The following is a 69,521-nucleotide window of genomic DNA, read 5'->3' as shown; positions in this document are numbered from 1 at the left end:
CCATTTTAGTTTAATAAGGAACCACTTGGGGCATCTGGGTGGCTCAGTGGGTGGAGCATCTGCCTTCAGCTCAGGTCATGATCTCAGGATCCTGGGATCAAGCCCCCGGGGGACTCCCTGCTCAGTGGGGAGTCTGCTTCTCCCTCTCCCTCTGCTGCTCCCCCTGCTTGTTTTCTCTCTCTTTCTCTCTCTCTCTCTCAAATAAATAAGATCTTTAAATATATATCTGCTGGTGAAAACAGAAGAGAATTACAGAAAGTTAAGTAGCAAAGTCAAAGGGACTCATGGGTTAGAAAAAGACACAGGCATAGAAGACCATCACTGTCCTTTTACACAAAATTATCACTAAAGAAAGCAGACTAAAACAAAGCACCTGGAAATTACTGAAACATAAGATGTTCCTGAAATAAAAGAGAATTGAATCTTGACAAAGTTACTTAGCTTCAAAGATAAAAAAAATAGAATCTAAAGTTACCCAGTCAGGAAAGAGTCAGAACAGCTTCAATCTCAGCATAAAGTGGTGCAATCTCTACCAAGCTTTACAGCCTTGACATGCCACCAAACCATACTGTCACTGTACAACCTAGAGGGAAATTTCAGACAAAAACAACCATGAAGAAATCTTAAAATGCATTTACTGTCCTTGAATTTTTGTGTCATTATTTTGAAATTATTTATATAGAGTGATAGATAATGGGATAAAGTAAATATATAAGGATGTGAATGTGCTTAGGAACCAAGATTTTTTATATAAAATAAAGATATAAAGTCAAGGAAGTTAAGTAAGAACCCTTTAATCTTAGTTTGGAACAAGAAATATCACTATCAAGTACTGACTTCTTTATTTTTTTTTAAGATTTTATTATTTATTCATGAGAGACACAGGGAAAGGCAGAGACACAGGCAGAGGGAGAAGCAGGCTCCCTGAAGGAAGCCCAATGTGGGACTCCATCCCAGAACCCCAGGTTCACACCTTGAGCTGAAGGCAAACCACTGAGCCACCCAGGGGTCCCCTGACTTCTTTATTTATAAAAATAACCCAGTAGGAACCCAGGAACCACAGTCCTAATCATAAACTATAAATAGCATTTCACTCTAAAAGAACCAAAAATTGTGAATCTTAGGTCGATTCCTACTAAATCATGGAGCATTACAGAGATTCCACTACCAAGTAGCAAAAACTATACAATGTAACAAAGTAAGAAGGAAAAATAAGATATAGGAGAATGAGAAAGGAAGATGCAACATTATTATTTAAAGGTGTTAGCTGCACAGGAAAAAATGCACAGATCCACTAGGTGAATCCACTAGAGAAACCACTAGAATATTAAGACATCTCAGTATAACTGACTATAGACAAATAGTAAATATTTATTTTTTTATTTCTTTAAGGATATTTATTTATTTATTTATTTATTTATTCATGAGAGACCCAGAGAGAGAGAGAGGCAGAGACACAGGCAGAGGGAGAAGCAGCCTCCCTGTGGGAGCCCGATGCAGGACTCAATCCCAAGACCCCGGGATTATGCTCTGAGCCAAAGGCAGATGCTCAACCACTGAGCCACCTGAACATCCCTAAATAGTAAATATTTAAATAGTAGCTGACTATTTAGTTTATATTTACAAATACATATTTGTAAATATATTTGATATATATATATATATATCACTTTCACAACTCAACAGTAACATTACTCAGTCACCCATCTCAGCAGAAGCCAGGAACACAGATGAGGTGACATGGGAAAGATCTAGGAAGGACCCTCCTCTTTTGATGGTTTGGGCCCTTATGAACTGCACAAGAGACCAACAAAATTTTTGTGAATGTTCTATCAGCAGAAACACAGACAATTGGGAAATGTAAAAAGATAGGAAGGAAGTGAGGACTGTCAGTATAAGATTCCATAGGCAGGAAAAGGGCCAACTGAGCTATATACTGGAAATACACATTATGCTTAGGAAAAGGAAAGAATAATCCTGGAGATGGTCAAGGTTTGACAAGGCTGTCTTTGGCATGAGGACCCAGCAGGCATAGATCCAGGAGTGGACTGTCTCTTCCTCAGTTCCAGGGGGTGGACAAGGGGGCAGAGCACAGCTGTTGCTTGGGACCAATGACTCCCATCTTCCTTGATTTCTCTCCCTTAGAATGGGAGTGTCTGTCCTAGACCTGACCCACCATTGTATTTGGGAAGGACATGGCACAACTGGAGAGGATGAAACATCCCTCATCTCACCTAGACCTAATTTAAAGGATATGCAGAGGAAATTGGATGTTGAAATGCGTTAAGACTTTGGGGATGTTGGGAGACAGTGGACATATTTCACATGTGAGAAGAACATGAATTTGGGGAGAGAGCACATTTATAAGTTTAATTGTGTTTTCCAGAATTCATATATTGAAATCCAAATCCCTATGACCTCAGAAAGATGAGAGTTTTGGAATATAGGTGAAGCCCAGAGCCGACAACCAAGAAAGAATTCTTAAAACATCTTTGGTGGAGTCTTCCTCTCTACACGGTGGACCTGACCGGTCGGCCAGAATTGCTTGAGGTGAACACTGCCGGGGAAACTCCTTAGTGACGCAGGTTTGGACTCCGAGACCGCCATGGAAAAAGTGGAGACACCACGGAAGCAGAATGAGAAGAAAGGTAGAAAGGAGAAACCAAAATCTATTAAGACTGAAGAGGCAACAGAAGTAAAAGAAGAAATTCCTTCCCTTAAAGCTAAAAAAGATAAAAAGAAAGCCGAGTCTAATGAGGTTGACATGAATTCTCCTAAATCTAAAAAGGCAAAAAAGAAAGAGGGGCCATCTCAGGATGACATAATTTCTCCAAAAACCAAAGTGTGAAAAAAACAAAGGAGTCCTTTGAAAAGAAAGTTGTTTCTCCTAAAACAAAAAAAAAAGTAATAAAAAGTGAAGAACCTTCTGAAGAAGAGATAAGTGTTCCTAAGCCCAAGAAGATGAAGAAAGAAAAGGAAATGAATGAAGAAATTGTAGAGAAAAGCCCCAAACTGAAGAATGGATTCCCATTCTGGACTTGTCTCTAACACCAGTGAAACCCTAGGGGAAGAAAGTAACAGTGAGTTAGAGCAGGAAATGCCTGTGGAACAGAAAGAAGGAGCTTTCTCTAATTTTCCCATATCTGAAGAGACTATTAAACTTCTCAAAGCCCGTGGGGTGACCTTCCTGTTTCCTATACAAGCAAAGACATTTTACCATGTCTATAGTGGAAAGGACTTAACTGCACAGGCGCGGACAGGAACTGGGAAGACATTCTCCTTTGCCATCCCTTTGATTGCGAAGCTCCAGGGAGAACTGCAAGGCAGGAAAAGAGGTCGTGCCCCTCAGGTACTGGTTCTTACACACATGAAGGAGTTGGCAAATCAAGTAAGCAGAGACTTCAGTGACATCACAAGAAAGCTGGCGGTGGCTTGTTTTTATGGTGGAACTCCCTATGGAGGTCAAATTGAAAGCATGTGGATTGGGATTGATATCCTGGTTGGGACCCCAGGTCGTATCAAAGACCACCCTCAGAATGGCAAGCTAGATCTCACCAAACTTAAGCATGTTGTCCTGGATGAAGTTGACCAGATGTTAGATATGGGGTTTGCTGATCAAGTGGAAGAGATTTTAAGTGTGGCATACAAAAAAGATTCAGAAGACAATCCCCAAACATTGCTTTTTTCTGCAACTTGCCCTCATTGGGTATATGATGTTGCTAAGAAATACATGAAATCTACATATGAACAGGTGGACCTGATTGGTAAAAAGACCCAGAAAATGGCAATAACCGTGGAGCACCTGGCTATCAAGTGCCACTGGACTCAAAGGGCAGCAGTTATTGGGGATGCGATCCGAGTATACTCGTGGTTTTCACGGGCATACCATCATCTTCTGCGAAACCAAGAAAGAAGCCCAGGAGTTGTCACAGAATATGTCCATAAGGCAGGATGCCCAGTCATTGCATGGAGATATTCCTCAGAAGCAGAGAGAAATCACTCTGAAAGGTTTTAGAAATGGTGATTTGGGAGTTTTGGTTGCAACTAATGTTGCTGCTCGTGGGTTAGACATCCCTGAGGTTGACCAGGTGATACAGAGTTCTCCACCAAAGGATGTGGAGTCCTATATTCATCGCTCTGGGAGGAGGGGCAGAGCTGGAAGGACAGGGATTTGCATCTGCTTTTATCAGCACAAGGAGGAGTATCAGTTAGCACAAATGGAGCAAAATGCGGGAATTAAATTTAAACGAATAGGTGTTCCTTCTGCAACAAAGATCATAAAAGCTTCCAGCAAAGATGCCATCAGGCTTTTGGATTCTGTGCCTCCCGCTGCCATTAGTCATTTCAAGCAGTCAGCGGAGAAACTAATAGAGGAGAAAGGAGCCGTGGAAGCCCTGGCAGCAGCCTTGGCCCATATTTCAGGTGCCACATCAGTAGACCAGCGCTCTCTGATCAACTCAGATGCGGGCTTTGTGACCATGATCTTACGATGCTCAATGGAAATGCCAAACATTAGTTATGCTTGGAAAGAACTTAAAGAGCAGCTGGGAGAGGATATTGATTCCAAAGTGAAAGGAATGGTGTTTCTCAAAGGAAAGCAGGGAGTTTGCTTCGATGTCCCTACTGCAGCAGTAACAGAAATACAGGAAAAATGGCATGATATGCGTCGCTGGCAGCTCTCTGTGGCCACGGAGCAACCAGAGCTGGAAGGACCTCGGGAAAGATATCGAAACTTCCGTGGACAGCAGGAAGGCAGTCAAGGCTTCCGGGGACAACGCGAAGGCAGTCGAGGCTTTAGAGGACAGCGGGAGGGAAATCGAAGCTTCAGAGGACAGCGATCAGGAGGTGGCAACAAAAATCACAGATTCCAAAACAAAGGCCAGAAGCAGAGTTTCAGTAAAGCATTTGGGCAGTAATTTGAAGTGGAGAGTTTATGCAGTAACATGGAACTGAGCACTGATTTTCCTGCAAGGTTAAAAGCACACTGTTTCCTTCCTGACCACTTGCCTTGTCCCCATCTCTTCCAGAGAGACAAGCTTCATGGAAATTATTTCATCTGATGATTATGATTTGTAACTATTGCTACTTCTGTATCAGGTTTATCTTTTGAAAAGATGTATGAATTCATTAAATTTTGTTCTGATACACTGTGGGTTGTAAGATAAAATCAAGCATGATTTTGCCCATACTTTTTAAGTTGATCTGTCTTTATACTTAAATAGTGTCCTTCCCTGAATACCTATGGGGAAGATAGCGTTCTCTGGAGAGGCACTCTGCACAGTCCAGGCTTGGGTCTGTAATTAGCATTCCTCAGCCATCTGCCTAACAGTGACTCACATGGTCCTATAACATGTCTTCTGAGAATTAATACTGAGCAATGTTTTGAAGCAAGGTTTCAAACTTAGCTGGGAGGTAATACATTTTATGGCAGCATATGCTCTAGGTTTGGAGGATGGTGACACAAATGGAGACATTATATAGATTTGCCATTGTTATGTACATTTTGATACATTTTTAACTTTTTAAGGTGATGGATGCTTCCGTGAATTCTTCACAGATTTTATCTATTTATGTATAAAGAAGTATTTTAATAGAAAGCAAGTGTCTTTAAGGAATTGCAAATGTGTAAGATGTCCCCATAACTTTCTTTGTAAGTAAGGAGGCTGAATAATAGGTGCTTGATGATAATGTACTCCACTTCCTATTGGAAGATTAACATTATTTACCAAGAAGGAATTAGGGGATGGGGGCAGAGATTTGCATTGCTGACAAGAGTCAGGAAACCCACTGAAAATGTTTTTCATGTGTGAGAAGGAAACCTGCATCTCTGTTGAGAACAAAGAGAGGAGCAAGTAAAGATGCATGATAAAACATTCTTTTCACAGTAAAAACAGCAGGTTATTAATGTTTCTAGAGATGAACTTCTAATGCGTAAACTGGAGTTTTAGGTAGAATGGTTCAGTATGTTTTCTCAGAGTCCTAGTTCCTGTAGCCACGGTGTAGGATCTGTTTCTGTAAGAGTGCTATTCCATCAAAAGGTTTTATAGCTGCTTAGAGACTTCCTTTTAGGACAGTCTCCATATGGTTATTTTCAATTGTTGCTTTGAGGGAACTGACGAACTTCATATAGCCCCTGGCCAGGTAACTCTCTGAGTTCTCAATTATTACTTCTCTGACAAACTTCTGCATGGTGCAAGAGCATAAGAATGACATTGTGTTCCTAGAAATTCTGTACTGAGAATCTCAGGGAATACACTGATGGGAAAAGTCAATATACATGTCCTGTCTTGTTTTCATTTGATTATTTTTGAACAGTTAAAATCTTTCTGGGCCCTGGTTTTTCTCACTGGATTGAGTCTTTTATCTAACTGCCTTTTACCCTGTGACCTTGCAGTAAGGTGTTCAAATAGCTCGATTCTTTGATGCTTGTGGCAATGTGTCCTTCCTCTGTTTGGACTTCAGTTCTGTCTTTCATTCCTGACTGGATGTTTCTCTGTTTTCAGAAATTCTTTTGGCTTTTCTTTCTTGATCCACTTGTCCATTTTACCACTTTTCCTCCCACTCCTCACGGCTTCCCGTCAAGCCACAGGGACTCAGGAGAGGGTGTTTGATGACTGACAACTCATGTGCTGTGTAGATGATAATGTCTTAGATTCTGGTTTTGCTCAAGTACTGAGCATATTTTAACAACAACCAAAATATTTCCTACTTTGAATAGGAATGGTTCCTTATCAAGCAGATTAAAAGGACACGTTACCTGTCCTTTAGGAAGGAGCAATTAAAACTTTGATGTGGATTAGCTTACAGAAAAATAATCCGGCAGAAAACAAGGGTAAGGGGGAGGCATTTAATGGGAGTTTCACTTCATACAACTTAATTTCAAGGAAAACATGGCTGTTTCAATAAATGAAGCTGAAGTTTCTCTTGGATCCCAGAATTCACACCATACTTAAAAATACATCATCCAGCTATTACTTGATTTTAACGGGGTTGTTAGACTAGTGTGGGAAATGTGCTTTTTACTATTTTCTATGGAGAAAATATTTTCCAATGTAACAAACTCAATGAACTTTTAAAATACAATCCATTTACGTTGGAGTTATCGGTGCAGCAGTTTCTTTACAATCGTACATAAAATGCTTTTTCTGTAAAATTGAGTTAATATATAAAATACTGCTTTATGCCAGAATAAAGGTATTAATATTTCCTTTAAAAAAAAAAAAAAGACATATTTGGTGGAAAATGGTGGATTTTTTTAAAGCCCGGGAACAGGACCTGGGGGCAGGAGAGCTTCTGCCCTGGGCCTGTGAGGGGTGACTGATTATATACCTGCAGAGTTGGGAGAGGTAAGGAAAGGGAGGTTTCAAAAGTACTGTCATCTGCTACAGAGGACTCCCAATAAGGCTTCTACATGAAGACAGTTGGGAGCTTCTGGAGGAACCTCACACGTATCCCCACACTGACAGGAGTGGGCGGGGGGCAGGGGATTTGCAGGGTGTCAGCTTCTGCTCTGCCCTCAGCTGCCCTTCTGTTCCCTCCTGAAGAATATGACCTTATTTGGAAAAACATCCTGCAGTTCTCATAATTAAGATGAGGACATAGCAGCATAGGATGGGCCTCCTTCATTCCTACAAACATTTCTTCAAAGTTTGGCCACTGGGAAAGCTTCTATTGAATGCCCCATGATGGGGGAACCGGGCACTAGCTGAGGACAAAGTACGAGTCTGGGGCGGCACATCTATGCATCCTTGAACCACATGGAGGGACCTTCTTCCAGGGACCCAGCTGCCTCCATGTGGACACTCTGCTGAGGGCAACAGGCAATCTGAGCCCGACCCCAGGACCCTGTGAGTCTGCTCTAACATATAAACATTCCCTTGGAAACTTCCTTTATGTCTCAACCCCAACATCGTCCCCCAAGCACATGGCCCACGGATACACAGCTGAAGGGGCTTATGACTTGGGTTTTATTAGTGACCCTTCCCAACAGCAGCTGGCCCCTCAGGGTCCTGGAGACTGTGCTTCCAAATTCCTTAGAGACCCATGCTCTCGCTGACCCCTCCTGACCTGAGAGTCTATAACCAGCCACTCCTCATGACCCCAGCGCAGCTCTCTCTGCCCACGGGTCCTGTCCCCGGGCTTTAATAAAACCACCTTTTTTGCACCAAAGACACCTCAAGAATTCTTTCTTGGCCATCAGCTCTGAACCTCATCTATATTCCAAAACTTCCTCACCAGTGATAGCCTCGATGACGAGAGCAAGTGATACCATCTTAACCTGACAGTACATTTAGCTGTTATGCATTATACTATTTGCTAGGACTCCCCAAACCGCACAGTCTACACCATTGAAATGCATCATCCCACCTCTGTGGAGGTGGGATATCTGACAGAACTATGCCAACACAGTTGGATCCTTTTAGGGCTACGAGAAAGGATCTGTGCTATGCCTCTCCCCTAGCTTCTGGTGGTTTGCAGGAAATCCCCACATCAAATGGCTCACACATCTCTGCCTCCACCTTCCCCTGGGGTTTTCCCCATGTGCATGTCTGGGTCCAAATTCTACTCTTTTACATTAGGTCATGTGAAGTCTGAATTGGGGCATTCCACTGTGTTCCATCCTAACTAATGACAACTGCAGTGGTCTGATTTCCAAACACAGTCATACCCTTAGTTGGGATTTTAACATGTGAATTGGAATGGTCTGGGAGCTGGGGTGGGGAGAGGACACACTATCCCCTATAACAAAAGGAAACCAAATTGGACAGAAACTTGATGAACTGGCCCCTAGGCTAGATACAGGGGCTCAGACCCAGCAGAACCTTCTGAAAGACTTGTAGAATATACCTCAGAAAGGGGGTAGAAGGGGAGCTTGGGTGACTCACTCTGTTAAGCATCTACCTCTTGATGTCAGCTCAGGTCATGATCTCAGGGTCCTGGTGAGGGGGGAGGAGAAGTAGGAGGCTAGCTAAGGACAGAGCAGAAGGTCCACCCTGCAAACCAGCCCCTCTCGTGGGGACGTGTGTGACATTCCCAGGCCTCCTGGCTGCCCTAAAGCTAAGGGAAAGGAAAAGCAAATAGTTAATTTATAGAGATGATTGTCCTATAGACATGCATCTCCTTCAGTTTACAAAATGTCTTAGTGATTTACAAGAAAAAAGCATTCTTATCAAGAACCTGACTTCCAGGGGCACCTAGGTGGCTCAGTGGCTGAGCATCTGCCTTTGTCTCAGGTCCTGATCCCCAGGTTGCAGGATCCAGTCCCACATTGGACTCCTTGCATGGAGCCTACTTCTCCCTCTGCCTGTGTCTCTGCCCCTCTCTCTGTGTCTCACATGAATAAATAAATAAAATCTTAAAAAAAAAAAAAAGAACCTAATTTCCAGAAGGAAGCTCAGCTATCTTAATGCTAATGCTTTACTAGAGGAGAAAACAACCTTAACCTGACAATGGCAAGGCCTTCAGGATCCTGGGAGTCTTCTTTAGCATTAAAAAAAAAAAATCTTTTGAAACCTTCCTTTCCTTACCTCCCCCATCTCTGCAGGTATATAATCAGCCTCCCCTCACAGGACCAGGGCAGCCCCTTTTCCTGCCCACGGGTCCTGTCTTCAATAAACCAGGCTTCAAAATACCACCATTTTGCACCAAAGACATCTCAAGAATTCTTTCTTGGCTGTTGGCTCCTATTTCCAAAACTACATCACTGGGATCGAACCCCAAGTTGTGCTCCCTATTCAGCGGGAGCCTACTTTCTCTCCCTTTGCCTCTGTCTGCTGGTACCCCTTCTTGTGCCTTCTCTCTCTCTCAAATAAATGAAAGAAAGAAAGAAAGAAAGAAAGAAAGAAAGAAAGAAAGAAAGAAAGAAAAATTTTCATCAGGGCCCACACCCTTGTTGGTCAAAGGCAGCGCCACCGGGCAGTTGCTCTGCTGTATTGGCTGACCAAGCAGCAGGGGTAGTTTTCCGCATGCCCAAAGCAGGGTCACAGACACCCCAAGGCTGAAAGGCAAAGAAGGAGGTGGTCCTCGGATGTGACCTGCTGTCCTCTTACAAATGTGGGCAGTTACTGAGAACAATGGCTGGAGTGAACTGTGGACTGGAGCCCGGCACTAGAGGGTTTAAGTTGGAGCTAAAATTTTAACTTTACAACAGTACTCAAGAATTTCACTTTTTCGTTGGGCTCCCAGTGCATGGAGCCTGCTTCTCCCTCTGCCTGTGTCTCTGCCTCTCTCTCTCTCTCTCTCTGTGTGACTATCATAAATAAATTTAAAAAAAAAAAAAAGAATTTCACTTTTTGCTGTAGTTTAATTTAGTGACCTTTCGTTTATACTGTGGGCATTTTAAGTCTATTTCAGGAAACCCATTAAAAACTTATAACTTAGATATTTTGCTCTATTTTCTTCTAAATGGTTTATGCCTTTATTTTCCCCCATAGGAAACGTTATGCTTTTGTTGTAATTCTATTCTGTTAATTTAGTGATCTTTGTCGATATGCTTACATGACATGCGATGAAATTTGTCTTTCTTATCTAGATTTATATATGGTATATAATGTGATCCTACAGAACACAGGTAACAACCTCTGTGATGGCAGCCCCAGCAACTTCTTGCAAGACACGTCTCCAAAGGCAAGGGAAACAAAAGCAAAAATGAATTATTGGGACTTCATCAAGATAAAGAGCCTCTTCAGGGTGCCTGGGGAGTCAGTTAAGTGTCTGCCTTCACCTCAAATCATGATTCTGGAGCCCCGGGATCAGGACTGAGCCCCACAAGCAGCTCCGTGGAGAGTTTGCTTCTCCATCTCCCTCTAAACCCCCACCCTGCTCATGTTCTCTTTCTCTTGCCTCAAATAAATAAATAATTTTAAATAAATAAATAAATAAATAAATAACTTATGCCCAGTGAAGGAAACTAAAAGACAACCTACAGAATAGGAGAAGATATTTGCAAATGACATATCAGATAAAGGGCTAGTATCCAAGATCTATAAAGAACTTATTAAACTTAACACTCTCTCCAAAGTAATCAAGTTAAGAAATGGGTAGCAGGCATGAACAGAAATTTCTCCAAAGAAGACATGTGAATGGCCAACATCATCATCAGGGAAATACAGATAAAAACCACAATGAGATACCACCTCACACCAGTGAGAATGGGGAAAATTAACAAGACAGGAAACAACAAATGTTGGAGAGGATGTAGAGAAAGGGGAACCCTCATGCACTGTTGGTGGGAATGTGAACTGGTACAGTCACTCTGGAAAACTGTGTGAAGGTCAAAGAGTTAAAAATAGAACTACTCTACGACCCAGCAATTGCACTGCTGGGGATTTACCCCAAAGATACAGGGAAATGGGGTACAAATGCAGGGAAATGGCAAGACGCCTGCACCCCGATGTTTATAGCAGCAATGTCCACAATAGCCAAACTGTGGAAGGAGCCTCGAAAGACAAATGGATAAAGAAGCTGCGGTCTATATATACAGTGGAAAATTACTCAGCCATTAGAAAAGGAAATCTTGGGCAGCCCAGGTGGCTCAGTAGTTTAGCGTCACCTTCAGCTCAGGGCATGATCCTGGAGACCCAAGATCGAGTCCCATGTCCGGCTCCCTGCATGGAGCCTGCTTCTCCCTCTGCCTGTGTCTCTGCCTCTCTCTCTCTCTCTCTGTCTCTCATAAATAAATAAATAAATAAATAAATAAATAAATAAATAAATCTTTAAAAAAGAAGAAGAAAAGGAAATATTGGCATATACAATGACATGAATGAAGCTAGAGTCCAATAAGTCCATCAGAGGAAGACAACATCTGATTTTACTCATGGAATTTAAGAAATGAAACAGATGAACATATGGAGGGAAAAGAACAAAGCATAAAACAGACTGTTAACTTTGGAGAACAAACTGAGGGTTGATGGATGTCAGTGAGCAAGAGGGTGAGCTTAATGGGTGATGGGCTTTAAGGAGGGCACTTGTCATAAGCACTGGGTTTTGTATGTTTAGCAGCACTAAATTCTACTCCTGAAACTAATATTACAAGGCATGTTCACTAACAGAAATTTAAATAAAAACTTGAAATGAAAAATTTAAAAAAAAGAAAAATAAAACAATAAAATCAAAATTATTGAAAAAAAAAAAAAAAAAAAACCAGTGTCTTTATCACTCCTGGAAGTTATTTGTATGAGAAATAGTGTTCCTGCAAGTATGGCAATTCGTCAAAGCCAGGTTCCTGGACTAGACCATCCTTTCTTCATCATTTTCAGTGCCACAGATTGCGTTTCCATGCATTTCTACACCTGCACATGAACTCTATCCTGCCTCTAATATGTAGACCAATTATAGCACCAGAATATGTGGTGAAGCAGATCCTACTAGGTTGTCAAAATTTCCCTCAATACTCTGCCCCACTATTTCCCAGATACATTTTCAAAATCATCTTGCTCAATTCTATTAAAATCCCCGTTAGTATGTTAATTGCAATTGCACTGCATTTTTGTCGATGCAAAGGCAGTGGAGCTCGGAACCTTCCCATCCATGAATAGTTCTCCATTCATTTAGGTCTCTTTTGTATAACTTTTGTACAGTTTTTGATATATTTATTCCAGGTATCTGATAGTTTTTATTGCTATAATTAATAGGATTTTATTACATTTTAAATTGCAGGAGCTTAGGAGTGCTATTAAGCATTTTTAATTTTATTGTTTTATTATGTTTAATTAGGAAATAATGCCATATGTACAGAAAAGATACAAGAATAAGAATGATAAGGGTGCCTGGGGGGTTCACTTGGGTGACAGGATGACTCTTGATTTGACTCGGGTCATGATCTCAGGGTTGTGTGCTGGGCTTTGTGCTCTGCACACAGCCTAAGTGAGATTCTCTCTCCCTCCCCCCACTCTCCTGAGTTCTGTCTCTCAAATAAATAAATCTAAAAAAAAAAGAATATGAATAGCATATAGTGCAATCCCATAACCACCCCCCTTCCCCTCCCAAGAATTACCTGTTATCAATACTGACATGGATGTTCTTTTTTTATATATATAAATTTATTTTTTATTGTTGTTCAATTTGCCAACATATAGAATAACACCCAGTGCTCATCCCGTCAAGTGCCTGTCACCCATTCACCCCCACCCCCCACCCTCCTCCCCTTCCACCACCCCTAGTTCATTTCCCAGAGTTAGGAGTCTTCATATTCTGTCTCCCTTTCTGATATTTCCTACCCATTTCTTCTCCCTTCCCTTCTATTCCTTTTCACTATTATTTATATTCCCCAAATGAATGAGAACATATAATGTTTGTCCTTCTCCGATTGACTTACTTCACTCAGCATAATACCCTCCAGTTCCATCCACGTCGAAGCAAATGGTGGGTATTTGTCGTTTCTAATGGCTGAGGAATATTCCATTGTATACATAAACCACATCTTCTTTATCCATTCATCTTTCAATGGACACCGAGGCTCCTTCCACATTGCTGCTATAAACATCGGGGTGCAGGTGTCCCGGCGTTTCATTGCATCTGTATCTTTGGGGTAAATCCCCAACAGTGCAATTGTTGAGTCTTAGGGCAGGTCTATTTTTAACTCTTTGAGGAACCTCCACGCAGTTTTCCAGAGTGGCTGCACCAGTTCACATTCCCACCAACAGTGTAAGAGGGTTCCCTTTTCTCCACATCCTCTCCAACATTTGTGGTTTCCTGCCTTGTTAATTTGCCCCATTCTCACTGGTGTGAGGTGGTATCTCATTGTGGTTTTGATTTGTATTTCCCTGATGGCAAGTGATGTGGATCTCATGACATGGATGTTCTTGAAGATGACAGTCCCCTCTTCAGATAGAATTCCTCTTTTCAATTGTACTGCCTCATCTGGAATTGGTGCAGTGTTTCCCAATGACAAGGTTCTGCATATACATCCTGTGCTGCAATTATTCACCTTCTCAAGTCATCTCACCAGAAAGGAAACATCCATTTGCCTCCATTGATACCTTTTATGAGATGGTTAGGATGCTATCTAATTTCTGTTCTTTACATAGTTAATATTTTTCTTTCACAACTGATTAGCCAACTGTGGAGACTCCCCAAATATGTAAGTACCTGCTCTTCTTTCACATCCTTTTAGCGTTTAGGACTCATCCATTTGCTTCATACTTGATACAATCTTTACTATGATAGTTGGAAAGAATTATTTTTTTTCCAGTTTCATGCTGTTGATGTTTGTATATTAATCTTCTATCCAACAACTTTACTTATTTTTTTAGTTCTACTGGTGTAGGAAGCCTCATGGATTTCTTCCAAATTAATAGTCATATTGTAGCATTTTTATTTATCCAGATATTCCTCTGGGTGAGTGATTGGTAAACTCTCAATTCAGTTTTAAGTTCCTGGTGTCCAGAAGTTTTTCTCTTTCCAGAATAACTGTGTTTTAATTACATTTTACCCTGTCAGTCAATGCGTGTGTGGCAGGGAGACAGTGTGTAATAGTTCACTTCACCAAGATGCAGAAAACAAAAATCTAGATCAGAGTTACTCCCAAACGCTGGTCCTAGACAAGAAAAAAAGCTTGCAACAAAATATAAATCACACACTGTTTCCTTTATTGAGGCATTCTTACCAAGAAAAAAAATCAGCTTATCTAAAAAGCATGCTTAGTAATGTGATTGATCTACATCCTTGCGCCAAGTTTCTTATATCAACAGTTGGCAGGCAGTGCTTTGAGCAGCAGAACTCTGGATGCCTCATTTAACGAGGAAACAGTGTTTCCATCCTGAACAATCCCATGTGGTTCAAGAGTTGTCCCATGCATAGAAAAGCAATTAATCAATATGAAGTATGGCAGATGAACTGCTCCTGAAGTCAGATAAACCCAAGATAAACTCTTACAATTGAAGGTAAAATGCATTTTCTACATAATACCTCTATTTATTAGTATAGGCTCCATGTACTCTAAAACCTTCTTTTGCATGATTTTCAATTTTCTATCCCAGCAGAGCTGCAATTTCAACCACTAGAGTCAGGGTAAGATGATTTTTTTTTCTTCGTCTATTACTATTACTATTAAATCATTTGGCAAAGAGATTTTTTTATTTATTTTTTTAGGATTATCTTTTTTTATTTTTATAAATTTATTTTTTATTGGTGTTCAATTTGCCAACATATAGAATAACACCCAGTGCTCATCCCGTCAAGTGCGCCCCTCAGTGCCTGTCACCCATTCACCCCCACCCCCTGCCCTCCTCCCCTCCCACCACCCCTAGTTCGTTTCCCAGAGTTAGGAGACTTTCCTGTTCTGTCTCCCTTTCTGATATTTCCCACTCATTTTTTTAAATGCATAAAGCAATTTAATTTATCTACAGTAGTTTATAGTAAAAAATATTTCTAGCCAACTTCTTTTAAAATTAAGGGGAAAAAACTATTTAAATCAATAAATACCAAAAGGGCTTATATTTTCTGAATTTTCAACTATCTACAATAAACATGAATTCTTTTATTAGAAAATAAAACTGTTACAAAAACCAAAAATAAATAAGTCATTGTCACAAAATTGCAACATAATATATAGTTTACTTGTTCTGTTATAGTCAGTTAAGGGAAAGATAGTAGGAGTGGTGATGGGTGAAAGTGAACAGAACAAAGATAGGTAAAAAAGATATGAGGGAAAGGAGATTTAGAGAGAGTAAGAAGCGAAAAAGAAACAGAAAAAGTGCTTTATTAAATGAGTTAGTTACATGAGGTCACCAAAAGGAACATATCTGACTAAGGTTCTATACTGAGAACCACCTCATTTGGATGATGTGATTGTCCTGTGTCTTCAAACCGGGACAAAGGGGGTGCTCACATTCTCTGTACAAAGGCACCATCAGCAGGATTTGGCATCCCACCCTGGACCAGGGGAGTCGTCGAGAGATGGTGTTCACCCTGGATGGAGGAGTGCTCGCTCCCACTTGTGGACACCTAGATGGCAGGGAGCCCAAACGCTGGCATCTGGCAGCCTGCTTCTGTCACTACCAAAAGGCTCAAAGACAATGGTCAGCTCAGGCTTTTCTTCTTGAAGTGTTTCTAATGCACATTTTGTATCATAATTGAAATACATTTCACACAACCTGCAAGAGGAAATAAAGAGCCTTGCATTATGTTCTTGGAAGAACACTCTCAGAGTGTTTGCCTTAAAAATCTCATCTCCTTACTTCCCTTAACCTAACACATTCCTAAACTCTCCAATGCTATAATTCATGCCTCATGTTTTCCGGTTATATTTTTAACCTTCAAGTTTGGAAATGTTTAAATATATGTACATTCACAGAGAATAGTAATGAACCCCTAGGCCTGTTACCCAGACTTGACAATTAATAACTCATGGCCAATCTTGTTTCATCTCTCACCCACCTACTCCTCACATCAGTGGATTATTACAAACACAACATTGCATGCATCTGTAAATATTTCACTATATGACACTAAATGAACGCTTTTTAAAAACACAACCACAATTCCATTATCACACTTTAAAAAGTTAACAGTGATTCTTTAATATCAACATATATGTCTAATCAGTGTTTAAATTTCCTCAACTGGCTGATACACTTTTTATATTATGTTCATTTAATCAGCAGCCATGTAAGTTCACACACTGCAAATTATTTGGTATGTCCCTCAAATCTTCTTTGATACACAATTTCTTCCCTATTGTCTCTCTCTCTCTCTTTTTTTTTAAGTTTCCCTTACAACTTAGCTAAGAAATCATTCCATTTGTCCTGCATCATTTCTAACAATCTTGATTTGCTTGTGTGACGGACTGATTGTGTTTCTCCAAAATTCATACATCAAAGCCCTAATCCTCCATGTGATGGTATTTGGAAAGAAGCCTTTGAAATAAATTAAGGTTAGATGAGCGGGGGTGGGTCATCATGATGGGATCAGTCCCCTATGATAAGAGAAGCCACAGCACACACTCTGTCTCCCTGTCCTTGTCTCTGTCTCTCTCTGCCATGTAGGGACACAGGGAGAAGGCAGCCATCTGCAAGCCTGGAAGAAAGCTCTCCCCAGAATCTGAATCTCTTGGCACTGTGATCTTAGACATTCCGTATTGAAAACTGTGAGAAATGAATGTGTGTTGAGCTGATAAGACATGTTGACTGCATAGAGGTTCCTCAGTCTAGTTGAAGCCTGTCCCTCATCTCCAGAGAGTCCTTCAGGACTGGGTGAGCAATTCCACATACAGAAATGTCCCAGCTTCATCCTGGCCTATCCTTCCCTTTGTCCCTCTATTTTCTTAGCTCTGAGAATTTTGGCTTTTCCTGCAGCACGTGTGCTCCACTGTGTCTGCTTAATGATGCAATGCCGATGCATACTTCTGCTTAAGCGAACCTGCATTTCAGTTGGTTCTCAGCCTTGAGGTCATGAACTAGAAGTCCCAGGACTAATAGAATTTATATTATTTGAGTAAGATATAGATAATAAATAAACAAGAAAATGATATTGCATGTCTGTACAATGGTGATCAACACTATGGAAGAAAATAAGCAAAGAAAAGGGGATGAGGATATGCTGGACTGCTGTTTTCAGTAGGATGATCAGAGACAGATATCTAGAAGACCTTTCAGCAGAGAATTTAAAGACACATGGGAACAAGACACCAATGTCAAAGGGGAGAGAGGTCCAGCAGAGGGAACAGGAAGTGCAAAGTTCTGGGGGTGACAGTAATTTTGCAAAACTACAAGGAGATCAGTATAAGTGGAGCAGAAGGAACATGAATTAGGAGAAAATGAATTTGCAAAAGAAGCAGGGGCCAGATCACAGGGGGCCGTGCGCACTGCCATGAGTTTGTGCAATTTGCTTTAAATGTGACAGGAAGTCACTAGACCATTTTGGTAGGAATGATATGATTACTTGTTCATGTTTTAGCTGCACCCTCCATCTGCCATGGTAATAATAATAAGAGATGCAGAATGCCACCAGAATATTCCAGACAAGAGGGCAAATGGCTCGAACCAGGGTAGGAGTCACAAAACTGGCAAGAAGAGGTCAATAACAGGTATGTTATGAAACCTATCAGGGCACGTCAATGAGTTGGACGTGTGCATAACAAAAAAGAGGTGTCAAAGATGACACAGGTTTTCTTTTTTCTTTTTTTTTTTTTTTTCCTTTTTTTTTTTTTAGCTTGAGAAATTCACAGTGAGTAACCATTGACTGAGATGGGGACAAAGCAGTTTTTTGGCAGAAGGGGTAATGCGGTTTGGATTTGGACATGTAAAGTTTAGAAGGTTTATTAGACATACAAACAGAAAGGTCAGATTAGCACTTGGACATGGAATTCGTGCAGGTATAAGTTGGGTAGCACAACATATATATGGTAAAGCCAGAAGACTAGATGATGTCCACATGGGATGAAGTATAGAGAAGAAAAATTAGCCCAATGATGGAATCCTGAGGATTCAGCATGTGCAGGTCAGGAGGATAAAGAGAATCCACAAAGGAGACTGAGCAGAAACAGCAAATGAAGTGGAAGAAATCCACTGTGAAAAGGTGTGACCCCCTAACACTAAGTGAGGGGAGTGTCTTCTGTGGAGAATGTGATCATCAGGGCTGACAAACGTACAGGACTCATTAGGAAGCTCTTACTGGAGAGGTAATGAATATCTGGTGGTATCACTAATAATAAAACCCAACACAATGCACATAAGCTGGTTCATGGAACTTCTAAACTTCATGTTTCTGGAACTCTCTTTTCCCACTTAGAAATCCTCAGAACACCCCACTGTGCAAAGACCTTTGTGATTAAGATGAACCACGGATGCTCTTGTTCTCAAAGTACATATGGTCACTTAAAGAGCCATATAGCCCTAGTCCTCCACTTTCATTGGGACTTGTGTTTTTTGGGGAACATGAATGGAAACTTTTCACACCCAACTGAATGTTAATTATTCTGACTGTCCAGATAAAGTTAAATATTGGTTCATAACTCATATACCCTATAAAAAAAAGTCTGGGACAACAGGCTCAGGCTCAATCTCAGTCTGAGTACAGATGAAACCATCTGGGGTTTTGATAACTGATCAACTTGTCCTTGGGACTCTGAATGCTGCCACGTGAGTCTGTGCAGAGCACACTTACTTCAGGCTTTGTAGGATGCAGCCCTGTTGTTTTAGCACTTCGCAGAGCAGCATGACCCCTAGATCTCCCAGGTCATTGCTGCCCAGGCTTAGCTCCCGGAGGCTCTTGCTGGAGGTCAGAAGCGTGGACAGATCCCAGCAACAGTGTGAGGTGAGGCTACAGCCATCCAATCTGCAAGGAAGAGGGTGATTTAGAAAAAATGCCCTGTTCACCATCCCCCCAACTCCACAAGCTCTCAGCTTGCAATGTTTCAAATGCACAAAAAGCGCAGGATTAACTAACTTGGAATAACTTTTTGTGCCCATGGTTATTTTTCTCCCCTTTTTCAGATGAAAGTATTTTTTCCAGTCTACTAGATTGTGAAGATCAAATTAGTAATTGTGAATTGATTTTTGCCAAATTCTATGCCTCTCTTCAAGTTTCCCTAAAACACAGTGCCAATCACCCTATTCTTTTGTGGTGAGGGAAATCCAGTATTTACAAGAAGTAGAGGTCCTCTCAGTCTCAGGATCCTGAAATAAGCTGAACCTCAAGAGGACACCATCACTTCTCAGATACAAATCATCCCATTATCATCCCCCCACCTTAGCCACCATGCATCCCCAACATTGTAATTAGCTATGAGACCTACTCTAATATCTGAAGCTTGCAGTTGGGGTGCAAGAGGCCCTCACAGAGTAGCTTCACCCCTGTGTCTCCAAGAGCATTGCCCCGTAGGTAAAGGTGTGTGAGCTTCTGGTTAGTGCTGAGCATGGAGGCCAGAGCTGGACAGCAACCTGGTGTGAGGCCAGAATTCACCAACCTGGAGAAGGAACAAGAACAAGCCTTCAATGTTCAGCCTTCCTTGAACATGGTTCAGCTATCTTGCCACAGGAATCTCATCTTATCTAAAAAGGTGCATCCTTGCGTCACCTGGGGGCTCAGGTTGTGATCCTGGGGTTCTGGGATCAAGCCCTGAGTCAGGTTCTCTGTTCAGTGGGGAGTCTGCATCTCCCTCTGTCTTCCTGCACTGCCCACTGGTGCTCTCTCTCACTCACTCTTTCTCTCTCTCAAATAAATGAAATCTTTAAAAAAAAAAAAAAAAAAGCTGCATCCTTCAACTTCAAGGTCAGGAGCCAGCATCTTGCATACAATCTGAGGAGAGCATGACTCTGCCTGTGGACCAATAAGAGAGACAAGTAATGGTCACAGCAGATGTCTTGCTGGGATCATTAGAAGAGACAGAGCAAAAGCAAACTGATCCAGATTCCTTCCACATTCTTCTTCTTTCTTACACATATTCCCTCTCCTATGCATGCTCCTTACCACCACATCTTAATACCAAAAAAAAAAAAAAAAAAAAAAAAAAAAAATCCCAGATTATCCTACACTGTTAATTCCAATAACAATGCAGGCACTTGCCTTATTTGATTCTCACACTAACTGAGCGAGGTGGCAGTGCAGCTGTAACTATTATATATCTTTTACAGATTACACATCTGAGGTTATTAAATCATATGTTTCTCTTAAGGTCAAAGAGCAAGTGTTTAGTGGAGAGGGGACTTGGACTTAAGCCTTATAGGGTCTTTGCTCCTCTGTGTCCCTTCTATCCATATCACTCTTCCTTCTTCACTAGAAGGGGTCTCTTGGAGCAGAGATCTAGATTTGCATTACACTCATTAATTACACTCAGGGATTAAGATGTTTGGTGTGCTGCACTTGGGTCAAAGTGAATATATCCTATCACCCAACAGGAGCATGATTCTCTGAGGTAGAGCTGCATCATTCTAGCATAGAAGCTCAGAAGGTGGTACACATACACAGAAAGCCACATATGCTAGACCTTCAACAAAACTTTGACTTAACAACATCTCATGCAATCAAATTCTTTCTGCCAGAATCCTTAACAATGTTATGTTTTTAAGCTCTAAGATGTTTTAGAATCAGGAAAAAAAGACACATAGAAAGTAGTACCAGCAGGTGATCAAAAGAAAGCAGAAGTACTTATCTACACAGTGCTTTCCATCTCCCCAGTCAAGGATGAATCATAATTAAAAAAAAAAAAAAGAATAAGCAAGACAAAGAGGAGAATAAAGCCCAAGATGGATGAGTTTAAAAAAAAAAACAAAAACAAAAACAAAAAAAACAAGGCAAGTTTTAAAGGGCTTCTAGTAATAACTTTATTTCCAGCTAGGAACAATTTCATCAGGTGGTCCTTAATTAGGATACAGAAGGTATTTGCAAGATTATCAGCGTTATGAACCAAACATTTGTGTCCTCTCAAAATCATGTTGAAATCTTAATACTTATTGTGATGGTAGGCAGGTGCAGCCTTTGAGAGGTAATCAGATCTTGAACATAGAGTATTCATTATGGAATTAGGGCCATGATAAAACAGACCCTAGAGAGTTCCCTTTCCCCTACTGCCATGTGCTGACACAATAAGATGGGTGTCTGAAAGCCAGGAAGAGAATTCTCACCAGGAACCAGATGATCTATGGACACCTTGATCTTCAGCTTTCCACCTCCAGAACTGTGAGACATAACTGTTTGTTGTTTGAGTCACTCAGACTATGGTACTTTTGTTACAGCAGCCTGAACAGACTAAGACACCAGCAAAGATAAAGATCATTCCAGAAGACTGAACATGTCATTCAAAAGGAAAGGAAAAAATATTTTGCAGGATACAAAATGGAAACCTCTGCCATCATTTCCATAAAAGGACTGGAAATGATTATGAAACAAGTATTTGAGGAACAGTGCACCATGAAATGCAGCAGTTACAAGCACAAGGTGGTTTTGTTAAGAATAAGTCACATCTGAATTATCAAAATGTTAATAACCATTGAGACTGAGTGATGGATGCATGGGGTGCATGATGAAATATTTAGGCAATCAAACAACCACTTGATTAGAGGGCTGTAACCATCATTTCTCTTGGTCTCAACCAATCCATTCGACTCAGTTCTACATTCACTGAGCACAGATATCTTGCCATGTACTCTATTGTCAAATTATTATGTTTTTTAAATGTACTGATATACTTTACATTATAAAAATGTGTCACAAAAGAAAACTGAGGAAGAATATTTAACATTTTTTAAGTGTTTACTATATGCTTGGCTGAAATAATGACTTTAAGTAAGATTATCTCATAGATTTACTATAAAACCAAGATGGAGCTGTTGTTTTGTTTTGATTTTTTAATTTTATTTTTCAGCTTAAAGTGTCCTTTAATAAGTGAAAATATTGTTCATAAAATTCCCTAATGCTAATTCCTTTTTTATTTAATTTAAATTCAATTAGCCAATATATATGCAGGATTGTTTTCATCCTTATTTTTAAATGGAAAAGCTGAGACTCAAGGAAATTACTTGAAAAATAAGAAGGAGCTTCCTAGATGGACTGTGAGGATGGGAGAGTATTTTGCATACCAAGCAAAAAGAAAGTGATAAGCAAGGGAAGGAAGGATGAAAGAGGTCAACTTTTTAGAACTAAGACTTATTCAATATGACTTAAAATGGAGTAAAGGGTATGGCAAAAGCAATGATCTAGAGCTGATCAGGGACAGCTCTGTGTAATATGCTAAGACACAGCAAGTACACTCTGACTTCAAAGAACTTTTGAAGTTTTTTAAGAAACACCTCAATATTACCAAGTCTACACTTTATTATTTTTAAAAGACTTTATCTATTCATGAGAGACAAAGAAAGAGAGGCAGGCATTAGAAATGACAAATACCCACCATTTGCTTCAACGTGGATGGAACTGGAGGGTATTATGCTGAGTGAAATAAGTCAATCGGAGAAGGACAAACATTATATGGTCTCATTCATTTGGGGAATATAAATAATAGTGAAAGGGAATAGAGGGGAAGGGAGAAGAAATGGGTAGGAAATATCAGAAAGGGAGACAGAACATGAAGACTCCTAACTCTGGGAAACGAACTAGGGGTGGTGGAAGGGGAGGAGGGCGGGAGGTGGGAGTGACTGGGTGGTGGGCACTGAGGGGGGCACTTGACGGGATGAGCAGTGGGTGTTATTCTGTATGTTGGCAAATTGAACACCAATAAAAAATAAATTTATTATTAAAAAAAAAGAAAGAGAGGCAGGGACATAGGCAAAGGGAGAAGCAGGCTCCCTGCAGGGAGCCTGAGGTAGGACTTAATCCTAGGACCCAGGAATCATGGCCTGAGCCAAAGGCAGACACTCAACCACTGAGCCACACAAGAATCCCTCAAATCAACATTTTAGAAAACTCCTCTGGTGTTGTGTAAAAGAAAGAAGGGGGTAGAGGGAACTGAAAGTAAAGAAAACCTAATATTTTCCTGTTTACTGGCTAATCAGCCCCCTGGAAAGTCCCACTGTTCAACAAGGCAGTAAAGAAAGGATAAGAAGGGAACAAAAGATGAGGGTGGGCAGCACCCTTTAATTCTTTTAATTCAGCACCCTTTAATTCCTACAAGAATTAAAGAATTTTGCAAATGCCCACCATGTGGCATTTATGTAATATTGGTGTGGGAGGAGAGTGGTGCAAAATGCCACCAGAGATAAAGACCTAAATTCAAGACATTTAGCCATATTTAGCAAAATGTAAAATACCTAAAAGTGTTATCTCATTAATTATGCTTGTAGGTATCTACCTCAAAAGAAAGAAAGAATTTTATGCACACATAAATAAAGTTATATATATACTTTGTTTTTTCATACTTACTTATAATTGTAAAAAAGAACTTCATCCAAAGATTTATCATTCAATGAGAACCTAAATAAAATACTATAATGCATACTATGTAATATTAAATCCAAATATGTAGATCTGTATATACCAGCATGGCAACAAATTCATAATAAATTTAAGAAGAAATCATAAGAAAGACTCCACCAAAAAAAAATGTGAGAATTGATAAACAAATTTAGTAAAGTCACAGTATACAAAATCAATGTATGGAAATCCATTGCATTTCTGTACCCTAACATTGAAGTAGCAGAAAAAGAAATCAAGGAATCGGTCCCACTTATAATTGCACCAAAACCAATTAGATACCTAGGAATAAACCTAACCAAAAAAGGTAAAAGATCTGTACTCTGAAAACTATAGAACATATACAAAAGAAATTGAGAGGACACAAAGAAATAGGGTAGAAATTCTATGCTCATGGACCAGAAGAACAAACATTGTTTAAAATATCTATACTACCCAAAGCTATCTACACATTTAATGCAATCCCTATCAAAATACCACCAGCATTTTTCACAGAGCTAGAGCAAACAATCCTAAAATTTGTATGGAACCACAAAAGACAATGAATAACAAAGCAATCCTGAAAAAGAAAACAAAAAAAATGAAAATAAAATAAAATAAAATATAATAAAATATAATGGGATGATGGTTCTTCCACTTCTTCTACCTAAAAGGCATCTGGGTTTGGTGTGTACACACTGTAAATTGACATGAGTATGTATATGTGTGTCTGCATTTTAGTGCGCCCCTTCTCTCATCTATAGACGTAACAATAAAACACTAAAGAAAGTGCCTGAGAAAAATAAAACAAACTTCTGGGGGGAATCAAATTATATTTGGTAAAAAGGAAAATTTATGGGTTTTTGTTTGTTTGTTTTACACTGTGTACTTTTTATAGAGCTAAATATATTTTGTTACTTCAGGTCCATAAAATTCTTTATGTATTTTTTAGTGTGCTCATAACATTTTGATGTATACTTAAAAATATCTAAAGACTTAGGAATGTTAAAAAAATAAAATTTTCAATTAAAAAAAAAACAAAAACAGAATGGTCCTAGCATAAAAACAGACACCTAGGTCAATGGAACACAATCAAGAGCCCAGATATAAAGTCATGTATATATGGTCAACTAACACTTAGCAAGGAAGCCAAGATTACTCGGGAATAAAAAGACAGTTTCTTCAATAAATGTTATTTGGAAAACTAGATATTAACATGTAAAAAAAAAAAAGAAAGCTATATACCATTCAAAAAAATTAACTCAAAATGAACTAAAGATGTAAATATAAGACCTGAAACCATAAAACACCTAGAAGAAAACACAAGGGGAAAAAGCTCCTTGATGTAAGTCTTAGGAATTTTTTTTAATATGATGTCAGATGCACAGGCAACAAAATAAAAAACAAACAAGTTGGACTCCAACGAACTATAAAGCTTCTGCACAGGGACTCCTGGGTGAGTCAGTAGTTGCACGTCTGCCTTTGGCTCAGGTCGTGATCCTGGACTTCCTGCATGGAGCCTGCATGGAGCCCTCTGCCTATGTCTCTGCCTCTCTCCTTGTGTCTCTCATGAATAAATAAATAAAATATTTTTTTTAAAAAAAGAAACTTCTGCACAGCAAGGGAAGTGATCAACAAAATGAAAAGGCAATCTACAAAATGTAGAATAAACTGTGAATGATATATCTGATAAGAGGTTAATATCTAAAACATGTAAACATTAAAAATATCAACATCATTAATCATTAGTGAAAGGCAAATCACAAATACCATGAGATTGCCACCTCACTTCTGCTAAAATGACTATCATAACAGAGACAGAAGATAACAAATGCTGGGAGGATATGAAATAAAGGAAGTCCTTTTGCATTGCTGGTGGGAATGAAAATTGGTACAATCAGTGGAAACCAATGTGGAGGCCAAAAATTAAAAATACAACTACCATGATTTACTAATTTCTCAAATGAAATCTGTATATAAAAGAGGTACCTGCACCCCATGTTCATTGCAGTATTATCTACAACAGCCAAAACAAGGAAACAATGTAATTGTCCATCAAAAGATGAATGGATAAGGAAGATATGATTATGCATGCAATTGAACACTACTCAACCATAAAGAAGAAAGAAATTCTGCAATTTGCTACAAGATGGATGGACCTTGGGGGACACTACACAGAGTGAAACTAGTCATGATCTCTCTTATATATAAAATTGTAAAAAAAAAAATTAAAACTCAAACCAAACTTACATAAAAAGAGATTAGATTTGTGATTATCAGATGTGTGGGGAAATGATGAAGGTGGTGGAAGGGACAAATTCTATTTATAAATAAGTGCTGGACCTGTAATGTATAACATGATGACTATAGTTAATACTGCTGTATGATATCTTTCAAAGTTACTAAGAAAGTAAATCCTAAACGTTCTCTTGACAAGGGAAAAAACATATTTTTGTAACTAAATGAGGTGATGGATGCTAACCTAACTCATTATGATGATCCTTTCATAATATAGGTACATCAAGTTATTATTTTTTAGACCATAAACTCATACACTGCTGTGTGTCAGTGGTAGCTCAATAAAGCTGGAGGAAAATAAATGAGTATTGTTTAGATAACCCTTTTGTGGTCCTTTGTTACATCAGCCCTAGAAAACCAATTCACAGGGTGTATTAAGATGGGTGGTGGATGGACAGACAGACAGGTAAATGTTAATGCATAGTAAAATGTCTGGAAGCTTTGCTCATCAGCTCCTCGTAAATGGTTCTCTCAGAAGTGGGCCGAGTAAGAACTTTTGCTTCTTACTTCATGCATTTATATTATTTGATATTTACACACTAAGCATGTCTTATTTTTGTAATAAAAGACCCACATGCAGAACTTCCAGTTTCAGTCCAGCATGTAGAAAGCTGAGAACCCACCACTCATCTTAACAGCAAGTTAAAAGCTGAATGAGCTACTAAACAACTCATCCTTAGGTCCACAAGAGAGATGTGGTCACAGGGTAATCTGCTTCTCCCAAAATTGGAGAGACAGAAGGGAACCATAACTGCCTGGATCAGAGCCCCACAAGCTGAAACCACCATGGGAATCAGTACACAGATAAGGAAGCCTGACTACAATTGATAAATCATTGGATGTTGGGTATAGACAAGTCTGAGAGATAAAAACACCAGAGGAACCCAGTCATAGGGGAGTCCCCTTACTTCTCTAAGTTTTATCTCTAGGGGCTCAACCATATTCTTGCAGTATCAGAGAAAAATCACTTTGTGCTTCATGAGGAGGGGAGAGAAGACCACTTTAAAATATCACCAGTTGCTCTGCTTTTCTTAATAAAGCTAATTCTTAATGAGAAAAACTAGTTAAACCGGGTCTAACCTGATAAGATATTATTAGAGCCTAATTGGCCTTAGAAAAGAAAAATACTCAACCCCAGCTGAATTTAGCTCTCTTGGAAGGCCTGAGTGGCTCAGTGGTTGAGCTTCTGCCTTCTGCTCAGGGCATGATCCCAGGGTTCTGGGATTGAGTCCCACATAAGGCTCCCCACAGGGAAACTGCTTCTCCCTCTGACTCTCTCTGTGTGTCTCTCATGAACAAATAAAATCTTTTTTTTAAAAAAAGGACCCAGAATTATCTACATAATTATGAAGGAAAATCAGAGAACCGGCACCACTGAATTCCAAGAGTCGCTATAAAACAATAATAATGAGGACAGTGCAGTACTGGAAAAGTAACAGACAAATTGATCAACAGAACAGAATGGAAAGCTCAGAAATAGACCCACATAAACATAGTCAACTGATCTTTGACAAAGGAGCAAGGCCAAGACAATGGACAAAAGTTAGCCTTTCAACGCATGGTGCTAGAACAACTAGACATTCACATGCTAAAAAAGAAAAAGAAAAAAATACTCTAGACCCTGACCTTAATGCACTGCACATGTAAAAATATTTTTAATTAACTCAAAACAGATCTAAATGTAATATGCAAAATTATAAAATATCTAGGAGATAACATAGGAGAAAATCTAGATTATTTGGTGTTTAACAATGACTTTTTAGATACAATACCAGAGGCACGATGCAGGAAAAAAATAATTGCTGATTGGACTTTATAAAAATTAAAATTATCTTCTCTGAGATGCTACCAAGAGAATAAAAAGACAAGCCATATTGGGAGAAAATATTTCCAAAGACATATCTGATAAAGGACTGCAATTTAGAATATACAAAGGACCCATAAAATCCAATAAGAAAATAAACAACATGATTTAAAAATAGGCCAAAGACTTTGACACTTACCAAAGAATACACACAGGTGACCAAAAAGTTTATGAAAATACACTCTACATCATAAGTCACCAAAGAAATGCAAATTAAAGTAAAAATGAGATATGACTACACACATATTACCATTGCCACAATGGGAAACAGACAATGCTGAATGCTGGTGAGGATACGGAGCAACAAGAGTGCTCACTCATGGTGTCAAGGATGCAAGATGCTATTACGCCCTCTTTGGAAGGCATGTTTGAGTTTCTAACAAAACTAAACATCCTTTAATATATGATGCAGCAATAGCACTCCTTGATATATTTTTAAAGATTTTATTTATTTATTCATGAGACACACACATAGAGGCAGAGACATAGGCAGAGGGAGAAGCAGGCTCCCTGTGGGGGAACCAATGTAGGACTCAATTCCAGGACCCCCAGATCACACCCTGAGGTGAAGGCAGACACTCGACCACCCAGGTGCTCTCACTCCCTGATATTTACTCTAAGGAGCTGAAAACTTATTTCCATGCAAAAAACGCCACAGAGATGTGTATCCCACCTTTATTCTTAAATATGAAAACCTGAAAGCAAGAGGTTTAATAAGATGACAGAGTAGGAGAAATTCAGAAACTGGCTGCAGAGTAAGAGGACAGTAGGCTCCTCTCTTCCTATGAACATAATTAGATAACTATAAAATCATCCTAAATACCCCAGAAGCCAACCTGAAGACTGGCAGACCACACTACACAACTAAAGAGACAGAAGAGACCACTTTGAAGAAGGTAGGAAGATCAGAGATGTGGTTTAGGGGAGAAACAGATCACAGATGCCATGGTGGGGAGGAATCATGGTCGCAGAGAAGGGTGAGAAAGAGAGGAGTACATAAGGAAATACACAAAGAGGACACCTCCACCGCATTCATTTGGCTTGAAAAATGAGAAAGGCTGAAGTTGAGTTCTTGAAACCAGCAGAGCTTAAATCCTGGAGTTTTAAAGGTCAGTAGGCTTGGCTGGAATAGAGCCTGGAGGGTGCTACCTACTTCTGGAGCGAAGACAGGCAAAAAACACAGGAGCAGAGGGCATTGAAACAGTGATCTGAACACACCTGGGGCACACAGTGGGGGAGATCATTCCTCATTTTGGAGGGCTTCCCTGACAGACAGCATTCAAGGAGACACCTCTCCAGGAACAAAGAGCTGGCTGGTATCATTTCCCCCTCCATCTCTCAGCACAAACACAGAGCCACCTGCAGAAAGTGCAACACCTACACTTGTTTCCCAAACTGCTTACTGCAAGCCCCACACCCTTGTGGTCTGATGTGACTTGCCTTTCTCAGGAAAGATTGCCTCAGTCTTAGCATGGTGGGCCCCTCCCCTCTTCAAATCCCTGTCCACACCATCTCCTGACCAGAGAGTTCTGCAGGCCCCCCTGAACTCATGGAAGTGGTCTCAGGTCTCATATCACAAGCAGACCAGAGCACACCTAGTTACAATTCACCACATGCAAGCCAGGGACCAAATATGTCCACAGTGGGCAAGGAGAGCCTCTGCAGATGACTGGCCTGGAGGACAGAGAGGTCAAAACACAGCAGAAGAGTACACAACACACATCAGAGACACTCTCTGGAGGACCAGGTACTGGACACTACATGACTCTTCTTCATAAAGCCATGACTACCAGGAGGAGAAAACACAACAGTCTTTTCTAACATGGAGAAAAAGGCAGTCTTAGGCAAAATGCCAAGGTGGAGGAATTTATCCCAAATGAAAGACAAGATAAGAGATGGCCAGAGATCTATTCAAAATCGATTTAAGTAATATCTGTGGTGGAAAATTGAAAGAAACAATTATAAGGATACTCACTGGGCTTGAGAAAAGAAGACATTAGTGAGACCCTTACCACAGAGATAGAAACAAATCAATCAGAGAAAAAAAATGCAACAAATGAGATTAAAAATAGGCTTGGTGAAATGAGTAGCTGGCTGGAAGAAGCAGAGGAATAAATTAGTGGCACGAAGACAAAATAGTGGAAAATAATGAAGCTGAACAAAAGAGAGAATAAAGAATTCTGTAAAATAAGAATAGACTTAGGGAACTCAGTTGCTGCCATCAATCATAATAACATTTGTATTATCAAAGTCCTTGAAAGAAGAGAGAAAAATGGACAGAAAATTAATTTGAGAAAATAATAGGTGAAAACTTCCCTAATCTGGGGAAGGAAACAGACATTGAGATCCAGGAGACAAGAGAATTCCCATCAAAATCAACAAAAGCAGGCCAACACCAAGACATATTGTAATTAAATCTGCAAAATATGTTTAAAAATCTTAAAAGCAGCAAGAAAAAAGAAGTTCGTAACTTACAAGGAAAGATCCATAAGTTTAGCAGCAGATGTTATCAACAGAAACTTAGCAAGTTAGAAGAAAGTGGCATGATATACTCAATGTGCTAAATGGGAAAAAATCAGCAGCCAAGAAAAATTTGTCCACAAGGCTATAATTCAGAATAGAAGGAGAGATAAAGAGTTTCCCAAACAAAAATGAAAGTAGTTTGTTACCACTGAACCAGCGCTACAAGAAATATTAAAGGGGATTCTTTGAGGACAAAGGAGAAACCAAAAGTGGCAAAGAAAAGAAAAGCTCAGAGAAATTTTCAAAAAATAATAATGAAGCCAGTAATAAAATGGCTATAAATATGTATCCATCAATAATTACATGGAAGAGGGGGGAGGGGCAAGATGGAGGAAGAGTAGGGTCCCCAAGTCACCTGTCCCAACCAAATTACCTAGATAACCTTCAACTCATCCGGAAAACCTACGAATTCGGCCTGAGATTTAAAGAGAGAGCAGCTGGAATGCTACAGTGAGAAGAGTTCGCGCTTCTATCAAGGTAGGAAGACGGGGAAAAAGAAATAAAGGAACAAAAGGCATCCAAGGGGGAGGGGCCCTGCAAGGAGCCGGGCTGAGGCGGGGCGAGTGTTCCCAGGACAGGAGAGCCCCGACCAGGAGACGCAGGAGCTGCACCGACCTTCCCGGGCGGAAAGGGGCCCGCAGGGAGCTGGAGCAGGACCCAGGAGGGCGGGGATGCCCTCAGGCTCCCGGGGACACTAACAGACACCTGCGCCCCGGGAGAGTGCGCCGAGCTCCCTAAGGGCTGCAGCGCGCACGGGGGACCCGGGAACAGCTCCAAGGGGCTCCAGCGGAGGCTCGCAGCACTGCAAAGTTCCAGGGGAAGTCAAGGGACTTACAGTTTAAAGAATCAGAGGATACTGCCCCTTGTTTTTCTTTTCTTTAATCAACATTTTTTCCTAAAAAGACATACAGATGGCTAACAGACTTGGCATTAGGGAAAAACAAATCAAAATGAGATATCACCTCGCACCTGTCAGAATGGCTCAAATGAACAAAAGAAAAAAAGTTGTTGAAGATGTGGAGGATTATACTGTTGGTGGGAATGCAAACTGGTGCACCCACTGTGGAAAACAGTGTGGAGGTTCCCCCAAAAAGTTAAAAATAAAGCTACCCTATGACCTAGCAATTTCACTATTAGGTATTTACCTAAAGGATACAAAAAAAAAAAAAAAACTAATTCAAAGGGACACATGCACCCCAATGTTTATAGCAGCATTATCTACAATAGCCAAATAATGGAAACAGTCCAAATGTCCATTAACTGATGTATGGATAAACAAGATGTGGATAAACTGATGTATGGATACACAAGAATGTGTACATATATACATATATATATATGTATACATTCAGCCATCAAAAAGAAAAAAATCTTGCCATTTGCAACAATATGTGTGTGTGTGTGTGTGTGTGTATATACATTCAGCCATCAAAAAGAAAAAATCTTGCCATTTGCAACAATGTGGATGGACCTAGAGCATATCATATTAAGCAAAATAAGTCAGTCAGAGAAGGACAAATACCATGTGATTTTACTCATGTGTGGAATTTAAGAAACAAAATAAATGAGCAAAGGTATAAAAGAGAGACAAAGAGAAACCAAGAAACAGACTCTTAACTATAGATAACACACTGATGGTCACAAGAGGGGAGGTGGGTGAAGCGATGAGTGAAATAGGTGATGGGAATGAGCAATTGTTATGTGGAGCACTGACTGCTGTATGGAAGTGGTGAATCACTATTACTGCACACTTAAAACTAATATTATACTGTATGTTAACTAACTGGAATTGAAATAAAAACTTTTTTAAAAGATCATGGTGTAGGAGGATCCTGAGTTCATCTTGTCTCGCAGCACAGCAATAGCTACATCTATGCAATTGAAGCTCTGAAAACAACTGGGAAACACAGGAAAGACAATCCATAGGGAGAAGGCCACATGAATTAGATAGCAGGTGTGGGGGCACAATGAAGAACTACATGCCTGGCAAGTCCTACCCCATGTGAGAGGCATACCACAAGCATGGAAACCCAAACTGGGAAGAAAAGCCCCCATAACATCTGACTTGAAAGACAGTGGAACTTAGCTCTGGGCACTTTAAAAATTAGCAGATTCCACCTTTTTAAAGATTTTATATATTTATTCTTGAGAGACACAGAAAGAGAGGCAGAGAGAGGAACAGGCTCCATGCAGGTAGCCCGATGTGGGACTCGATCCCAGGAACCTGGGATGATGACTTGAGCTGAAGAATATCAACCACTGAGCTACCCAGGTGCCCCAGCAGACTCAACTTTAGGAGATCGGGGTAATAAAAAATTTAATCCTTGCCCTAAAATAGCCAGCATAACAGAGGCACCTGGCTGGCTCAATCAGAAGAGTGTGTGATTCTTGATCTCAGGTTCATGAGTTTGAGCCTTGTGTTGGGTGTACAGATTACTTAAAAAAAAACTTAAAAATATATTTTTTAAAGATTTTATGTATTTATTTATTTGAGAGAAAGGGAAGGAGCGCAAGTGGGAGAAGGGGCAGAGGAGGATGGAGAGAAAACCCCAAGTGGACGACCCACTAAGTGGAAAGCCCAATGCAGGGTTCAATCCCACAACTAATAAGATCATAATCTGAGCAGAAATCAAGAGTCAGAGCAGCCCAGGGGTTCAGCGGTTTAGCGCTACCTTCAGCCCAGGGCCTGATCCTGGAGACCCAAGATCGAGTCGCATGTCTCGCTCCCTGCATGGGGCCTGCTTTTCCCTCTGCCTGTGTCTCTGCCTCTCTCTCTGTGTGTCTCTCATGAATAAATAAATAAAATCTTTAAAAAAAGAAAGAAATCAAGAGTCAGACACTTATCCGACTGGGCAACCCAGGTGCCCCAACTAAAAAATATTTTTAGAAATAGCCAGTATAATAAATAATTTAGCCCAAGAAACAGCACAAAAGCAACCACTGAAAAGTGACTGAAGGGGAGGGGCCTGGATGGCTCAGTAGGTTAAGCATCAAGCTCTTGGTTTCAGCTCAGGTCTTGGTCTCACGGTTGTGAGGCTAAGCCCCATGTCAGGCTCCACACTCAGTGGGGAGTCTCTACCTCTCCTGTCCCTCACCTCTTTTTAACATAAATTAATTAATTAAATATCCCTAAAAATAGAAAAGAACATGCCTGGGGGGTATGTGCAAGAGATTTGTTTCCTAATCTCAGATCACATGCTGGAAAAGTGGTGGTCTTTAGAAGATGTCTCTGAGAATCAAAGTGTTAGTGGGAATCATTTCTCTTTTCCTCCCTGAGCCTACATAGCTGGAAGTTTGCTGGAGCCAGCATTAACATCCCCCACCTCTCTTACCAATGCTCCATGTCCTGCTCTCTGTTCCCCTGCAGAACCACCACAGCTAAATCTTCCATCTCAGCAAGTGACCATCCAATGTGACTCCCACCCCAGCACAACCAGCAAGCAGCCCCAGTAGGGACCTGCACTACTCCAGGGGGACTCCTGCCCCAGGAAGATAGGGAGGTAACCCCACACACCAGTGTGCCCACATTTTTGGCAGCTTAGCCTTTTAGTTGCATACACATGAAGAATGCCTTACCATTCCATGCAGCAACATCTGTGGCAGAGAGGCTACATCCAGACAACTAGCCTGGTTGTGGCCCCCACCTACCTATGAGCCTGCAGCAGCCTCAAAAGCCCCTTTAAAGAGCAGGAACTAAACTCCACCCCCTGCCCATAGCAGCCACAAAAAAAAAGTGCATGCAGCCCACATAGGACAATACCCCAGGACTGTCTGATTTTGTTGACCAAGAGCATTGCATCAGGGATAACCGAAATCTTTTCTGTACAAAGGCACTATTTTTATGACCAGGAAATGTAGCCAATCTCTTTAATACTTGGAAACAAACAGAGAGTCTGACAAAATGAAGAGATAGAGGAATAGGTCCTACATGAAAGAACAAGAAAAGGCCCTTTTAGCCTTTACAGGAAAAGGGCTAAATAAAACATTGATGAGCAATATATCTGATAAATATTCAAAGTAATGGTCACGAAGATACACAAATTAAGAAAAGATGAAGCTAAAGAGGTTCATACAAGGATATACAATAATTTAAATGATAAAAAAAAGTAATGAGAAGAGGAGTAGGCAAGATGAAGGAAAGGTAAGAGTCCTTGTTTCATCTAGTGCCCCATATTTAGCTGGATAACTTTCAAACCATCTTGAACACCTATGAATTCAACCTGAAATGTAAAGAAAGAGCAGCTGGAACACTACAGAGAGAAAAGTGATCGCTTCTGGAAGGTAGGAGTGCGAAGAAAAGAAAGGAGGGGATATATCAGAAAATAAATTGGGGGGGAGGGGGCTTTTGTAAGCCACTGCAGAAAGTGATACAGCCCTAGGGCGTACAATCAGAACTCTTAGAAATCTGCTCCTGAGAGAGGCTTCCAGGCCTGAAAAGTGCTCAGGTGTGAAATAGGGCAGAATCATAGGAGGGGCAGTGAGGTCTCAATATTCCCAGAGGCACAGAAAGTTCACAGCTTTTCTTAAGCTGCAAAATTCCTGAACATTTCAGTGGGAAACAGATTTGGGTCAATGAGGCTGGGAGAGAACTCAGCTTTCACCATAAACCACAAACCATGGTCAGATCGGGGGATGGCTGTCAAGGTCCTGGTGAAGGACTAGAATGCATCAACCCTCTGATTGCATCTGGGAGAGGTGGAGAGGGTGCACACTCTAGCAGGTGAATGTTCTCTGCCCCAGGGCCCAAGAGTGGAGAGAAGCAGGCTATCCTCCACTTCCTCCAGGAGAGGAGGAGCTGGTGAGAGCACAAGACATGAAAGCTCTCCCACCACCCAGCACCTTCAAATTGTGGGAAGCAGTACTACCAGGCCCTCCCCCAGGAAGATCTGAGCCAGTGTGCACTGAGAGACTGCAGTTCTGCACATGCAGGGAGTTCTTGGCTCTGGGACTGGAGGTCTGGCTGCTGGCATTTTTTTTTCTCCTCTAACCCTGGAGAGGTGAGGCCTCCAGGGAACAAAGACTTCAGAGGAAAAACATATCAGCTGATATGGAACCCAGAAACCTGACAGGGAATGTGGCATCTCTGCCCAGGTTCAGACACCTGAGAATCAGCAATCAGCACAGCAGACCCCTCCCAGAAGACCAGCTGAAAGAACAAGGGAAGAGCAAATTTACTGACCAGGCCATGCTGGAAAGCTCCAGGACTGAGGGAAAATAGTATATAGAACTAGGGTTTGTTTTTGTTTTTTTTTTTTTTAAGATTTCTTTATCTTTCGAATTAAAAATTTTCAACATTCTTTCTTTTTTCCTGTCTTAACTACAATATTTTATCAACTGTTTTTAATTTTTTTCCTTTTTGACTTTCATATTCTTACAATTATATGTCATAGATATATTCTTCATTTGTTGCTTCCTTTCAACATATTCAATTTAATTTTTTATAGATATTTAAGTTTGGGGTGGGTGAGGGTTTTTTTTGTTTTGTTTTGTTGTGTTGTGTTTTATAAATCTGGAATTTAGTACCTCCTAACATACAGACAAAAATACACTCAGTCAGTGGAGCACTGTGTTGGTCAATTCTGTGAGATTTTATCCTCTTTCCATTCTGCTCCCCTCTTTTTTCTTCACGTTTTTGTTGTTGCTGCTGCTCCTGTTATTTCTCTATATAAGTTTTGCTTTTCATAGGAGGAATTTTTATAGGAAAGAATTTAATACCTTCTAACATACAGACCAAAATACACTCAGAACCAGGAAGATCACCATGATAGTCCACTCTGTGAGCTTATATTCTCTCTCCCTCACCACTTCCTTCCTCATCTTTTTAAATTTTTACTATTTTTTATTAGTTTTTCACTTTCACTGTCTTTCTCTTTTTCTTTTATTCTCTGGTCCCTTACCTCTTCAGATTTGTCTACGTTGTATTTTACATAGGTCATGGTCGATATTTTTGACTCTGCTTACTCAGACATCCACTTTGCACTAGACAAAATGACTAGAAGAAAGAATTCATCACAACAGAACTGGAAGTAATTCTCTGCCACAGACTTAATGGATATTGATTTAAGGAAGATGGCAGAGATACAATTTAGGGTTATAAATATAAAATTACTGGTGGCTTTTGAAAAAAGTATAAAAGACTAGAGATTCTCTTACTGCAGAAATGAGGTCTAACCATGCCATAATAAAAAATACTTTAACTGAGATGCAGTCTAAACTGGATGCTCTAACAGCTAGGGTTAATGAGGCAGAAGGGAGACTGAGTGACATAGAAGACAAGTTGATGAAAAGGAAGGAAGATAAGGAAAACACAGAAAACAAATTAAGAGCCCATGAAGAGAGGCTCCAGGAAATATGTCATAGTTTGAGAAAGAATAATATCATCTTAGGGGATTCCAGAAGGAGTGGAGGGAGAGGAAGAGAAAGTATGTTTGGAGATATATATATATGGCTGAGAATTTACCTAATCTAGGGAAGGAATCAGACATTCATATCCAAGATGTATAAAGGACTCGGCACACACCAAACCAACAAAAATTGATCAACACCCGGTATATAAGAGTGAAACTTGCAAATTTCAGAGATAAAGAGAAAATCGTGAAAGTAGCTCAAGACAAGAGATTCCTGGGATCCCTGGGTGGCGCAGCAGTTTAGCGCCTGCCTTTGGCCCAGGGCACGATCCTGGAGACCCAGGATCGAATCCCACGTCAGGCTCCCGGTGCATGGAGCCTGCTTCTCCCTCTGCCTGTGTCTCTGCCTCTCTCTCTCTCTCTCTCTCTCTCTCATAAATAAATAAATAAAAATTTAAAAAAAAGACAAGAGATTCCTGAATTATACGGAGAGAAATATTAGATCAATAGCAGACCTTGGAACAGAGACCTGGCAGGCCAGAAGTTGGCATAATCTTTTCAGGTACTAAACAAGAAAAACGTGAAGCCAAGAATACTTTTTCCAGCCAGACTAACAGAATAGAAGGATAGATAAAGATTCCAGGACAGACAGAAACTGAAAGAATATGTGACTGGGGGGACAGGGCAAGAGGGCAGAAGAGTAGGGTCCCTAAGTTACCTGTACCCAACAAATTACCTAGGTAACTTTCAAATCATCCTGAAAACCTACAAATTCGGCCTGAAATTTAAAGAGACAACAGCTGGAACGCTACAGTGAGAAGAGTTTGCGCTTCTAACAAGGTAGGAAGATGGGGAAAAAATAAATAAAAAAGCATCCAAGGGGAAGGGGCACCCGGGAGGAACCAGGCTAAGGCCACGGGGGCGGGGGGGGGGGGGGGGGGGGAGTGCCGCCAGGACAGGAGACCCCAGCCCCAGAGAAGCAGGAGCTTTACCAATCATCCCAGATGGAAAGGTGCTCACAGGGAGCTCAGGCAGGATCCCAGGAGGGGCAGGGATGCCCTCAGGATCCCAGGTGCACTAACAGAGGAATTGCGCCCCAGGAGAGAGCGCTCCACACACTGCCGGCCAAGCTCCCTAAAGTGCTGCAGCACATGCCCTGCAGGCCCCCGGGACCAGCTCAGGCAACAGCCCCAAGCAGCGGCTCAACACGGTAGCTCCACTCAGATGGGGCTGCCTGGCCTGGGAGCAGCTCAGGTGGTGGTTCAGGTGGGAGCTCTGCGCGGAGGGGGCTGTACAGCCCAGGAGGGAGGGAGCGATTCCAGCCGAGGAGGCCTGGGAGCCCAGGGTGCTGGGAGACACAGCACAAGATCTGCCACTCCCCCAGGACAGGCAGAGGCCAGGAGGACAAAGGACAGCAAGGACGCTCCTGCCACTGGGAGGCCCCAAGCTGTGCAGATTGGCGCTCCCCACCCCAGAACATCCAGGACCCTGCCTACTAGGAGCTGCAGTAGTTACTGCAGGAGCTGACTCTAGGGCTGGAGAGCTGGCCGCCACCACTATTGTTTTTCCTCCTCCTACTGTTGCCTTGTACCTGGGACTAAGCAGGGGAGTCACAGGATAAACAGCTAACACTGAGCCCTGCATCTGGCAAGGGGCCGTGCAGCTCCCCCAGAGGCACAAACTTGAGAATCAGCACGGCAGGCCTCTCTCCTAGAAGACCAGCTAGAAGGACAGTGGAAAAGCAAGTTATTGAACAAACAGCACCAGAAAGTTCCAGGGGAAATAGAGGGATTTACAGTATATAAAATCAGAGGGTACTCCCCATTGTTTTTTGTTTTCTGTTTCCCCCCCACCAACTTTTTTTTTTTTTCTTTTTTTCTCTCTTTTTCTCTCTTTTCAAGTACAACTAGTTTTTGGCCTCTCTGCACTGAGCAAAATGACTAAAAGGAAAACTCACAACAAAGAAGGAATCAGAAACAGTCCTCTCTCCCACACAGTTACAATATTTGGATTAAAATTCAAATGTCAGAAAGCCAATTCAGAAGCACAATTATAAAGCTACTGGGGGATGGAGAAAAAAAGCATAAAGGATTCAAGAGACTTCATGAATGCAGAATTTAGATCTAATCAGGCAGAAATTAAAAATCAATTAAATGAGATGCAATTCAGACTGGAGGTCCTAACAACGAGGGTTAACGAGGTAGAAGAAGAAGTGAGTGACATAGAAGCCAGGTTGATGGAAACAAGGAAACTGAGGAGAAAAGAGAAAAACGACTAAAAGATCATAAAGATAAGTTAAGGGAAATAAATAACAGTCTCAGAAGGAAAAATCTACGTTTAATTTGGGTTCCCAGGGGCGCCAAAAGGAACAGAGGTCCAGAAAGTGTATTTGAACAAATCAGAGCTGAGAACTTCCCTAACGTGGGAAGGGAAACAGGCACTCAGATCCAGATGATAGAGAGATCCCCCTAAAATCATAAAAACCACTCAACACCTCGACATTTAATAAGGAAACTTGCAAATTCCAAAGAAAAAGAGATGATCCTTAAAGCAGCAAGAGACAAGAAATCCCTAACCTTTATGGGGAGAAGTATTAGGATAACTGCAGACCTCTCTACAGAGACATGGCAGGCAGAAAGTGCTGGCAAGATATATTCAGGGTCCTAAATGAGAAGAACAAGCAGCCAAAAATACTGTATCCATCAAGACGCTCATTCAGAATAGAAAGAGTGATAAAGAGCTTCCAAGATAGACAGGAAGTAAAAGAATATGTGACCACCAAAACACCTCTGCAAGAAATATTAAGGGGGACTCTTTAAAAGAAAAAGGAAGTCAAAGGAAACAATCTACAGAAACAGGAACTGAATAGGTATCATGATGACACTAAATTCATATCTTTCAATAGTAACTCTGAATGTAATGGGTTTAATGAGCCCATCAAAGGCGCAGGGATTCAGACTGGATAAAAGTGCAAGACCCATCTATTTGCAGTCTACAGGAGACTCATTTTAGACTTAAGGACACCTCCAGCCTGAAAATAAAAGGTTGGAGAACCATTTACCATTCACATGGTCCTCAAAAGAAAGCAGGGGTAGCCATCCTTATATCAGATAAATTAAATTTTCTCCCAAAGACTGTAATAAGAGATGAAGAGGGATACTATGTCATACTTAAAGGATCTATCCAACAAGAGGACTTAATAATCATGATTATTTATGCCCTGAATGTGGGAGCTGCAAGTATATCAATTAATAACCAAAGTTAAGACATACTTCGATAATAATAAACTTATACTTGATGACTTGAACACACGCTTTCTATAATCGACAGATCTTTTAAGCACAATATCTCAAAAGAAACAAGAGCTTTACATGATACACTGGACCAGATGGATTTCACAGATATTTACAGAACTTTACATCCAAACGCAATTGAATACGTATTCTTATCCAGTGCACATAGAACTTTCTCCAGAATAGACCACATGCTGGGTCACAAATCAGGTCTTAACCAATACCAAGAGATTGTGATTGGCCCATGCATATATTCAACCATAATGCTTTGAAATTATAACTAAATCACAAGAAGTTGGAAGGATTTCAAAGAAGGGTAGGTTAAGGACCATCCTGCTAAAAGATGAAAAGGTCAACAAGGAAATCAGAGAAGAATTAAAAAGATTCTTGGAAACTAAAGAGAATAAAGATACAATCGTTCAAAATCTATGGGATACAGCAAAAGCAGTCCTGAGGGGGAAATACATCGCAATACAAGCATCCATCCAAAAACTGGAAAGAACTCAAATACAAAAGTGAATGTTGGATCTAAAGGAGCTGGAGAAAAAACAGCAAATAGATCCTACACCCAGCATAAGAAGAGAGTTAATAAAGATTTGAGCAGAACTCAATGGAATAGAAACCAGAAGAACTGTGGAACAGATCAACAAAACCAGGAGTTAGTTCTTTGAAAGTTCTTTGAATTAATAAGACAGATAAATCATTAGCGAGCCTTACTAAAAAGAAGAGAGAAAAGACTCAAATTAATAAAATCATGAATGACAAATTGGCAAAGAAGAAGTCAAACTCTCCCTCTTCGCAGATGACATGATACTCTACCTAGAAAACCCAAAAGACTCCACCCCAAAATTGCTACAACTCATACAGTAATTTGACAGTGTGGCAGGATACAAAATAAATGCCCAGAAGTCAGTGGCATTTCTATGCACTCACAATGAGACTGAAGAAAGAGAAATTAAGGAGTCAATCCCATTTACAACTGCACCCAAAAGCATAAGATACCTAGGAGTAAACCTAACCAAAGAGGTAAAGGATCTATACCCTAAAAACTACAGAAAACTTCTGAAAGAAATTGAGGAAGACACAAAGACATGGAAAAATATTACATGCTCATTGGTTGACAGAATTAATATTGTGAAAATGTCAATGTTACCCAGGACAATTTACACATTTAATGCAATCCCTATCAAAATACCATGGACTTTCTTCAGAGAGTTAGAACAAATTATTTTCAGATTTGTGTGGAATCAGAAAAGACCCCGAATAGCCAGGGGAATTTTAAAAAAGACAACCATAGCTGGGGGCACCACAATGACAAATTTCAGGTTGTACTACAAAGCTGTGGACATCAAGACAGTGTGGTACTGGCACAAAAACAGACACATAGATCAATGGAACAGAATAGAGAACCCAGAAGTGGACCCTGAACTTTATGGTCAACTAATATTCAATAAAGGAGGAAAGACTATCCATTGGAAGAAAGACAGTCTCTTCAATAGATGGTGCTGGGAAAATTGGACATCCACATGCAGAAGAATGAAGCTAGACCACTCTCTTGCACCGTACACAAAGATAAACTCAAAATGGATGAAAGATCTAAGTGAGACAAGATTCCATCAAAATCCTAGGAGAGAACACAGGCAACACCCTTTTTGAACTTGGCCACAGTAACTTCTTGCAAGATACATCCATGAAGGCAAAAGAAACAAAAGCAAAAATGAACTATTGGGATTTCATCAAGATAAGAAGCTCTTGCACAGTAAAAGACACAGGCAACAAAACTCAAAGACAACCTACAGAATGGGAGAAGATATTTGCAAATGATGTATCAGATAAAGGGCTAGTTTCCAAGATCTATAAAGAACTTATTAAACTCAACAGCCATGAAACAAACAATCCAATCATGAAATGGGAAAAGGACATGAACAGAAATCTCACAGAGGAAGACATAGATATGGTCAACAAGCACATGAGAAAATGGTCCGCATCACTTGCCATCAGGGAAATACACATCAAAACCACAATGAGATACCACCTCACACCAGGGAGAATGGGGAAAATTAGCAAGACAGGAAACAACAAATGTTGGAGATGATGTGGAGAAAGGGCAACCCTCCTGCGCTGTAGGTGGGAATATGAACTGGTGCAGCTACCCTGGAAAACTGTGTGGAGGTTCCTCAAAGAGTTAAGAATAGATCTGCCCTATGACCCAGCAATTGCACTATTGGGGATTTACCCCAAAAATTCAGATGAATGAAATGCCGGGACACCTACACCCCAATGTTTATAGCAGCACTGTCTACAATAGCCAAACTGTGGAAGGAGTCTCGGGGTCCATTGAAAGATGAACAGATAAAGAAGATGAGGTTTATGTATACAATGGAATATTACTCAGCCATTAGAAATGACAAATACCCACCATTTGCTTCAGCGTGGATGGAACTGGAGGGTATTATGCTGAGTGAAATGAGTCAATCGGAGAAGGACAAACATTATATGTTCTCATTCATTTGGGGAATATAAATAATAGTGAAAGGGAATAGAAGGGAAGGGAGAAGAAATGTGTGGGAAATATCAGAAAGGGAGACAGAACATAAAGACTCCTAACTCTGGGAAACGAACAAGGGGTGGTGGAAGGGGAGGTGGGTGGGGGGGTGGGGGTACTAGGTGACAGGCACTGAGGAGGGCACTTGACAGGATGAGCACTGGGTGTTATTCTGTATGTTGGCAAATTGAACACCAATAATAAATAAATTTATTATTTAAAAAATAAAATAAAAATAAAATAATTTTCAAGCATTTCAAAAAAAAGGAAAGATGAATGGATAATGAAGATGTGGTTTATGTATACTATGGAATATTACTCAGCCATTAGAAACGACAAATACCCACCATTTGCTTCGACGTGGATGGAGCCGGAGGTTATTACGCTGAGTGAAATAAGTCAATCAGAGAAGAACAAACATTATATGTTCTAATTCATTTGGGGAATATAAAAAATAGTGAAAGGGAATAAAGGGGAAAGGAGAAAAATGAGTGGGAAATATCAGAAAGGAGACAGAACATGGGAAACTCCTATGTCTGGGAAAGGAACTAAGGGTGTGGAACGGGAGGTGGGCGGGGCAGGGTACTGGGTGAGGGGCACTGAGGAGGGCACTTGATGGGATAAGCACTTGGTCTTATTCTATATGTCGGCAAATTGAACACCAATAAAAAATAAATTTATATAAAAAAAAAGAAAGCATGGGTAGAAATCCTCATATCAGATACATTACATTTTCTAATAAGGGATGGCGAGTGACACTATATCATACTTAAAGGGTATATGTGACAAGATGACATAACAATCATGAATATGATGCCCCTAATGTGGGAGCTACCATGTATATCAATCAATTAATAACCAACATAAAGAGATTTTTACATAGTAATACATCGATAGTAAGAGACATCAACACGGCATTTGCAGCAAAAGACAGATCCTCTAAGCAGAACATCACAGAAGAAACAAAGGCCTTAAATGATATACTGGACCAGATGTATTTAACAGATATATACAGAACTTTCCATCCAAGCACAAGTGAATGCACATTCATCTCAAGTGCCTATGGAACCATCTCCAGAATAGACCACATGCTGGGTCATAAATCAAGTCTCGACCAGTACCAAAAGACTGGGGTTGTCCCCTGCATATTTTCAGACTACAATGCTTTGAAACTAGAACTCAGTCACAAGAAGAAATTTGGAAGAAACTCAAACACATAGAGGTAAAGAGCATCCTGATAAGGATGAATGGGTCAAATATAAAATTAGAGAAGAATTAAGATTCATTCAAACTAAGAAAATGAAGGCACAACTGATAAAAATCTCTGGGATACAGCAAAAGTGGTCTGAAGAGGGAAATACATTGCAATACAAGCCTCCCTCAAAAAACGGGGGCGGGGGGATCTCAAATACACAAGCTAACCTTGCACGTAAAGGAGCTGGAGAAAGAAAAGCAAGTATAGACTAAACCAAGCAGAAGAAGAGAAATAATAAAGATTAGAGCAGAACTCAATGAAATAGAGACCAGAAGAACTGTAGAACAGATCAACAAAATCATGAGCTGGTTCCTTGAAATAATTAATAAGATAGAGAAACCCCTGGCCCGATTTATTTAAAAGAAAAGAGAAAACACACAAATTAATAATATCATGAATGAAAGAGGAGAGATCATAAACAATCCCAAATAAATAAAAATGATTTTTAAAACGCATTATGAGCAACTATATGCCAACAAATTAGGCAATCTGGAAGAAATGGTTGTGTTACTGGAAACCTACAAATTACCAAAACTGAAACAGGAAGTAATAGAAATCTGAGCAGATGAACAACCATCAAGGAAATGGAAGCAGCAATGAGAAATCTCCCAAGAAACTAGTCCAGAGAGAGATGGCTTCCCAGGGGAATTCTATTAAACATTTAAAGAAGAAATAATACCTATTCTACTAAAGTGTTTCAAAGGATGGAAATGGAAGAAAAACTTCCAAACTCTTTCTATGTGACCAGCATTACCCTGATCCCAAAACCAGACAAAAAGGTGAATTACAGACCAATATCCCTGATGAACATGGATGCAAAAGTTCTCAGCAAGATACTAGCCAATAGGATCCAACAGTACATTAAGAAGATTAAACATCATGAGCAAGGAGGATTTATCCCTGGGATGCCAGGCTGGTTCTACATTGATAAAACAATCAGTGTGATAAATCACACCAAAAAAAGAAACGACAAGAACCATATGATCCTCTCAAGAGATGCAGAGAAAGCATTTCACAAAATACAGCATCCTGATCAAAACCATTCCTGATCAAAACTCTTCCGAGTGTAGGAATAGAGGGAACATTCCTCAGCATCTTAAAAGCCATCCAGGAAAAGCCCACAGCAAAAATCATTCTCAACGGGGGAAAACCTGAGAGCCTTTCCCCTAAGATCAGGAACAAGACAGGGATGTCCACTCTCACCACTGCTATTCAACATAATACTGGAAGTCCTAGCCTCAGCAATCAGACAACAAAGAGAAATAAAAGGCAAAGAAGAAGTCAAACTCCCTCTTCACAGATGACATGATACTGAATATAGAAAACCCAAAAGACTCCACCCCAAGATTGCTACAACTCATACAGCAATTCGGCAATGTGGCTGGATACAAAATCAATGCCCAAAAGTCAGTGGCATTTCTATACACTAACAATGAGACTGAAGAAAGAGAAATTAAGGAGTCAATCCCATTTACAACTGCACCCAAAAGCATAAGATACCTAGGAATAAACCTAACCAAAGAGGTTAAAGGATCTATACCCTAAAAACGATAGAACACTTCTGAAAGAAATTGAGGAAGACACAAAGAGATGGAAAAATATTACATGCTCATTGGTTGACAGAATTAATATTGTGAAAATGTCAATGTTACCCAGGACAACTTATACGTTTAATCCAAACCCTATCAAAATACCATGGACTTTCTTCAGAGAGTTAAAACAAACAATTTTAAGATTTGTGTGGAATCAGAAAAAACCCCGAATAGCCAGGGGAATTTTAAAAAAAGAAAACCATAGCTGGGGGCACCACAATGACAAATTTCAGGTTGTACTACAAAGCTGTGGACATCAAGACAGTGTGGTCCTGGCACAAAAACAGACACATAGATCAATGGAACAGAATAGAGAATCCAGGAGTGAACCCTGAACTTTATGGTCAACTAATATTCAATAAAGGAGTAAAGACTATCCATTGGAAGAAAGACAGTCTCTTCAATAAATGGTGCTGGGAAAATTGGACATCCACATGCAGAAGAGTGAAGCTACACCACTCTCTTTCACCATACACAAAGAGAAACTCAAAATGGATGAAAGATCTAAATGTGGGACAAGCGTCCATCAAAATCCTAGAGGAGAACACAGGCAACACCCTTTTTGAACTTGGCCACAGTAACTTCTTGCAAGATACATCCACGAAGGCAAAAGAAACAAAAGAACGAACGAACTATTGGGACTTCATCATGATAAGAAGCTTTTGCACAGCAAAGGATACAGTCAACAAAACTAAAAGACAACCTACAGAATGGGAGAAGATATTTGCAAATGACGTATCAGATTAAGGGCTAGTTTCCAAAATCTATAAAGAACTTATTAAACTCAACACCAAAGAAACAAACAATCCAATCATGAAATGGGAAAAAGACATGAACAGAAATCTCACAGAGGAAGACATAGACATGGCCAACACGCATATGAGAAAATGCTCTGCATCACTTGCCATCAGGGAAATACAAATCAAAACCACAATGAGATACCACCTCACACCAGGGAGAATGGGGAAAATTAATAAGGCAGGAAACCAGAAATGTTGGAGAAGATGCGAGAAAAGGGAACCCTCTTACACTGTTGGTGGGAATATGAAATGGTGCAGCCACTCTGGAAAACTGTGTGGAGGTTCCTCAAACAGTTAAAAATAGACCTGCCCTACGACCCAGCAATTGCACTGTTGGGGATTTACCCCAAAGATTCAGATGCAATGAAACGCCGGGACACCTGCACCCCGATGTTTCTAGCAGCAATGTCCACAATAGCCATTCTGTGGAAGGACCCTCGGTGTCCATGGAAAGATGAATGGAAAAAGAAGATGTGGTCTGTGTATACAATGGAATATTACTCAGCCATTAGAAATGACAAATACTCACCATTTGCTTCAGCGTGGATAGACCTGGAGGGTATTATGCTGAGTGAAGTAAGTCAATTGGAGAAGGACAAACATTATATGGTCTCATTCATTTGGGGAATATAAATAATAGTGAAAGGGAATATTATGGAAGGGAGAAGAAATGTGTGGGAAATATCAGAAAGGGAGACAGAACATAAGGACTCCTAACTCTGGGAAACGAATTGGGGGTGGTGGAGGGGGAGGAGGGCGGGGGGTGGGAGTGAATGGGTGATGGGCACTGAGTGGAGCACTTGATGGGATGAGCACTGGGTGTTATTCTGTATGTTGGCAAATTGAACACCAATAAAAAATAAATTTATTATAAAAAAAAAAAGAAAGGATGAATACCCACCATTTGCTTTGATGTGGATGGAACTGGAGGGTATGATCCCGAATGAAGTAAGTCAATCGGAGAAGGACAATCATCATATGGTTTCACTCATAGCAGGGAAATAATAAATAGTGAGAGGGACTATAAGGGAAAGGAGGGAAACTGAGTGGCAAAAAATTACAGAGGTAGACAAACTATGAGAGTCTCTGAACTCTAGGAAAGGACCTGAGAGTTTTGGAGGGATGTTGATGGGGTAGTGTGGTAATGGGTGACAAGCATTAAGATAAGATAAGTACTGGGTGTAATAGTATATGATGTCAAATTGAATTTAAACTAAAAATATTTTTTAAGTATGATCAAGAGAATTTTACATTTTTTAGCAAAAGCATTGCAGACCAGAAGATAGTGGCATGATACATCTAAAATGCTGGAAGGGAAAACTCTGTAACCAGTAACAGTCTACTTGGCAAGATTATCATTCAGAATAGGACAGATACAGTATTTCCCATATGAATAAAAGTTAAAGGTGTCCATCACCATTACACCAAGCTTACGAGAAATGTTAAAGAGGATGCTTTCAGTGGAAAGAAAAACCCATAACTAGAAGTAAGAAAATTATAAAAGGGAAATAGTCACAGATAAAAACAAACATTCAGTAAAGGAAGTAGATTAATCACTTATAAAGACAGTATGGAGGTTAAAATCCAAAGCAGTAAAATCAATTACATCTACAAACACCAGTGAAGAGATACACAAGAAAGAATAGAGATAAAATATGACATCCTATACATATCACATGCAAGCAGAGTAAAAATATAGTGCTTTTAGAATGTGTTCAAATTCAAGCAACCAAAAATTTAATATAAACTGCTATATACATAAAATGCTATATATGAATGAACCACATGATAACCACAAATAAAAAACCTATAATAAATACACAAGAAATAAAGAGAAATTAATTCAAGCATAACACTAAAGAATGCCATCAAACCACAAGGGAAGAGAGCAAGAGGACAAGAAAGGAACTACAAAAACAACCAGAAAACAAAATGTTGTTAACCAGATTAACAAAATGGAAGTAAATACATGCTAACCAATAACTACTTTCTTTTTTTAAGATTTTATTTATTTATTCATGAGAGGCACACAGAGAGAGAGGCAGAAGTATAGACAGAGGGAGAAGCAGGCTCCTTGAGGGAGCCCGATGTGGGACTAGATCCTAGGACTCCAGGATCACACTCTGGGCCAAAGGCAGACGCTCTACCACTGAGGCACCCAGCGTCCCACCAATAACTACTTTAAATGTAAAAGGACTACACTCCAATCAAAAGACATAGGTTGACTGAATGAATAAAACGAAATAGACCCATCTAATATGCTGCCTGCAAGGGAATCACTTCAGACCTAAAGATATCTACAGACAAAAAGTGAAAGGATGGAAAAACATATACCATGGAAATAGAAAAAGAAAGAAAAAAAGCCAGGGAAGGAATACTTATATCTGGCAAAATAAACTTTAAAGTGAAGTTATAACAACAGACAAAGAAAGGTACTATATAATTATAAAGGGAGTAATCTAATTATAGGATACAATTATTGTCAATATCTATGCGCCCAACATAGGAATACTGAAAATGCAATGCCATCATTAACAGACATAGAGGGAGAAAATGACAGTGATACAATAATAATAGGGGATTTTAACACCCCAATTACATTAATGGATGGATCATCCACACAGAAATCAATGAGAAAACAGTGACTTTTAACAATACATTGGACCAGGCGGACCTAATGGATATATACAGAACATTCTATCCAGAAACAGCAGAATATACATTCTTTCAAATACATAGAAAACATTCTTTACAAGACAGGTTTCAATAAATTCAGGAAGTTTGAAGTTAGATCAAGCATCTGTTCTGACCACAACAGTATGAAACTAGAAATGAATTACAAGAAAAAATCTGGGAAGAACATCAATACATGGGGGTTAAACAACATTCTCCTAAACAACTAATGGGTCATCCATAAAATCAAAGAGGAAATTTTTAAAAACATGGAGACAAATGCAGATGGAAATACAACAACCCAAAATCTTTGGTATGCAGTAAAAGCTGTTCCAAGAGAAAGCTTACTGCCAATACACACTTACCTCAAGAAACAAGAAAAATCTCAAATAAACTGCCTAACCTAACACCTGAAAGAGCAAAAAAAGATGAACTAACAAAACCAAAACTAGTAGAAATAAGGAAATAATAAAGATCAGCACATGAGTAAATTAAATAGAAACTAAGGAAACAATGGAAAGGATCATTGAAATCAGGAGCAGGTTCTTTGAAACTGTAAAGAAAATTGATAAACCCTTAGCCAGACTTACCAAGAAATAAAGAGGAGTCAGATAAATAAAATCAGATATGAAGGAGAAGAAATAACAATTAACTTCACAGAAGCACAAATAAAGATAAGAGAATTTTATGAAAATGTATATGCCAACAAGTTGGACAACCTATAAGAAATGGATAAATTCTTAGAAACATACTTCTCCAAAATTGAATCAGGAAGAAATAGAAAATATGAAAAGATCAATTAATGAAATTTTGTCAGTAATCAAAAAATTACCAACAAACAAAGCCCAGGTCCAGACACAGGTGAATTCTACCAAACATTTAAAGAAACATTAATACCTATTCTTCTCAAACTATTACAAAACTTCCAGATTCATTCATTACCCTGATACCAAAACCAGAAAAATACACTACCAAAAAAAAAAAAAAGAGAGAGAGAGAGAGAGAAAGAGAGAAGCCTAGGCCAATATCACTGATGAACATAGATGAAAAAATTCTCAACAAAATATTCAACAATACATTAAAACATCATTCATCATGGTCAAGTAGTATTTATTCAGAGGTGCAAGAGTACTTCAATGTTTGCAAACCCATCAAAGTGATACATCACATTACTAAGAGAAAGGACAAAAACCATAGGATCATCTCAATACATGCAGAAAAATCACTTAACAAAATACAACATCCATTCATGATAAAAACTCCCAACAATATGGGTTTGTAGGGAACATACCTCAACATAATAAAAGCCTTATGTGAAAAACCCACAGATAACATCATATTCAATGGTGAAAAGCTAAAAATTTTTATTCTAAGGTCAGGAACAAGACAAGAATGTCCACTCTCACAACTTTTATTCAACATAGTTCTGGAAATCCTAGTTGTAGCAATCAGACAAAAAAGAAAAAAAAAGGAATCCAAAGTGGTAAGGAAAAAGAAAAGGGGCAGGGAAACTACTTTCTGTATTACTACAGTAGTAGATACATGCGGTCATACACTGATCCAAACTCACACAATGTGCATAAGCAAGAGTGAATTCCAATGTAAACTGTGCACTTTGTGTGATTATGATGTGTCATCAACTCCTCAATTATAACGAATGTATCACCCTGTTCAGTGATGTTGATGACAGGGGAATCTATGCATGAGTGGGGAAAGAGTATGTAGAAATTCCCATACTTTCCTCCCCATCCTGCTGTGAATCTAAAACTGCTCCAAGACATCTAAATCTATTTTTAAAAAAAGAAGAAGAAAGAAAGAAAAGAAAAGCTAATGAATCATATGTGGGTTTAAGACTTGTTTTCAGAGCTATCTCTCTCCACATTGTTTTTGAAGCTAAGGGGCACAGGAGTGGTCCCAGAGAGGGTACAAACATCAGTAAGAAAAGAAAACCAGTGGTGAAATCCCCATACCACAGGAAGAGAAGTCAGTGCAGGACCCAGAGAAACAGAAGCTGTAGAAATAGCAGGAAAGACTGAGTAATTCTCCAAAAACAAGAGGAAGGTGATAAGTAAATGAAAAGCAACAGATGTTAAGTAGAGACTGGGGAGGCTGTTCAAGTCAGAACTGGAACCACTGAGGGCCCTCTGAGAGTCTGTGCTCTGGGTCTCTCCACTTCTCTTTTTTCCCTGGAGTATTCCTTTTCCCCTGGCTCCTTCAGAGCTCACAATTCCCCTGCAGTTAGTACCTGATCCTAGGCCACTCGGGAGACATTTGCTGCCCACCTGGCCAAGAAAGCAGCCCTCACCATCAGCTCCAGGTTTTATGATACCCCATAGATGTATTACACATTGTTTGCCTGCTGTCTGAGGTACACTGCCCCCTGTAAGCAGTGACTCTTGGTCTGCCTCACTCACTGCTACTGTCGGCACCTACAGGCAAACCCCCAGAGTGCTCACAAGTAAAGAGGCCCAAGGACGCCTTTGAACAAACCAAGAGTTGCAGAGGCCAAATTGCTGAGGTTGAGTCATGCTGAGAGGATGTGGAGGTGTTGGATACAGTGTTCTTTGAGGACAGAGGCACTGTGACATGTGCGGGTGGGTTGATGGGACAGGTGGAAGGATAACACAGTGGTGTAACCACATGTGGCTCGTAAGGATGAATTAAGGGATTATTTCTCAGTGAAAACCCTCCCTGCTCTATTATGTCTTGGTGCTGACGTGGATTCCTATTCATATCAGTAATGGGAACAAAGACATTTACGGTTTGCTTGTTGTAGATAGATAACATTGACAGAACCACAATTCAAAAATGCCTAAACAATTCATCAAAAGAAAGGTAAGAGGACACCTAGCAGAGCTGAAGGTGAGGCCCATGCAGGTTGATGAAGCAGGACGTGGAAGCCCCCTAGACAGACACGACATCATGAGGCAGTGCACTGCACTGGGCTGTTTGCACATGCTCCACTGCCTTCGATCTGGGTGTCCTTGGGCAAATGTCTTATGCTCTCTTAGCCTCATTTTTTCCTATTGAAGTTGGAGACACTGATCATGTTTAGGTACATGATTATCAGTTGTTATTTTTGTGTCGTAATGAGAAATATGTATAGTTTGCAGTTTAGTTTGCAGAAATATGTATATATGCAGTTTCTGGCACAGGGCTTCTAACACCTTTGGAATGTCCAAAGTGGAGCAGTCTCTTTTGCAACTCAAAGGAGCCCCCTCTGAGCACACCTGAGTTTATACTAATGGGGTGGCTGAAGGTGAGACCCATAGATGCCCTTAGGATGGGGCTGGTCACCAGAATGACCAAGTGATTAGCGAATTGGAACCTTCAGCCCCACCCACCAAACTCAAGGAAGGAGAAAGGAGGAAGGCCAGAGATTAAACTCTGTAAACTCTCTGAATAATGAGATTCAGAGACCTTCTAGGTTGAAGAAAGCATCTGTGTGCTGGGAGTGTGGCCAACCACAACTACATGGGGACAGAGTCCCTGTGCTCCAGATCTCAGCCTATATGACTCTTCATCTAGCTGTTTATTTACATTCTTTATAATATATTTTATAATAAATGTAAGTTGTGTTTCTCTGATTTCTGTGAGCTGTTCTAGCAAATTTTCAAACCTGAGAGGGGATTGTGGAAGTCCCCAGTTCATAGCTGAGTCAAAGAGATGTGCAAGTGAACTGTGCCCACTACCTGCATTGGTATCTGACATTGCCAGCATGGGGAGCATACAGGACTAGGCTCTTGACCTGTGGGGTCTGCGCCAACTCTGAGTATATAGTGTCAGATCTGAACTGACATGTGAGACACGCAGTTGGGTTCTGTAGAGATTTGGTTGTTAGTGTTAGAAAACATGCCAGAGGGGTGCTGGGGTGCTCAGTCAGTGAAGCATCTGCCTTTGGCTTAGGTCATGATCCCAGGGTTCTGGGATGGAGCCCCATGGCTGGCACCTTGGTCATGCTCGCTCTCTCTGTCTCTCTCAAATAAATAGATAAATATTTTAAAAATAATGAAAGGAAGGAAGGAAGGAAGGAAGGAAGGAAGGAAGGAAGGAAGGAAGGAAGGAAGGAAGGAAGGAAGGAAACACGCCAGAATTTCACATTATTATTTACTACAGAATTCCAATATGAAGTTGTGATGCAATGTGCCTGCCAGAAGCACAAGGAAACCATAGGGCCCCCTGTGACAACACAGTGCCCTGCCACAGGGGGTGAAAAAACCACCACATATCTTTAGGAGTATTAGGCTCAGGTCTTGGCAGTATACTTCTCAGAGGGACATGAACAGAGAAGCCCTTCCTGGGACAGCATGACTACATAGGCGAAGGTGGGAAGCCGCATCCTTCTTGAGAATTCAGAGACGTCCAGGCAAGAGAGGAGAAGCCTAGAGTTCGAGTGTGGTCTCTGGGGAATTGAGATCAACATCTCTCAGCAGAGCCCTGGGGGGTGAAACAAGGACCAACCCCAGAAACCAAAGAAGGTGCTGCATAGACACAACTCTGTCCTCCTGCTGTGGCTTCACTGGGCAGCAATGATGGTGTGCTTCGAAGTGTTCACACGTGAAGCCAGTAACTATCCGTGTGAGTGTCTGAGGAGCAGGTGGGGGGCCTCAGCTCAACAGCCCCTACAGTTTCCTTCAACTCTAAGAATCTCCAGTTCGGGGTCATAAATACCTTACAGTAGAAAGTAGTATCTAGCACCTGCAACCACCTCACATACTGGCTCCTCCGTTCTCTACCCTCCATTCCATCTGACCAACTTTCACAGAGCAAACCCCATCGTGTTTCCCATTACATCCCTAAGGAGGGGGTGTTTGCTTCTCCACTGAGACACCCACAATGACTTACCCCAGTCTCTGAAGTTTACATTGTGGGTGCTTTGCTTTTTCACATAGAACTCCAACTCCTGCATCTTCCAGGGAATTTTCCCCCAGGTAGAGTCTGGTCAGGGACTGGTTGGTGCTCAGCACGGATGCAAGGTCCTCACAACATGCTGGTGTGAGACAGCAACTGACCAACCTTCCACAGAGATGGCAGAGTGTCATTCACTTCTCTCATCTCACGCTGTGAATCACGGAAGCGCTGGCTCTGATGCGGCCTCTAGTCCAGTCCGCACATGGGAAGCACATCCAAACTACTCAAACTTTCTATTTCCTTTCCTTTGGCATAATACCAAGGAAACACCTTCCAGCCCATGCCCAATCTACATCTCTTCGGGTCCCTGCACTAATCCATATAGTGTAAAATATACATGGCATAACATTCACCATTGCAACCCAATTTAAGTGTACAGTTCACGAGCATTTAAGTGTCTTCTCTGTGTAACTGTGACCCCCATCCATCTCCAGAAGTTTTTCATCTTTCCCAAACTGGAAATCAGTGTCCACTAAACACTAACTCCCCATACCTCCCTCCCCCAGCCCCTGGGACCCACTCTTCTACTTCTTGTCTCTGTGAATTTGACTATTTTAGGTGCTTCCTGTGAGTGAAATTGTACATATCTCCCCTCTATGTATGGCTTATTTTAATTAGTTTAATGTCTTTCAGGTTCATCCACATTGCAGGATGTGTCCAAATTCCTGTTAAGGATAGATGCATGTCTGTACCACATTCCCTGACTCCCAACTGCAATCCCACCCACATTTATTCATCAATGGATATTTGAGGTATTTCCACTTTCTGGCTATTGTAAATAATGCTGCTGTTGACACAGATGTGCAAATACACATTTGGGTGCCTGATTTCACTCTCTTTGTATGTACCCAGAAGTAAAATTGCTGGGTCATGTTTCTGAGGAACTGACATTCTATATCCCACACTGGCCATACCCTTTACATTCTCATCAGCAATGCGTTATAGTTCCAATTTCTCCACATGCTCATCTACCCTTGTGGTTTGGTTTGGTTTTATAACAGTCCTCCTAATGGGTGTGAATCGTCACTACCATTTTCAAGTGTTTTCTCTTCTTCAAAATTCAAGTCTCCCAGAAGCAGTAAATGAAAGGCTGCGTAAAATACCAGGTGTCTGTATTGTGTTAGCACCTCTCTTCTTGCTTAGCATGGAGACCAAGAACTTGTCATCAACTCCCAAAATTCTTCCGGAGCAATGCATTACACTGGTTTTACTTTCTTAGCTAGACTGTAAATACCTTAAAAGTGAGCATGATTTGATTCTTTAAGCTCCTTCCCTAAGGCTTAGTATGTGGCTCTTCCCACAATAAACATAACTGACTGAATTATTGATCAACATCTGGAAATCTTCTGAACAGTGATGGCCATTCTCATGCGAAAACTGTAGCCCATCATGAATCATCGAAGCCACAGCTCACGCTTTGTGAAGGAAAATAATTCAGACTCACCAAAGCTTGTTCAGATTGCAGAACAGATGCTTCAGCCCCACACAAAGAAGTCTAATTCCAAAGTCTCCCAGGGCGTTGTGGCTGAGATCCAATTCCTCCAGCTTCTGGTTGTTGCTCAGGACCGAGGAGATGTTGAAGCAGCACCGATAGGAAAGGCAGCACTGCCCCAACCTTCATTCCAAGCACAGAAGCAGAAGCATCAGAACACAGGCTGTTTCTCTGTCACTGCCTTCTGGTCTGTGCTTGTTTTCAGCACCAAACAGGGGCATTTGCATTCTCACATTACAAAAGGAAAATTTTAATGAAAGTTACATGAAAGTGTGATCTTATCAGAACGCCTGTATGCAGCCTGAGTTTTAGTGTGACTTTGGCTCCCGGGCTCAGTGAACTCTCTATGTAAATAATGGTCAGCTCTCCAATGTGTACATGGCATGTCCCTGTCTTATAAATGGAAAAGGTGGTGAACCTGTGTGTTCCACCTCGTCATCACACATTCCTCACTGTGAAAATCCCTCAGGTGGTCTCTCTAGAGTTTTACCCATCTACTTCTCTTTGTCAATCCTGTTCCCATTGTTCTGTTTAAAGATCAATTACCAGCCCCCCACCTACACTGAAACAGCAGGAATCTCTAGTTCTTGACTTGTTTTACAACGACACACACACACACACAGACACACACACACACACCATTATCACCATCACCACCAATAACAACACTTTGTGTCCCTGTCAGAGGAGCAAGAACAACATTCTCCTTTCTAGGTGAATAATTCATCATCCTAGAGCCTGTTAAACAATCTTCCAGGGGTACCTGGGTGGCTCCATCAGTGAAGCTGGGTCACTATCCCAGGATCCTGGAATGGAGCCCATGTTGGGCTCCCTGCTCAGTGGGGAACCTGCTTTTCCCTCTCCCTCTGCCCCTCCCCCTGCTTGTGATCTCTCTCTCTCTCTGTCAAATAAATAAAAACATAAAAACATAAATAAATAAATAAATAAATAAATAAATAAATAAATAACAATCTTCCTTTCTGCTACTATCTTCACACCAACCAGAAATAAATGTGTAACTAAACCCCTGTTTACCTCCAAAATATCTCAGAATCACCCATGTTTCCCTCATTGTGTCTCCCTCTCTGGAATTACACAGGGGCACCCACCAGGGCAGTTGAGGAGACTGGTGTGGGATGGAGATAGAGAGGCAGGTAAAGAGCCAAAACCAGCCAGAGCCTTGAAGGTAAGAAAAGAATTTGTAATTTATCCTGCATTATACCATTCCCTTACCTAAATGCCCTGGTGGGTGCCCTAGTGTGATTAGATGCTTAAATAAGACACGGAGGGAGAGTCAGAGTCACAGGCAGAGAAAGAAGCAGGCTCCCTACAGAGAGCCCAATGCGGGACTTGATCTTGGGACCCCAGGATCACGACCTCAGCCAAAGGCAGATGCTCAACCACTGAGCCATCCAAGTGCCCTTATACAAAATATTTTCATGAGGTCCAGCCCAAGTAGCCATTGTATATGACAAAACTCTCCAATTCTCATCTATGAGGATGGCCAGTGAGGAAATGGAAGATCATGAAGGTCATGCGCTTTTCGTTGCATCACCAACACAGGCCTTTCACTTCCCCTACCTTCTTCCCCATTTGAAACTTCCCAAACAACTGGCCTCTGATCCATTCTTCCTTCTCACTTGTTATGGACTGAACTGTGTCCACCTCTCCAAAAAAACCATATGTTGAAGTCTTAATCCCTAGGATTTCAGAATTGTGACTTTATTTGGAACTCAGGCTTTAAATGAGGTCATCAGGACAGGCCCCAATTCAACACAACTGGTATGCTTGAGGAGAGCCAACATGAACACAGAGACCATGTGAAGACACAGGAAGAAGACCATCATCTACAAGTCAGTAAGAAAGGCCTCAGGAGAAACCAGCCCTGCTGACACCTTCATCTTGAACATCCAGCCACCAGGACTATGAAATAATGAATTTCTATTGTTTGAGCCTCTTGGTTTGTGTTACTTTGTTATATAGCAGCCCTAGAAAACTAATAAACCACTGATCTGGGGTCTTCCTCTCTCTGTCTCACTCATAAATACATGCAACAGGTGAGCGCACGCGCGCGCACACACACACACACACACACACACAGGTTCTTACCACAATTTCCGAATATTACAGCCAGGATGCTGGAGCATTTCACATAACACATTTACCCCTTGGTCCCCCAGAGCATTGTCACTGAGATTCAGTTCAGTGAGACTCAGTGAGTTTCTGCTCAGGACTGAGAAGAGACCCTGCCAAAGGCTGACAGTGACCTGGCAATTCACCAACCTAGAAATTGTAAACAAGAAAGAAAGAAAAGAAAAATCAGTTCAGACAAAGACCTCCTGAGGATTAAGAGCTGACTCACAGAACCACAAATGGCCTACTGAGGAATAACAAAGCCAGGGACGGGAGGGGAGGGGGCAGCCTGGTAAGACTATCCTGCACACTCTATTATGGAAATAGCATGAGTCTGTGACTTGCTGCCTTTGCACACCCTCCGGAGCCTCCCCCAGGTGTCTTTCTCTTCCCTCTCTCATCAGTCAGCCATCCTGCCCACGGCCTTGGTCACTCTGCTAAGTGACCCAGAGACCACTTCTCACATGGGCTGCATAATAGCATCAGCAATGCTGCCAAAAATCCCTAGGCCAGGTGACACCATGAGACTAATATCAGAATCTCTGAGATGGGACCACATACATCAATATTCTTAAGACTTGCAGTGGTTCCAATGTGCAGCTCTTGTTAAAATGCAGATTCTGACTTTGTGTGTCTAGAATTAGACATGCAGCTTTGCACTTCTAACAAGCATGGGATGGATGCCCAATGCTGCTGGTCTTTAGAAGGTTCTGGAACACACAAAGCAAGCTCTTGCCCTCAGAGGAAGGTAACTATCATCTAATGAGATGAGTGTCAGGCTTTTCATCAGGAGTTTTAGTCTGAGTCTCTGTAAGCCTTCTTCACAGCTCTGTGTGATCTTGGTCAGGTTTCTCCTCAGCATAGTTTTTGGGGCCCTATAGAGCAGATATGCTTCCTTCCCTCACTTTCTCTTTCTCACCCTCTACAGCTACCCTAAACTATTTGCCATTATAGGGACACACCCTGCTTCACTACCTCTGCCCTCTGAACCCACTATTCCCTCTGTTCAAGCCACCCTTTGCCCACACTTGGGTTTCTCATGCTCCGTCTCTCAGAGGCCAGCTGGTCAAGGGCTTCCCACCATGTGTTTCTGGTACATCCTATAGATGTTCTTGCCATAGTCCATCTCTCTCTACTGTCCATCATTGTTTTCCAACTGTCTCCACAACTGAACCTTAAGTTGCTGTGAGCAGGGACAGGTCTTAGCTAATGCTGAAGCCCTAGCAGGTGGTCCTTGATGACTGAGTGATAAATAAAAAGGTTGTCCTAGTAGCAGTGCCAAGCATGAGAGAGGGAGTTGAAAAGTCATGATCCCTGGTGGAAGGACCAGTCCCCTTTCTCCTTAATTTTGTCCCATGTCAAGTGTTTTCTAGGCAGGTTAAACCCAAGCATTCACAGAGCATCCACCTTCCCACCATAGCTGTGGCAGTTCCCAAGCATGGACTTCAGAGGTCAGGCAACTGAACTGTTTTGCTGTTCAGACACAGCGACTAGCTTCTGATCTCCTACAATATTGATGAACAGACCCTGAAGAGGGTGCTGTTGGTGACTTCCTGGTTATAAACATAATGTGGGACTTAAAATCACCCTCTCCTTCCCAGCTCTATTACCCTCAATTTTCCCTCATTATAACTTCCAATGAAACCATGTCCCTCCCCATAGTGTCCTGCATAATCTGTTCCTCAGACACCAGACCCCACTGCCAAAATCCCCTTACCTTCTCCTGCACTCACCCATATCCTACCAAACCTTCAAGGCAGTCTCAAACCTCACTCCTCTGAGAAGCCTCCCTTCAGCACCCAGTACTAAAGGCCTTCTGTCTTCTGTGCTCGTGAGACAGTCACTGGGGTTGTTTTGCTCCTTGGGTATTAACTGAATACTAAGCACTAGAGCCCCAAGTAGATTACAAGCAATTTGAGTTTACAACATTTTTATTCAACTCTCTACCCCACAGAATACCTTGCACTGAGTTGGCATCCACCAATCATTTGCTTATTTTCTTCATTGCCTTTTTCCTCACCCATTTGTCCACTTTCCTATCCCCTACTAGTCAACCTCTGTCATTGAAGGTGTCTGGTAGAAATGAGTGGTGGTGGCATTATTATGTAGCTGTGGCAGCCACATTTTAAAGACAGTTGAGAAGCAGGGAGAGACAGCAAGTGCCCAGAGAAAGGTGGCTAGAAAATGGAGACCAGCACTACTATTCTACACCTGCCGGAAGCCAAATCTCCTTACCGATAAGCATAGGTGGTATGAGGATCTAGGAGGACACAGTGATCCACATCATAGTGTTGCATTTCCTTCTCATTCTCCTCTTCCTCCTCCTCCTCTTCCTCCTTTGGGGAGTTATGAAGCAGCCTCAGGGAAAGTGATTCCACCCTGCAACAGTTCTCAATACAAAAGGAAGAAACCACATGGTCCATTCTGGTGGAAAGACTGATCTCAATTTTGGGAAAATGGCCCATGGCCTTTCGCACAAAATCCTCCTCTTGCATCTCATACAAACAATAGAACAACTCCAGCTGGCTGGGCTGGATCTGCAGATTCTTGCCCTTGGCTTTCTCTTCAATCCATTTGAGCAGCTCCAGTCTGATTTGTTGAGAGATCTTGCAACTCAATTTTTTCTCCAAGTAGGAGGTTCTCTCCTGATTTACAAGGCCAAAGAGGAAACGGACAACAAAAATCAGATATCCCTTTTCAAATTTGCCATAGTTTTCAAGAAGAACCTTCACATCTCGGTTGGGAAGCTTGGAACTACTCCATGGCAGGTTCCTCATCCTTCCCTGTTCCTCCTCTTCCAGAAGGTAGTACATGGCAGCAAAGAACTCCTGGAAAGTCATGTGGATGAAGCTGTAGAATTTCTCACAGTCCACTTCCTTTTGGAATAGGTTCATTCTCAAGAAAGCAGACACATCTGCCTTCTGAAGGCCGTGATTCCTAAGGTCACACTCATCAAACAGGATTTTCTGGTTCCAGATTCCATCTGCTGCCAACGAGCAGAGACCCCGGAGGCTGGCAGAGACTTGGTGCTTCTGGGTCTCTCTGTGAGATTGCAACAAACTGGAGAGGAAGAAGATATACACTGAAGTGGTAGTCTTGGATGTCTGGGCAAGATTCTTGCCACTGTCCATTTGCTGCTTCAACCCAGTGCACACAATCCAGCAGACCAAGGGGATAAAGCACATGGTAAAGAGGATCTCATTCTCCTGAATCAGCCTGAAAGCTTCTGTGGCTTGCTGCTCATCTGAGAAATACTTGAAGAAATATTCCTTTCTTTTGGCCTCTGAGAAACCCAGGATCTCCACATGACGGGGACGGTCCAGCAAATGCTGCAGTTTCTCCAGAGCCACAGGTCTTGTGGTGATGAGTAAAGAGGCCTCAGGAAGCAGCCTCTTCCTGATGAGGCTGCTCAGGAGAATGTCTCCCCGCTCCACCTTCTGCCAGTTTGTGCAGAGAGCCTCTGTATGCTCATCAAAGGCACCCTGCAGCTCATCGAAGCCATCCATAAGGAAGAGAATCCTGGAAGGCTTGCTCACAATCTTACATATGGGTGGGTTTGGGTCAGGGCAGCAGCTGACAATCAGGTCCCCCAGGCTCCTCCGTGTCCCGAGGCTTACCTCCCGACAGTGGATATAAAACAAGTAGTCAAACCTGTCTTGGTAAATTTTGTCTGATGCCCAGTCCAACATGATCTTCCTGGCCAGTATAGTTTTCCCAATGCCTGCCGATCCCTGGAATACCACTGTGTGAACGGGCTCCAAGTGTTGGTCATCAGGCTCAAACAGCAATTCCACATTCACGGAACTCATGGGGCTATCCAGCGTCTTGGCTGAAGTCCTGCCAATGGCCAGGAGCTCATGCTCCCTCTCCTGCTGGCTCTGGTGTTCCTTGACAAGACGCAGCCTAGTGTAGCGTTTGTTGAGGTTCACAGTCTCACCCAAACGGGCATTCCTGTCTTTAATACACTGGAATCTGCTCCTCACGTGTTTTTTGTACTTCTTGCAGTAATCTGGGGCAAAGACAGAAAGATAAACTTTGGGAGAACTCCAAGTACATATGAGCTATTGACAATGGTCTGTGGTCCACAGGGAATGATGACCAGAGTTAAGAAAAAGGAGGTGCAGACTCTCTTCACTATGTGGGTATGGACGGTCCCAGAAAATCTAGGCCGTCAAAATCTTCAACAAAATACACAGTTGAGCAGAAGAACAGCAAAGTACCAGAGGCCCTGTTACCTGCCAGAAAATCCTTTTTATTCAGTCTTATTCCTCTAGGTAGTCTGCAGCCCATACCTTTTAGAACCTGAGACACTCAATCACCTCCCCTTGGTTCTGGGACTGCAAGAAGCCATGTGAACACTGATTTGTTTCTTCAGCTAAAGTGGATTTCCTGAAATGGGCCTTTGCTCCCCAAGGAGCAGGAACATATAGAATGACCAAGCTTTAAAACTGGATTTCCAAACCCGATAGGAAGCACTAACCCCACTGTTTACCTTTCTTTTTTTTACAAATAGAGATTCTGGATAGGTACCCCAATAAACCCATCCACTCCTCTTCAAGGCTTTCTTCTCGGCATTCCAGATGTGAATTATCTGGGAAAAAAAAAAGGCAGGGAGGAGGGAGAAATACAAAGTTAAAAACCAGGACTCCTGACTAAGGTGATGTAACTGAAACTCAGTACTCAGCACATGGCACAGTGCAGTCACCTATCTCAGACATCTCCCAAACAAAAACATAGCTCAGGGTTGCAGATGAGAGGTGTACAGTTGAACATCCAGTTCATGGCACTCATGCACTCCTGCTTTCAAAGCAATGGGTGTCACTCACCCACCTAGCATTGTGCCCCCACTCTATCCAGTCTCAGGATCTCTCCGAGGCCAAGAAATCAATCAGCAAACACATGAGACAGGCAACATTTCTCTTACCCTTGTTTGTCTTTGGCAAACTTCCCTGGTGTCCTTGTTTTGAGGCCACTCCCACACTAAATGTCTAAATACCCCCAAGGAGGCTATGAGACAACAGGATTGTCCTCCCTTGCCCCCAAATGCCTGAAATTAATCGTACCCACATTCTGGGTCTTCAAGACTGAGAATTATCAAGCTGGTTTGTCTAAAAGTGAATCCCTGACTTGAGATTCACCTAGGAAGCTTTAAAAAAAAAAATCCACTCCCAGTGATTATTTTACATTCTATCTGAGGTAGGGACCAGCACCATTATATTTTGAAAGCTCCAACATACATCTACATTTGACATTCATAGACCTAAACAGTCACTAAATTACACATCCCAAAGAGGCACTTCATTGGAGAAATACAGGCACAGCAGAACAAGTGCTAAGCACCAGGGGAAATATTTGGGAGATAACTTTAGATGAGCATGATCCCAAGAGCAAAATAAAAGATTCCTGGCAGGTGTCTACTTATTCTGAATGCAAATGCTATTGGCAACTTGATCACAAAACAAAATCTGAACAGTAACTCAAACCAAAACCATGACTTAATTCATATCTGAAGCCTAACCCTACAACCTGGTCCTCCTTAGAAAAAAAAAAAAAAAAGCTTCTAACCCCAGATACCATTCTTCTATCTCACAGCCCAAGAAGCCAAGGTAGCACATAGAGATGAAGAGCCAGGTTCTAGCCAAAGACACATCCAGCGTTGAATTCATGCCTTGGCTCTGACTGAAACAGAGCCTTGGGCAACCAGAACCTCTTTCAGGCTCACTTCGCTTTGTTGGTCAATCTCCAGAATTATCTCTTATTTGTAAAACTAAAACTCAACATCCATTAAACAACTCCCCAATCCCCACTGCCTACAGCTCCTGGCTACCACTTCCTGTCTTTACAAATTTATCTGTATCTGCTCTAGTACCTCTTACAAATGATGTCTTACGGCATTTGTCTTTTTGTGACTAAAGTATTTCATTGAGTAATGAAACTGAAAGTTCTTTCGAAAGTGTCAGCCTCAAGGTGTGTGGCTGATGCAGTTGATAAAGTATACAACTCTTGATCTAGGGGTTGTGAGTTCAAGCCCTCTGTTGAGGTGTAGAGCCTACAAAAAAAAAAAAAAAAAGCCAGTCTCATAGAGTTTTTATGAGGAATGACCAAAATCCATAAAAACTACCTAATGAATGACTTGTGTAGCTGTGATCATTATACATTAATTGGGTTAGTGAGTATATAATTACTGACATAATTACAATTCTGTTATTATATGCAATTTGTTTATAACAACCTGCTGCTATGCACCCCTGCCTCATGCCGGCATATCATTTTCTCTCCCTCATTGTGCCCTTATTGCTGCCCCACTCGCTGTGCTTCTCCTGATCTGCTGATTCATTTTTATTCCCCTTTCCCACTAGCTCAACAGCATCATCCTGTTATTTTCTAGATTCCTCTGAGCCCTTGCTTGCGCTCTTCCGTTGATCAGAACACCAAGCCAGAAAGCAAAAAACTTCACCCCCAACATGTCCACAGGTCCTAGGGGTAAATGAGCCCTAAATTCCATTTTTAAAGGAGGTTAAAAAAAAAAGCAAACTGCTTTCCTCCAACTTCTCATGGCCCTCTTACGAGAGGAAGGCAGAATAAAGCCAAGATGATAAAAGGAATTATTTTAAAAAACAAAATACTAACTTCATTGCATCAAAGAATACCATGGAATGGGAGGAATATTTGCAAATCATATATCTGATAAAGTGTTAGTATCCAAGACATATAAAGAACCCTTATAAGTCAACAACAACAACAAAAACAAACAAACAAATAACCCAACTGAAATATGGAAAAAAGTTGAGTGGACATTTCTCCAAAGATAGACAAATGGTGAAAAAGCACATGAAATGTCATTCAATATCACCAGTCGATAGGGAAATGCAAATCAAAACCACACTAAGATATCCCCTCACACCCATCAGAGTAACTACTATCAAACAAAATAAAATAAAATATGCATTGATGGGGATGAGGAAAAATTAGAACCCTTGTACACGGGCAGCCCCTGTGGCCTAGCAGTTTATTGTCACCTGCAGCCCGGGGTATGATCCTGGAGACCCGGGATCGAGTCCCACATCAGGCTCCCTGCATGGAGCCTGCTTCTCCCTCTGCCTGTCTCTGCCTCTCTCTCTCTCTCTCTCTCTCTCTCTCTCTCTCTCTCTCTCTCTCTCGGTGTGTGTCTGCCATGAATAAATAAATAAAATCTTAAAAAAAAAAAAAAGGAACCCTCGTACTGTTGATGGGAGTGCAAAATGAGGCAGCCACTATGGAAAACATCATGGTGGCTCCTCAAAGAATGAAACCTAGAGTCATCATATAATACAATAATTCCACTTCTGAACACATCCCGCAAAGAATTGAAAGCAGGGTCTCAAAGAGGTTTGTACCCTCGTGTTCTTAGCAGCATTGTTCAAAATAATCAAAAGCTAACAGCAATCCAAATGTCCACTAATGGGTGAATAGATGAACAAAATTTGGCATACACATACCCTGGAATATTATCCCACCTTGAAAAAGAATGAAATAATGTTGTATGTGACCACATGGATGAGGCTTGAGGACATTATGCTTCATAAAGTAAGCTAGCCACAAACAGACAAATACTTTATGAAGCTGTTCATAAGCCGTACTAAGAGTAGCCAAATTCTTAAGGATAGAAGGTGGTAGTTCCAGGTGCTTAGGGGAGGGGGACAGGAATTGTTGTCTAATGGGTACAGAGTTTTGCAAGACAAAGAAAAGTTGTGGAGATTGATTGCGCAATGTGAATGTGTTTAATGCTGCTGAACCATAGCTTTGAAATGGCTAAGACGGTAATTGTATGTCACGTGTATCTTATCACGATTTTTTAAAATGCTGTCTATCTTCCACTCACCCCACTCCAGCTCATCCCTCTTAGCTTTCTCATAAAGGTCTCTTCTGTTGATTGCAGCAAAAATCCACACTGCCATGGCCCATGCCTTCTCCTCACCATTGAAGTCGATCATCAGAGTAGCCAGATCCATGTGGTCAGCTTTCTCTGTCTGACTCCGAGGGAGAGGGCTGAACCCTTTCTGAGAAGGGTAGTCTTGTAAGTGCATCTTGAATTTCTTAAAGTCTGCATCTTCCAGGTCCTCCAGGTAACGAGCCAGCTTGCAGCGGACGCTTGCCATGCTCCTCTGCAGCTTGGCTCAGGGCCCTTGGGCATAGGTCCACTCCAGGAAGCTGGATGATGAAAACAGCACATGGGTAAGCAGAATCTTCCTAAAAGTCTGCCCTCTTGAAAGAGAATGAACCCACGAAAAACCCAGAACATAAGGAGAAAAAATAGAGAATTGAACCATAATGAGGTTTTGAAAAATGACCCAAATACTCACCAGAACGTTTTCCTGTTGGCTCAACTCAGGAGTCTGTCCTGAGCCATGGAAGAACAGTGTCCCTCTGGAGAGAAACAGAGGTTAAACCCGCACAGGGAACCATGTCGATAATACTGTGAGCCCAACCTGCAGCCTTAAGCCACCACAGTGCACCACAGGGAGAACTTTGTTCTCACTAGTTACTGAGGAATGGCCTGGGGCAAAGTCTTCCTCAGCTTCTGTTTCTTCATCTATAAAATGACAGAATGGAAAATATGGCTTTTAAGTTCCTTCCATTGGAAAGGCTCTGGTTCCCTATTTCTGTTTTGACCCCGGAAATGAGTAAGTACGGTAGTAACAGAGCAGCACATGGCTGGACGGAGGAAGAAGACAGACGCGCCTGGACAGGGGAGGTCTCCAATTGCACATCCATCCATCTATTGATCGATAGCGATGAGTGGGTGACGCTCGAGGTGCGTAGGGGGAGGTGATGACCACATACATCTCCCTGAGGTGTCCTTCAACATTCACAATTGTGATCATCATTAGAGCCCACGGGGACTGAGAGCCTCTCGCAGCCTAGGTGCCGCACTCATGTGCTGTGCATCTAACTCTCCCGAAGCCCTAGGAGGTGCACATATGCTTAGGCCCATTTTACAGAAGAGGAACTGAATCTTAGCAGAAACTAAGTGACTTGCCCAGGGTTTCGCAGAAAAAAAAAAGGGTTCAAAGCCAGGATTTAGGTCAGGGGCACTGATTTCTGAGTTCATGTCCCTAAATACTAATTTTCATAGCAAGAAAAAGCATGTGATTCTTTCTTCCATCACTTAACGAGGTATCTCAGAAAAACATAGAAAAGAACAAAGACAATAAAATAGGTGGTTAAAAGGCAAAAAACAAAAACAAACCACTTTCCCAGCATTTTCCACGCACAGCCCACCATTTTTTAGAGCTCAGGGTCTCAGCTTTTCTACAGGGATGCAGAGTTCCACATAGAGCAAAGTTCAGCTGCTGTGTCCTTGCTCTTCTGCGTCTCCAAGATTTGGGCTGATAAGCATGTTGGCTTTGTTTGGGATCCATCCCGCCACATGACTGAGTTTGGGAAAGCACAACATCAACCCAAGGCCATGAATGAGGGTCGCTAACAGGAGGGAGAGGAAGGGTGGGACTGCAGGAGAGAGTGTGTGTGCACAATGCCTGAAGCATGCTTGCCTCCCCTGTGCCTTCATCTTGCCCTGCACTCCTGGCTCCACGCACCCACCAAATCCGTTCCTCATGCGTTTGGCGGTGGGCTGGGCATGTCCAGGTAGACCCACCTGTTTTGTGGACCATCCCAGGACCCCGGTCGGCCTTGCCATCCACATCAGGACTCTACGGCTCCTCTGTGCCCCCCAGCCTCTAAGCCCCATGCGTTCTACCCTGACCTTTGCCTTCTGTGTCCTGCGGTGTCTAGGACGTCCACATCCCCACCACATCCCCTCCATCCACTCCCTGGGGGGATGCTGGGCAAATCCGCCCCAAGGGTGGGTGTGAGCTGTGGTGGCTGTCCCTACCTGCCCCCCCCCCCACTCCCCAGTCCCTACGCACACACTTGCACACAAGCCTAGGACCCAGTAATGAAAAACAAAAAAGGGTTTTCCAGAATTGTGGAAGGGCAGGCTTGGAAGCTGGCCGGAGAATCCCTAGTGTGCTAAACAGGACACCCCCGGCTCTCCATGGCCCCTCCTCATTCTCCCCACACTCTTGCAGCCATGCAGCTCCACAGAGTTGGACTCACCCGGACACCAGCCTCAGAAACAGCCCAAGAGGAAACTTGATGAATTTATAGTGGTCACAGCCCAGCAGGGCAGGAAGGATGTGGCCTCAGCATGGAGTGAACAAGCTTGCATCACCAGGTTGGAGACTAACAGTTACTCATATTGTGGATTTTCCACACCAGTGAGCAGCGTGCTTATCTCGGCCATAGCCAGAGACGTCTGCCGTGCTCTCGGGGGCCCCTGAGGCGGGGTGTCCCCGTGGGCGTCCCAGCGGCCATGAGAGGGCTGTGAAGGTAGTGAGCACAGTGGGGCAGGGGACCCCCCGGGCCTGGCAAGTAGAGCATCAGGAGCATGCCTGGCCCTCCAGCCATCAGGCACAGTCTGCTGGCCGGCAAAGGCTCTGTGCACCACCTGTCAACGTCCTCAACTGCTTTTCTGAATTGAGGATACGCCTGTGAGAACCTCACCTCTGCCGAGGCCATGCTCATCACCTCCCAAAGTCTCCTCCCGCCCCTTTATTATTGTTGCTGTTTTAATGCTGTTCTGTGTGTATGGTGAGAACCCTTAATACAAGACCTGCCCTTTGGCAAGTATTCCAAGCACAGCAGAGAATGACCAGCTGTGGGCACAGCGCCATATGCCCATCTCCAGGACTTAGTCCTCTGGCGTCACAGCCTGCGTGCCCCCAACCGATACCTCCCACTGCCCCCTCCCAGCCCCGGGCCCCTGACCCTGCACTCTCTGTCTCTGTGACTCCGACGAACTTGGAGTCTACGTACAGTGATATTACACACTTCACGTCCTCCAGCTCCACCCACGTTGTTGCAAATGGCAGCATGTCCTTTTTCCCCGTGGCCGAATAATCCCCATGGCATGTGGTGTAGACATGTGTACCTACCGTCTTCACCCTTTCTTCCACTTGTGGACACTTAGCTTGTCTCCGTATCTGACCTTTTTGAATAATACCACAGCGGACATGGGAGTGTGGACATCTCTCCGAGATCCTAAGTTCAATTCCTTGGGGCAGACACAAACCCTGCTCCTAGACTCATGGACTCACTTAGTCTGTGAGCACTTACGGAGCGCCCAGTGGGTGCCAGGCAAGAATGCCAGCCTGGAGGGATGCCTTGCTTTGCCCCAGAGGAGCCAGAGGACCAAGCAGCACCCGGACCGTGTTTCCAGGCACGTGTGGCGGCTGCAGGACCACAGTGTGATGATGGCCCGTGTACATAGAGCAAGCGTGGTGAGGGAGAGGAGGTCAGCTCTTCGGGCCAGCATGGGGCCTAGAGCAGGAGGGATGAGAGTCCACGACCAGGGGGCAGCACTGGAAGCGGGTCCGTTTCTCTGTGCAGATAGCATCCATTGCAGAAGGTTCTTGCAAGGACTGAACAAATGAACTGATGGCCGGGACCTGAGTCAGAGACGCTGGTGTCAGTGGTTAGATCCCGACACCTGCACTGTTACTGGACGGTGTGCAGAGGCCCTGATGGAAGGGATAGAGGTACCTCCTGCAGCCGCATCCAGGGCAGGACAGCATATGTGAGTGCCCTGGAGTCTCAGGGCCCTCAGGGCCCTGCCACACACACAAACACCAGTCACGCCCAGAAGGAAACAGTGCACCAGCAGCCAGGGACTTTAACTTTTCTCTTAAGGATGACAGTGCATTTCCTCTTTTTATTTAAATCTTTCTGGGGTATTTGAATTTTATTTTGTTGCAATAAATATGTATTACTCATATGAGTTAGAAACAAATTAAACAGGCCACCTGGGGGACTCAGTGGTTGATCATCTGCCTTCAGCCCAGGGTGTGATCCCAGGATCCAGCCCCGCATCCGGTTCCCTGCAGGGACCCTGCTTCTCCCTTCGCCTGTGTCTCTGCCTCAACCTGTGT

The 69,521-nt window shown here is 41.7% G+C and overlaps 2 protein-coding genes across 12 annotated transcripts; one reads left to right on the top strand and one right to left on the bottom strand.

Annotated features, from left to right (window-relative positions):
* The first annotated feature begins 2,563 nt into the window (after positions 1 to 2,563).
* LOC100688456 (nucleolar RNA helicase 2-like) lies at positions 2,564 to 5,369 on the top strand. The gene is given in 4 exon segments (XM_038544014.1): positions 2,564 to 2,840; positions 2,843 to 3,026; positions 3,028 to 3,868; positions 3,870 to 5,369. Coding segments are annotated over 4 exon segments (2,307 nt in total). The 5' UTR covers positions 2,564 to 2,605; the 3' UTR covers positions 4,917 to 5,369.
* Positions 5,370 to 15,458: 10,089 nt separating this feature from the next.
* On the bottom strand, positions 15,459 to 67,735 carry NLRP3 (NLR family pyrin domain containing 3). 11 transcript variants are annotated; one of them, XM_038544093.1, is made up of 11 exons: positions 67,651 to 67,735; positions 65,895 to 66,124; positions 65,414 to 65,742; positions 62,045 to 62,143; positions 59,788 to 61,561; positions 57,529 to 57,702; positions 55,372 to 55,542; positions 53,862 to 54,032; positions 19,736 to 19,906; positions 19,105 to 19,275; positions 15,459 to 16,094 (listed from the first exon to the last, which is right to left on the bottom strand). In XM_038544093.1, the coding sequence occupies exons 3-11, from the start codon at positions 65,688 to 65,690 to the stop codon at positions 15,905 to 15,907; spliced, it is 3,198 nt and encodes a 1,065-aa protein (XP_038400021.1). In that variant the 5' UTR covers positions 65,691 to 65,742; positions 65,895 to 66,124; positions 67,651 to 67,735; the 3' UTR covers positions 15,459 to 15,904. The 11 variants fall into 11 exon arrangements, with proteins under 11 accessions (XP_038400021.1, XP_038400024.1, XP_038400023.1 ...); XM_038544096.1 differs by having other exon boundaries at positions 65,510 to 65,742; XM_038544095.1 differs by having other exon boundaries at positions 65,895 to 65,958; positions 67,651 to 67,710.
* Between the last annotated feature and the right edge of the window lie 1,786 nt (positions 67,736 to 69,521).

Source organism: Canis lupus, chromosome 8 (genome assembly GCF_011100685.1).
Source record: "Canis lupus familiaris isolate Mischka breed German Shepherd chromosome 8, alternate assembly UU_Cfam_GSD_1.0, whole genome shotgun sequence".
NCBI lineage: Eukaryota > Metazoa > Chordata > Mammalia > Carnivora > Canidae > Canis > Canis lupus.
This window is presented reverse-complemented; position numbering and strand designations above follow the sequence as displayed.

Coding starts and splice junctions, on each gene's coding strand:
- NLRP3 (XM_038544093.1), bottom strand. CDS start 65,690: ATGGCAAGCGTCCGCTGCAAGCTGGCTCGTTACCTGGAGGACCTGGAA. Junction 19,907..53,861: donor TGTAAACTTCAGAGACTGGG/GTAAGTCATTGT, acceptor TTCCTTCTCCAG/GTTGGTGAATTCTGGCCTCA. Junction 19,276..19,735: donor TGCAAGCTTCAGATATTAGA/GTAGGTCTCATA, acceptor TCTTCCTTGCAG/ATTGGATGGCTGTAGCCTCA.